At 43.7% G+C, this 72,089-nt stretch overlaps 4 protein-coding genes across 8 annotated transcripts; 2 read left to right on the top strand and 2 right to left on the bottom strand.

Moving 5' to 3' along the window:
• The first annotated feature begins 18,791 nt into the window (after window positions 1–18,791).
• On the top strand, window positions 18,792–61,200 carry LOC125516674 (putative pentatricopeptide repeat-containing protein At3g47840). 5 transcript variants are annotated; one of them, XM_087527331.1, is made up of 7 exons: window positions 18,792–21,870; window positions 22,954–23,058; window positions 23,692–23,772; window positions 23,926–24,012; window positions 58,329–58,781; window positions 60,917–60,987; window positions 61,141–61,200. In XM_087527331.1, exon 1 carries the CDS (start codon window positions 18,908–18,910, stop codon window positions 21,305–21,307), a length of 2,400 nt encoding a protein of 799 aa, XP_087383457.1. In that variant the 5' UTR covers window positions 18,792–18,907; the 3' UTR covers window positions 21,308–21,870; window positions 22,954–23,058; window positions 23,692–23,772; window positions 23,926–24,012; window positions 58,329–58,781; window positions 60,917–60,987; window positions 61,141–61,200. The 5 variants fall into 5 exon arrangements, with proteins under 5 accessions (XP_087383457.1, XP_087383459.1, XP_087383458.1 ...); XM_087527333.1 differs by lacking the exons at window positions 58,329–58,781; window positions 60,917–60,987; window positions 61,141–61,200 and adding an exon at window positions 53,583–54,256 and having other exon boundaries at window positions 23,929–24,012; XM_087527332.1 differs by lacking the exons at window positions 58,329–58,781; window positions 60,917–60,987; window positions 61,141–61,200 and adding an exon at window positions 53,583–54,256.
• Window positions 21,369–22,942, top strand: LOC147964649 (E3 ubiquitin-protein ligase UPL4-like). Its single transcript, XM_087530085.1, has 4 exons — window positions 21,369–21,418; window positions 21,507–21,513; window positions 22,427–22,555; window positions 22,646–22,942. Exons 1-4 carry the CDS (start codon window positions 21,369–21,371, stop codon window positions 22,769–22,771), a joined length of 312 nt encoding a protein of 103 aa, XP_087386211.1. The 3' UTR covers window positions 22,772–22,942.
• LOC125515086 (uncharacterized) lies at window positions 55,492–56,419 on the bottom strand. Its single transcript, XM_048680507.2, has one exon. The coding sequence runs from the start codon at window positions 56,335–56,337 to the stop codon at window positions 55,741–55,743; it is 597 nt and encodes a 198-aa protein (XP_048536464.2). The 5' UTR covers window positions 56,338–56,419; the 3' UTR covers window positions 55,492–55,740.
• A 1,278-nt stretch (window positions 61,201–62,478) lies between the features above and the next one.
• Window positions 62,479–63,561, bottom strand: LOC125515085 (uncharacterized). The gene has a single exon (XM_048680506.2). It carries the CDS (start codon window positions 63,486–63,488, stop codon window positions 62,766–62,768), a length of 723 nt encoding a protein of 240 aa, XP_048536463.2. The 5' UTR covers window positions 63,489–63,561; the 3' UTR covers window positions 62,479–62,765.
• Window positions 63,562–72,089: the final 8,528 nt, after the last annotated feature.

Here is a 72,089-nt window from a genome sequence, read left to right as displayed (position 1 = left end):
GCCATTATCAGATGGGCTGTAAGCAAGCCGGATTCAACGCGGGTTGTAATTAGGCCCAACTGTTACACGGGCCATTAACAGGCCGATAGGCCAGTTGGGTTGAAATTTATCCATGAAGACTACGGGCCGTTAAGAGGCCTAAAGTTACTTCGGACAAGAAATAGCCTAGTTTCTGCATGGGCCGTTAAATGTCCTAAAGTTAAACAGGGCCGACAACGTCCCAGATGCACCATGGGCTGCTAACAGGCCAAAACTATTATCGGGCCAAACTGGTAAATGGGCATTTAACATGCTGAAATACAAAATTGTCTTAGAATGGGCCCAAAAGAACAGTGGCCTGTTAACAGGCCTGATCCAATATCGGCCATAATTTGGCCCAAAACACGTCAGACAATGAACGGGCCTGATCTGGTATGGGCCTCAATTTGACCCAAAACATGGCAGGCTGTTAACGACCAGCCCACTAGTGTCTAAAAAAACATGGCGGGCCTTTGGTTGGGCCGGCCTTTTCACCGGAATGAGCCTCTGTTGGGCCGTGCCACGTGTCGACGTATCATAGGCGCCTCCTGTCCAATGAGTGGATGACATCTGTCCCAACGGTGAGCCAACACGTGTTTCCTCCGTCCAATGAGAATTTTACACGTGGAAAATCCCCATTGGTCCGGGCTGTTAATGGGTTATCGGATCCAAAACCGGACTCGATAGCTTAACGACAACCTGTTACGGTCGACGCCACGTGTCGGTCACCCTTGATGAAAGAACTTCTATGACGGGTTATCGGATCCAAAACCGGACTCAATAGCTTAACGACGACCTGTTACGGTCGATGCCACGTGTCGGTCACCCTTGGCGAAAGAACTTCTATGATGCGTGATTTATCATCATGGAAGTGGACACTTCCATGATAATTTTGGTAATGTCATGGAACACTTCTACGACAGCGCATGTATGACTATCTTGATTCTGTCATAAACTCATCATGGATGTACATGCATGACAGAAAATGTGACCTACTATGACAAACACATATCATCACGGAAGTGTATTTTTTGTAGTGTAGCAGACTTATTATGAGGAATATCACCTTCATCAAATCTACGGAGAGAGTTTACCTCTACTACCTGTGTCGGGTTATCAAGACCATGTATTCTTCAATAGGTGGTAAATTCTTAACATCTTTAGCTTTAATACCTTTTTCTTTCATAGATTTCTTTGCCTCTTGCATATCTTCAGGACTGAGAAATAGAATACCCCTTTTCTTCGGAGTTGGATTAGGAGTTGGTTCAGGAAGTGTCTAATCATTATCATTACCCAATATATTATTCAATAGCAATTCAGCTTGCTCAACAATTCTTTCCCTGAAAACACAACCAGCACAACTATCCAGGTGGTCTCTGGAAGCATCTGTTAGTCCATTGTAAAAGATATCAAGTATTTCATTTTTCTTGAGAGGATGATCAGGCAAAGCATTAAGTAATTGGAGAAGCCTCCCCAAGCTTGTGGGAGACTCTCTTCTTCAATTTGCACAAAATTAAATATTTCCCGTAAGGCAGCTTGTTTCTTATGAGCGGGAAAATATTTTGCAGAGAAGTAGTAAATTATATCCCGGGGACTACGCACACAACTAGGAACAACAGAATTAAACCATACTTTAGCATCACCCTTAATGAGAAAGGAAACAATTTGAGAATATAGTAATAACGATTTTTTTCCTGATGAGCAAATAGGGTGGCTATATCATTCAGTTTAGTAAGATGTGCCACAACAGTTTCAGATTCATAACCATAGAAAGGATCAGATTCAACCAAAGTAATTAACTCAGGATCGACGGAGAATTCATAATCCTTATCAGTAAAAAAGATAGGTGAAGTAGCAAAAGCAGGATCATATTTCATTCTAGCATTCAAGATTTTTCTTTTAGCTTAGCTAACAATTTCTTAAGATCCTCTCTATCATTGCAAGAAAAGAAGTCTCTAACGGTTTCTTCATCCATAACATAACCCTCAGGTACAACATGCAATTCATATCTAGGGGGAGAATCATAATCTTTAGTTTTAATATAATCAGTTTCAGTAATTTCATTCTCTCTAACCCTAGCAAGTTGTTCATCAAGAAATTCACCTAGTGGCACAGTATTATCAAGCAGAGAAGTAGTTTCATCATAAGCATCATGCATAGCAGAAGTGACATTATCGATAACATGCGACATATCAGAATCAATAGCACGTGTAGGTGTCGCAAGTTTACTCAAAACAGAAGGAGAATCAAGTGCAGAGCTAGATGGCAGTTCCTTACCTCCCCTCATAGTTGAGGGATAGATCTTGGTTTTGTTGTATTTCAGATTCCTCATAGTGATCAACAGATATAAATCCCAAGTGACTCAGAGAATAGAGCTATGTTCCCCAGCAACGGCGGCAGAAAAAGGTCTTGATAACCCGGCAAAGGGGATCGCAACAATTTTTGAGGGTAGAGTATTCAACCCAAATTTATTGCTTCGGCAAAAGGGGAGCCAAAGAATATTCTCAAGTATTAGCAGCTGAGTTTTCAATTCCACCACACCTGAAAGACTTTATATCTGCAGCAAAGTATTTAGTAGCAAAGTAATATGGAAGTAACGGTAACATCGGCAAAAGTAGCAGTAGTAGTATTGTAGCAATCGTAACAGTGGCAACAAGAAAGTAACGGAGCAAAGATCAATATGAAACGATCTCGTAGGCAATGTATCAATGCTGGATAATTATGTGGATGGCATTCATCATGCAACAGTTATAACATAGGGTGACACATAACTAGCTCCAATTCATCAATATAATGTAGGCATGTATTTCGAATATAGTCATACATGCTTATGGAAAAGAACTTGCATGACATCTTTTGTCCTATCCTCCCGTGGCAGCGGGGTCCTATTGGAAACTAAGGGATATTAAGGCCTCCTTTTAATAGAGTACCGAACCAAAGCATTAGCACTTAGTGAATACATGAACTCCTCAAACTACGGTCATCACCGGGAAGTGTCCTGACTATTGTCACTCCGGGGTTGCCGGATCATAACACATAGTAGGTGACTACAACTTGCAATATTGGATCAAGAATACAAATATATTCATGAAAACATAATAGGTTCAGATCTGAAATCATGGCACTCGGGCCCTAGTGACAAGCATTAGGCATAGCAAAGACATAGCAACATCAATCTTAGAACATAGTGGATACTATGGATCAAACCCTAACAAAACTAACTCGATTACATGGTAAATCTCATCCAACCCATCACGGTCCAGCAAGCCTACGATGAGATTACTCGCACACGGCGGTGAGCATCATGAAATTGGTGATGGACGATGGTTGATGATGACGATGGTGATGGATTCCCCTCTCCGGAGCCCAAAACGGACTCCAGATCTGCCCTCCCGAGGAAGAATAGGGCTTGGCAGCGGCTCCATCGTAAAACGCGGTGAATCCTTCTCTCTGATTTTTTTCTCCTCGAACGTGAATATATGAAGTTGGAGTTGAGGTCGGTGGAGGTCCAGGGGGCCCACAAGGACGGGTGGCGCGCCCCCCACCCTTGGGGCCAGGGTGTGGGCCCCCTTCACTTGATTCTTTCGCTAATATTTTTATTAATTCCAAAAATGATCTCCATGAATTTTTCAGGTCATTCCGAGAACTTCTATTTCTGCACAAAAATAATACCATGGCAATTGTGCTGAAAACAACGTCAGTCTGGGTTAGTTCCATTCAAATCATGCAAGTTAGAGTCCAAAACAAGTGCAAAAGAGTTTGGAAAAGTAGATATGATGGAGACGTATCATATAGCAGCACCAAAAGTTTGGCCATCCTCAAGAGGAACACGCTTCGCTCGTCCGAACTAATTCAGAAGGGGGCGTTGTTGTTGTCGTTGCAGAGGTGCAGCAGGTTGTGGTTGTGGAAGACACGTGAGCAATTCATTAAGCTTGTTATCCAACTTTGTTTCGAACAACTTCTCCATGCCATGTATCTTCTCCATGGCCTATTCAAATCTGTTTAGCACATCTCCCACCTGGCCACTCATCATTTGCTGAAACTTATCATGCAACTCCTTGTTTGTCATGTTCTCCCAATCCAGCTTGTCAACTTGTGATCCTGGCATGGTTAGGAGCAATATAAACACACAAGAATATGATCCTACAGACTACTAGAAAGTGGTGGTGGTGGTGTGTCACAAAACCGTCAAGCAAATCTCAAATCCTTACCAGTTCTTACCCAGCAGTAGGTGGTGATCGGTAACCGATGTAATCAAAACTCCCAAAGCTTGGACAGAGCGATTGCCAGGTGGTGTCAAACGCACGATGTAGATGTATGTGGAGCTGGGAAGGCTTATGATATGGTAGCAAAAATGTTAGCAATAATCAATTCAAAGATGCAAAGTTGAATACAGTCCCAACAACGGTACTGTGCTGGTCCTAGGCTAGACCGTGCTAGAGACGCGAGCCTAGAACACTATCAAAAATCACGGCGCGACATGGAAACAAGGGAAAAGCTCACACTGGATTTGTTTTTGCGCTCTTTTTTTGTGCTCCTTTTTTTTGTCGAAAATCACTATAATGGCCAGTGTCTCAAAACTCTTTCCAAGTCAAACTAACAGGATAGGCACAAAACGATTGACTATTTTTTTGGAAATCAGTGCAACAACGACCAAAAAGTGCGATAAAAAATCACTATGATGGCACGTGTTTCAAAAGACTCAAAAAGCCTAAAAACAGGATAGGGGAAAATATTTTCACTCGCCGAAATTTTGGCCTAAAAACTGCCCGGGGTTCTCTAGACTCTTTTTTTACAAAACCTACTCAGGAAACGAAACACGAATCGGAAAATAGATGTATCTCGAAAACAAACATAATATGAAAAAAACTCAGATTGATGGTGGATATATTATGGTAAGATATGGCAGTGGTGGTGGTATATGGATACGGATTGGTGGTGGTATATGGATATAGATCGGTGGCTGATACATCTACAACGTATCTATAATTTTTGAATGTTCCATGCTATTATATTATCTGTTTTGGATGTTTTATACGCATTAATATGCTATTTCATATTATTTTTGGGACTAACCTATTGACCTAGAGCCCAGCACCAGTTTCTGTTTTTTCCTTGTTTTTGAGCTTCGCAGAAACGGAATACCAAACGGAGTCCAAATGGAATAAAACCTTTTGTGATGATTTTTCTTGGACCAGAAGACACCCAGGAGACTTGGAGTGCAAGTCAGAAGAGCCATGAGGCGACCACAAGGGTGGAGGGAGCGCCCGGGGGGTAGGGCGCGGCCCCCTACCTTATGGGCCCCTCGGTGACCCCCCTAACCTAGATCTTCGTCCTATATATTCACATATATTCCCAAACCACCAGAAGCATCCACAAAAACACTTTTCCACCGGCGCAACCTTCTGTTCCCGTGAGACCCCATCTTGGGGCCTTTTCCGGCATCCTACCGGAGGGGGATTCGATCACGGAGGGCTTCTATATCAACTCTATTGCCCTTCCGATGAAGCGTGAGTAGTTTACCTCAGACCTACGGGTCCATAGCTAGTAGCTAGATGGCTTCTCTCTCTTTGATTCTCAATACCATGTTCTCCTCGATGTTCTTGGAGATCTATCCGATATAATCTTCTTTTGCGTTGTGTTTGTCGAGATCCAATGAATTGTGGATTTATGATCAGCTTATTTATGAATATTATTTGAATCTTCTCTGAATTATTTTATGCATGATTTGATATCTTTTTAATTCTCTTCAAACTATCGGTTTAGTTTGGCCAACTAGATTGGTTTTTCTTGCAATGGGAGAAGTGCTTAGCTTTGGGTTCAATCTTGTGGTGTCCTTTCCCAGTGACAGTAGGGGAAGCAAGGCACACATTGTATTGTTGCCACCAAGGATAAAAAGATGGGGTTTACATCATATTGCTTGAGTTTCAGGTCATCTTTCTTAATGCATTACTCTGTTCTTCATGAACTTAATACTCTAGATGCAGGCAGGAGTCGGTCGATGTGTGGAGTAATAGTAGTAGATGCAGAATCGTTTCGGTCTACTTGACACAGACATGATGCCTATATTTCATAATCATTGCCTTAGATATCGTCATAACTTTGCACTTTTCTATCAATTACTCGACAGTAATTTGTTCACCCACTATATTATTTGCTATCTTGAGAGAAGACTCTAGTGAAACCTATGGCCCCGGGTCTATTTCCCATCATATAAGTTTCTGATGTACTATTTTCCTTCATATTAGTTTCTGATCTACTATTTTGCAATCCTTTACTTTCTGATCTATAAACCAAAAAAACCCCAAAATATTTACTTTATATTTTGTTTAGTTTTATCTATCTCTATCAGATCTCACTTTTGCAAGTGACCGTGAAGGGATTGACGACCCCTTTATCGCGCTGGGTGCAAGTTGTTTGATTGTTTCTGCAGGAATTGGTGATTCGTCCGTTGTCTCCTACTGGATTGATACCTTGGTTCTCTAATTGAGGGAAATACTTATCTCTACTTTGCTGCATCACCCTTTCCTCTTTAAGGGAAAAACCAACGCAATCTCAAGAAGTAGTGGTGGCAGTTAAGCGGTGGTGGTAGATGGCAGGGGTGATGATGATGGTGCGGTGGTGGCGTGACAACTTATGACCAGAACTCTAAACTCTAAAAGACTAGATGCTAAGACCAGCAACTTTACATGATGATGCAACCGCAAATTCAACAAAGCAAAATACTGAAAAGACTATGCAAAGGCTCAGACTGGTTCAGATATGATGAACTAACCCTAATTTTTTTGTGGATTTTTCGTGGACTATAGGTATGAAAAACATACTCGATCTAAACTACGAAAAACTGTAAAATCTCACCGAGCAACCTGGAAATCTGATACCACTTGATAGAGGCGAAGGTGTCCCAATGTTTCGATGAGATAACTATCGTTTTCTGTGGAAGTCGACTTTGACGATCCGACTAGGAACGTGCGAAGACGTCACGTCTTAGCAATCGCTAAACCAACTTCCAAGGGGTTATTGACCACGTCGGAGCACGATCAACCTGACCACGAGGGTCTATTTCCTGCAAGCAAACGAAGAACAAGCAAGAAACTGAGATTGCAATCTGGATATTGCGAATATAAGATGAAAGCTTTATTGATCAAGATGAGGTTCTGTGGCGTCTTGATCTGGTCGTTGAACACAAATGAAGTACGTGAAGTTGCAGCTATGTCGAACTTTAAATCTAAACAAAACCCAAAGACTAAACGACGCCCAAAGGGCTGTATATATGGAGTAGGGGGGATTTTGTGTCCCCTTGTAGGAGGGGTTCGAAACCAACCCTAACTTTGTTTCCCCACACATACGAACTCTAAAAACAACCTATACTTAATTATTTCGAAATTACATGGGCCTGGCCAAAAAATAAGGTGGCGCGGCACCTAAAATAAGCTATGGACGAAAGTTATGAAGGGGCGTCTTGTATATTTCGTCCATGTCCTTGTAGGTCATCACAGAGGCTTCAAAGTGCTCAAATATGCACTAGAAATGCCATTCTAGATCCCTTCGCGTGCGCCTTCATCTCCATGCTTGATCCTGCTCCAGTGTTCATCACTCTTGTCCATGCTAGGCCCTTCACTAGTAATCAACACAACTGTATCCAATTTAGGCAACATCATATTCTCATGAACATTAAAATTGTCACAAAGAAATGAAAGTACCTGGTAATTCAATTGGCGTGCACGAGCTCTAGTAATTGGTTTAGTATGTGTAGCGGCAGGGGTTGTGGGTGTAACAATGGTATTGATGTCCTCATGAAATTCCAATGTACATGGAGACAGAAGTGAAATTTGAGGGCCACAAATATGTTGTATCGTGGATGTCCCCCTTTACATCATTGTTTTATGAAATGCACTAACGCTCCCGAAAGGTTGTTCTCAGTATATTTGTATATTTGTTACAACAAGTATGATTTGGTGTGAAGTTTGCCAATGTTGTGTGATGAACCTTGATGTTTAGTATTGAATTATTAGTAAGTGTTTAGTAACCTCCTGCTTTTTTGAGATGTTACTTTTGTAGCAAAGTTGTTTTTGGTATAACTTTAACCTATATTGGGCAGTTGCTGAAGGAAATATGCCCTAGAGGCAATAATAAAGTTATTATTTATTTCCTTATTTCATGATAAATGTTTATTATTCATGCTAGAATTGTATTAACCGGAAACATAATACATGTGTGAATACATAGACAAACAAAGTGTCACTAGTATGCCTCTACTTGACTAGCTCATTAATCAAAGATGGTTATGTTTCCTAACCATGAACAATGAGTTGTTATTTGATTAACGAGGTCACATCATTAGTTGAATGATCTGATTGACATGACCCATTCCATTAGCTTAGCACCCGATCGTTTAGTATGTTGCTACTGCTTTCTTCATGACTTATACATGTTCCTATGACTATGAGATTATGCAACTCCCGTTTACCGGAGGAACACTTTGGGTGCTACCAAACGTCACAACGTAACTGGGTGATTATAAAGGAGCATTACAGGTGTCTCCAAAGGTAGATGTTGGGTTGGCGTATTTCGAGATTAGGATTTGTCACTCCGATTGTCGGAGAGGTATCTCTGGGCCCTCTCGGTAATACACATCACATAAGCCTTGCAAGCATTACAACTAATATGTTAGTTGTGAGATGATGTATTACGGAACGAGTAAAGAGACTTGCCAGTAACGAGATTGAACTAGGTATTGGATACCGACGATCGAATCTCGGGCAAGTAACATACCGATGACAAAGGGAACAACGTATGTTGTTATGCGGTCTGACTGATAAAGATCTTCGTAGAATATGTAGGAGCCAATATGGGCATCCAGGTCCCGCTATTGGTTATTGACCGGAGACATGTCTCGGTCATGTCTACATTGTTCTCGAACCCGTAGGGTCCGCACGCTTAAGGTTACGATGACAGTTATATTATGAGTTTATGCATTTTGATGTACCGAAGGTTGTTCGGAGTCCCGGATGTGATCACGGACATGACGAGGAGTCTTGAAATGGTCGAGATGTAAATATTGATATATTGGAAGCCTATGTTTGGACATCGGAAGTGTTCCGGGTGAAATCGGGATTTTACCGGGTTACCGGGAGGTTGCCGGAACCCCCCGGGAGCCATATGGGCCTTCATGGGCCTTAGTGGAAAGGAGAAAGGGGCAGCCCAAGGTGGCTGCGCCACTTCCCCCTCCCCTAGTCCTATTAGGACTAGGAGAAGGTGGCCGGCCCCCCTCTCCCTCTTTCCCCCTTTGGGGAATCCTAGTTGGAATAGGATTGGAGGGGAGTCCTACTCCCGGAAGGAGTAGGACTCCTCCTGCGCCTCCCTCCTTGGCCGGCCAGCCTCCCCCCTCTACTCCTTTATATACGGAGGCAGGGGACACCTCTAGACACACAAGTTGATCCACGTGATCTATTCCTTAGCCGTGTGCGGTGCCCCCTGCCACTATATACCTCGATAATACTGTAGCGGAGTTTAGGCGAAGCCCTGCTGCTGTAGTACATCAAGATCGTCACCACGCCGTCGTGCTGACGGAACTCTTCCCCGACACTTTGCTGGATCGGAGTCCGGGGATCGTCATCGAGCTGAACGTGTGCTCGAACTCGGAGGTGCCGTAGTTTCGGTGCTTGATCGGTTGGATCGTGAAGACATACGACTACTTCCTCTACGTTGTGTGATTGCTTCCACAGTCGGTCTGCGTTGGTACGTAGACAACACTCTCCCCTCTCGTTGCTATGCATCACATGATCTTGCGTGTGCGTAGGAAAATTTTGAAATTACTACGAAACCCAACAGTGGTTTCAGAGCCTGGTTATTTATGTTGATGTTATATGCACGAGTAGAACACAAGTGAGTTGTGGACGATACAAGTCATACTGCCTACCAGCATGTCATACTTTGGTTCGGCGGTATTGTTGGACGAGACGACCCGGACCAACATTACGCGTACGCTTACGCGAGACCGGTTCTCCCGACGTGCTTTGCACACAAGTGGCTTGCGGGCGACTGTCTCTCCAACTTTAGTTGAACCAAGTATGGCTACGCCTGGTCCTTGCGAAGGTTAAAACGGAGTCTATTTGACAAACTATCGTTGTGGTTTTGATGCGTAGGTGAGATTGGTTCTTGCTTAAGCCCGTAGCAGCCACGTAAAACTTGCAACAACAAAGTAGAGGACGTCTAACTTGTTTTTGCAGGGCATGTTGTGATGTGATATGGTCAAAGCATGATGCTGAATTTTATTGTATGAGATGATCATGTTTTGTAACCGAGTTATCGACAACTGGCAGGAGCCATATGGTTGTCGCTTTATTGTATGCAATACAATCGCGATGTAATGCTTTACTTTATTACTAAACGGTAGTGATAGTCGTGGAAGCATAAGATTGGCGAGACGACAACGATGCTACGATGGAGATCAAGGTGTCGCGCCGGTGACGATGGTGATCATGACGGTGCTTCGGAGATGGAGATCACAAGCACAAGATGATGATGGCCATATCATATCACTTATATTGATTGCATGTGATGTTTATCTTTTTATGCATCTTATCTTGCTTTGATTGACGGTAGCATTATAAGATGATCTCTCACTAAATTATCAAGAAGTGTTCTCCCTGAGTATGCATCGTTGCGAAAGTTCTTCGTGCTGAGACACCACGTGATGATCGGGTGTGATAGGCTCTACGTTCAAATACAACGGGTGCAAAACAGTTGCACACGCAGAATACTCAGGTTATACTTGACGAGCCAAGCATATACAGATATGGCCTCGGAACACAGAGGCCGAAAGGTCGAGCGTGAATCATATAGTAGATATGATCAACATAATGATGTTCACCGATGAAACTACTCCATCTCACGTGATGATCGGACATGGTTTAGTTGATTTGGATCACGTGATCACTTAGAGGATTAGAGGGATTTCTATCTAAGTGGGAGTTCTTAAGTAATATGATTAAATTGAACTTAAATTTATCATGAACTTAGTCCTGGTAGTATTTTGCACATCATGTTGTAGATCAATAGCTCGCGTTGTTGCTTCCCTGTGTTTATTTTGATATGTTCCTAGAGAAAATTGTGTTGAAAGATGTTAGTAGCAAAGATGCGGATTGGATCCGTGATCTGAGGTTTATCCTCATTGCTGCACAGAAGAATTATGTCCTTGATGCACCGCTAGGTGACGGACCTATTGCAGGAGCAGATGCAGACGTTATGAACGTTTGGCTAGCTCAATATGATGACTACTTGATAGTTTAAGTGCACCATGCTTAAACGGCTTAGAATCGGGACTTCAAAGACGTTTTGAACGTCATGGACCATATGAGATGTTCCAGGAGTTGAAGCTAATATTTCAAGCAAATACCCGAGTTGAGAGATATGAAGTCTCCAACAAGTTCTATAGCTAAAAGATGGAGGAGAATCGCTCAACTAGTGAGCATGTGCTCAGATTGTCTGGGTACTACAATCGCTTGAATCAAGTGGGAGTTAATCTTCCAGATAAGATAGTGATTGACAGAATTCTCTAGTCACCATCACCAAGTTAGTAGAACTTCGTGATGAACTATGATATGCAAGGGATAACGGAAACGATTCCCAAGCTCTTCGTAATGCGGAAATTGACGAAGGTAGAAATCAAGAAAAACATCAAGTGTTGATGGTTGACAAGATCACTAGTTTCAAGAAAAGGGCAGAGGGAAGAAGGGGAACTTCAAGAAGAACAGCAAGCAAGTTGCTGCTCAAGTGAAGAAGCCCAAGTCTGATCCTAAGCCTAAGACTAAGTGTTTCTACTGCAAAGGGACTGGTCACTGGAAGCGGAACTACCCCAAGTGATTGGCAGATAAGAAGGATGGCAAAGTGAACATAAGTATATTTGATATACATGTTATTGATGTGTACTTTACTAGTGTTTATAGCAACCCCTCAGTATTTGATACTAGTTCAGTTGCTAAGATTAGTAACTCGAAACGGGAGTTGCAGAATAAACAGAGACTAGTTAAGGGTGAAGTGACGATGTGTGTTGGAAGTGGTTCCAAGATTGATATGATCATCGTCGCACACTCCCTATACTTTCGGGATTAGTGTTGAACCTGAATAAGTGTTATTTGGTGTTTGCGTTGAGCATGAATATGATTTGATCATGTTTATTGTAATACGGTTATTCATTTAAGTAAGAGAATAAATTGTTGTTCTGTTTACATGAATAAAACCTTATATGGTTACACACCCAATGAAAATAGTTCGTTGGATCTCGATCGTAGTGATACACATAATCATAATATTGAAACCAAAAGATGAAAAGTTAATAATGATAAGTGCAACTTGTTTGTAGCACTGCCGTTTAGGTTATATTGGTGTAAAGCGCATGAAGAAACTCCATACTGATGGGCTTTTGGAATCACTTGATTATGAATCAGTTGATGCTTGCGAACCATGCCTCATGGGCAAGATGACTAAGACTCTGTTCTTCGGAACAATGAAGCGAGCAACAGATTTGTTGGAAATCATACATACTGATGTATGTGGTCCGATGAATATTGAGGCTCGCGACAGGTATCATTATTTTCTGATCTTCACAGATGATTTGAGCAGATATGAGTATATCTACTTGATGAAACATAAGTCTGAAACATTTGAAAAGTTCAAAGAATTTCAGAGTGAAGTGAAAAATCATCGTAATAAGAAAATAAAGTTTCTACGATCTGATCGTAGAGAAGAGTATTTGAGTTACGAGTTTGGCCTTCAGTTAAAAACAATGTGAAATAGTTTCACTACTCATGCCACCTGGAACACCACAATGTAATGGTGTGTCCGAACGTCATAACCGTACTTTATTAGATATGGTGCGATATATTATGTCTCTTACTGATCTACCACTATCGTTTTGGGGTTATGCATTAAAGACAGCTGCATTCACGTTAAAAGGTCACCATCAAAATCCGTTGAGACGACACCGTATGAACTATGGTTAGGCAAGAAACCTAAGCTGTCGTTTCTTAAATTTGGGGTTGCGATGCTTATATGAAAAAGTTTCATCCTGATAAGCTCAAACTCAAATCGGAGAAGTGCGTCTTCATAGGATATCCAAGGGAAACTATTGGATACACCTTCTATCACAGATCCGAAGGCAAGACTTTTGTTGCTAAATTCAGAAACTTTCTGGAGAAGGAGTTTCTCTCGAAAGAAGTGAGTGGGAGGAAAGTAGAACTTGACGAGGTAACTATACCTGCTCCCTTATTGGAAAGTAGTACATCACAGAAAACTGTTTCTGTGACACCTACACCAGTTAGTGAGGAAGCTAATGATGATGATCATGAAACTTCAGAACAAGATACTACTGAACCTCGTAGATCAACCAGAGTAAGATCCGCGCCAGAGTGGTACGATAATCCTTTTATGGAAGTCATGCTACTAGATCATGATGAACCTACGAACTATGAAGAAGCGATGGTGAGCCCAGATTCCGCAAAGTGGCTTGAAGCCATGAAATCTGAGATATGATCCATGTATGAGAACAAAGTATGGACTTTGATGGATTTGCCCGATGATCGGCAAACCATAGAAAATAAATGGATCTTCAAGAGGAAGACGGACGATGATAGTAGTGTTACTATCTACAAAGCTAGAATTGTCGCAAAAGGTTTTCGACAAGTTCAAGGTGTTGAATACGATGAGAGTTTCTCACTCGTATCTATGCTTAAGTCTGTCCGAATCATGTTAGCAATTGCCGCATTTTATGAAATCTGGCAAATGGATAAACAAAACTGCATTCCTTAATAGATTTATTAAAGAAGAGCTGTGTATGATACAACCAGAAGGTTTTGTCAATCCTAAAGGTGCTAACAAAATATGCAAGCTCCAGCGATCCATCTATGGACTGGTGCAAGCATCTCGGAGTTGGAATATACGCTTTGAGAAGTTGATCAAAGCATATAGTTTTATACAGACTTGCGATGAAGCCTGTATCTACAAGAAAGTGAGTGGGAGCACTACAACATTTCTGATAAGTATATGTGAATGACATATTGTTGATCGGAAATAATGTAGAATTATTCTGTAAAGCATAAAGGAGTGTTTGAAAGGAGTTTTTCAAAGAAAGACTTCGGTAAAGCTGCTTACATATTGAGCTTCAAGATCTATAGAGATAGATCAAGACGCTTAATAAGTTTTTACAATGAGTACATACCTTGACAAGATTTTGAAGTAGTTCAAAATGGAGCAGTCAAAGAAAGAGTTCTTGCCTGTATTACAAGGTGTGAAGTTGAGTAAGACTCAAAGCCCGACCACGGCAGAAGATAGAAAAAGAATGAAAGTCATTCCCTATGCCTTGGCCATAGGTTCTATAAAGTATGTCATGTTGTGTACCAGATCTATTGTATACCCTGCACTGATTTGGCAAGGGAGTACAATAGTGATCTAGGAGTAGATCACTGGACAGCGGTCAGAATTATCCTTAGTGAAATAAGGATATGTTTCTCGATTATGGACGTGACAAAAAGGTTCGTCGTTAAGGGTTACGTCGATGCAAGTTTCTGACACTGATCCAGATGATTCTAAGTCTCAATCTAGATACATATTGAAAGTGGGAGCAATTAGCTAGAGTAGCCCCGTGCAGAGCATTGTTGACATAGAAATTCGCAAAATACTTACAGATCTGAATGTGGCAGACCCGTTGACTAAGATTCTCTCACAAGCAAAACATGATAATACCTTAGTACTCCTTGGGTGTTAATCACATAGCGATGTGAACTAGATTACTAATCTAGTAAACCCTTTGGGTGTTGGTCACATAGCGATGTGAACTATGAGTGTTAATCACATGATGATGTGAACTATCAATGTTAATCACATGGTGATGTAATCTAGATTATTGACTCTAGTGGAAGTGGGAGACTGAAGGAAATATGCCCTAGAGGCAATAATAAAGTTATTATTTATTTCCTTATTTCATGATAAATGTTTATTATTCATGCTAGAATTGTATTAACCGGAAACATAATACATGTGTGAATACATAGACAAACAAAGTTATGTTATTTGATTAACGAGGTCACATCATTAGTTGAATGATCTGATTGACATGACCCATTCCATTAGCTTAGCACCCGATCGTTTAGTATGTTGCTACTGCTTTCTTCATGACTTATACATGTTCCTATGACTATGAGATTATGCAACTCCCGTTTACCGGAGGAACACTTTGGGTGCTACCAAACGTCACAACGTAACTGGGTGATTATAAAGGAGCATTACAGGTGTCTCCAAAGGTAGATGTTGGGTTGGCGTATTCGAGATTAGGATTTGTCACTCCGATTGTCGGAGAGGTATCTCTGGGCCCTCTCGGTAATACACATCACATAAGCCTTGCAAGCATTACAACTAATATGTTAGTTGTGAGATGATGTATTACGGAACGAGTAAAGAGACTTGCCAGTAACGAGATTGAACTAGGTATTGGATACCGACGATCGAATCTCGGGCAAGTAACATACCGATGACAAAGGGAACAACGTATGTTGTTATGCGGTCTGACCGATAAAGATCTTCGTAGAATATGTAGGAGCCAATATGGGCATCCAGGTCCCGCTATTGGTTATTGATCGGAGACATGTCTCGGTCATGTCTACATTGTTCTCGAACCCGTAGGGTCCGCACGCTTAAGGTTACGATGACAGTTATATTATGAGTTTATGCATTTTGATGTACCGAAGGTTGTTCGGAGTCCCGGATGTGATCACGAACATGACGAGGAGTCTCGAAATGGTCAAGACGTAAAGATTGATATATTGAAAGCCTATGTTTGGACATCGGAAGTGTTCCGGGTGAAATCGGGATTTTACCGGGTTACCGGGAGGTTGCCGGAACCCCCCGGGAGCCATATGGGCCTTCATGGGCCTTAGTGGAAAGGAGAAAGGGGCAGCCCAAGGTGGCTGCACCACTTCCCCCTCCCCTAGTCCTATTAGGACTAGGAGAAGGTGGCCGGCCCCCCTCTCCCTCTTTCCCCCTTTGGGGAATCCTAGTTGGAATAGGATTGGAGGGGAGTCCTACTCCCGGAAGGAGTAGGACTCCTCCTGCGCCTCCCTCCTTGGCCGGCCAGCCTCCCCCCCTCTACTCCTTTATATACGGAGGCAGGGGACACCTCTAGACACACAAGTTGATCCACGTGATCTATTCCTTAGCCGTGTGCGGTGCCCCCTGCCACTATATACCTCGATAATACTGTAGCGGAGTTTAGGCGAAGCCCTGCTGCTGTAGTACATCAAGATCGTCACCACGCCGTCGTGCTGACGGAACTCTTCCCCGACACTTTGCTGGATCGGAGTCCGGGGATCGTCATCGAGCTGAACGTGTGCTCGAACTCGGAGGTGCCGTAGTTTCGGTGCTTGATCGATTGGATCGTGAAGACGTACGACTACTTCCTCTACGTTGTGTGATCGCTTCCGCAGTCGGTCTGCGTTGGTACGTAGACAACACTCTCCCCTCTCGTTGCTATGCATCACATGATCTTGCGTGTGCGTAGGAAAATTTTGAAATTACTACGAAACCCAACAGTTGCTTTGCTTATGCATGGATGTGCTGCAAACTTTGTTTTAGATTAGGACATTGCTCTCTCATGTTCGCCCTCTTGGTACCGAACTGGATGGAAGTGGTTACCTTTCATGGTCTCATGAATGTACCGAACTTAATATTGTCTTATAATCTCACGATGATGTTGAACTCGATGATGTCTTCTATTATAAATGAATGTTTCTTCTTCTTTTTCCTCTTCTTTATCATCATCTTCTTCTTCTTTATTTTGTTGTCCTATTTCAATACGTACGCTAAACCAGGATTCCCACTAACTCGAGAATTACTTGCTTCACCACATCGTTGGGACCGGCACCCTCGCGCCAAGACGTGTTTCTGATCTAGTGAGCATGAGAAGAGGAGACCTACACGCGCGCTCCTCCTCCTCCCTCGCCTCGCCACACCAGGTCTCGTCACGACGCGCCGCGGGTTGCGGGAATGAGCCGAGGACATAGCTATGCATGTTGTCTATATTTTTGCTGCTCGGGAAAAAATAATGAGTCATTAATTAATAATTAACAGATGCATTAATTACTGAATTGTTTTCGATTTTGTTGGATCGTGACTCGGACATGGGGTTTACTCTCACGATCTACCCGGCCCGCATTATATAGTCAGTCAAATGTCTACCTAGTCGCCGCCGAATCGTATGGATTCGCACCACCGTTTCAGATCATTGCGCCACCACGCAAGTCTTCTCCACCCCTCCTTTTGGCGTGCACCGCTTAGGGGCAATAGGCCTCCGGAACCCCGCCTCTCGTGATCCTATACGGGAGAGGGATGATCAAATTTTTGTGGAGTGCACTCGCGCGACTGCTGGCAGCGACGACTTCACCAACGACGACTTCTTCCACGACCTCGGCAACCTCTTCCTCAAGGACATGGGCGACAACCTCAACACCAACGGTGTTGCTTCCGTTGCACCGTATGTGATTCTGGCCCTCCTATTCGAGATCATGGTAAAATTCATGTTTCTAGTCTGTGTCCTAGATTCGATCTATTCATCTGCTATGCTAGTTCACATGATTAGTTTAATCTTTGTTATTGCTGTCATGATTTATTTTATATTTATTCGGACTAAATCTCATAGTAATTTGCTTATATATTCAACACTTCATGGCTGAAGATGTGGTTCTGCTCGTTTTTTAGAAACAAAGAGAGCAGACCAAAATGCCAATGCTTGCATCGGTCGTACAATCCCCAGTTGACTGGCTAACTCGCACGATGTCGTCACAGTACATCAGCGGCTTTGCTACATCAATGGAGCTTTACGGGCTTGGCGCCCACCCCCACCAGTTAAAATCAGGGGGCGATTAATTAGGAGGAGATGGCTATTTAGTCCAATTAAAAAAGAACAAGTCAGCCACAATTAAAAAGGATGGAGTAAGCCATCGGAGGGAGTTCCCAAACTTAATGTCGATGCCACTTTTGATCCTGATAGGGGAACAGGGGGTGCAATCTCACGGGATGAAGCTGGTTTCTTCGTCGCAGCCTCATGAGGTGATATCCCTTTTGTGGAAGACGCGGCTACGGCAGAAGCTAGAGGTATGCGATATGGGCTCTTACTCGCAAATGAAGTTGGGTGCAATAAAATTTGCGTCGAGTCCGATTGCATGGAGGTCGTTGAAGTCATGCAGGGGGGGGGGGTAGTTCGCTAGGCCTGGTAGCCGCAATTTATGAATAATGTTCTTTTCTTGCTAGAAATTTTATTTCTTTTATGTTTTCCCACTGCCCTAGGGAGGCCAATGCGGTGGCAGATTTATTGGCTAGAAACTCGGAGTTCTCTCATACAATTGTTTGAAAATCGAAGCCTGCAGGGTTTCTAGTAGATGTATTAACAAACGATGTATCATTTTTTGTGCATGAAATATAAACCGCCATGATGGCTTTCTCTCAAAATAAAAAAGAAACAAGTCAGCAGGTCCGTAGAATCCCGTTGCTTTAGTGCGTGTATCTAGCATTTTTGGTACATCAGCCACATCCGACGGCTCACGCGCGGCCGCTCGGGAAGCCAGAATCGTGCGCGTGCACGATGAAGTATTTATCTCTACTCTTATAAAAACAGAGTTGGTGATGATGGTGTGTTCGTCATCCTATAATGTAGGCCGTCCGATTTATATTTGACGGATAGGAAGGAAACTATGGCAATTTTATAAAAAGATACCCACACACCTCTTCACAATTGCAAATAAGGCCTTCCTTTATTCATCATTTTTCCTTATAAGATAAACTACTTATACAAATGCATCTTAATGTTCCGTGCAATGCACGGGCATCTTGCTAGTATATGAGAAAAAAGGGGGTAAAATCCAGGCGGGGAAAACCGGAAAAGGAGGGTTTGCGCGGGCCGTCTCGTGCAGTCGTGCTCTCGCGCGCTTCGCCGCGAAGAGCCCAGCTCCGGCCGGTCGAGCGCCGTACCGCAGAGGAGAAACCACGCCGCGCAGCCGTTGGGGACTGGGCAGGAGCGCCGCCGCGGGCCGGGGAGGAGTTCCAGGCCGCCGGGGGGACTCAAATGGTGACGCGCTTCGCTCCCCGCGTGAAATCTCCCCGTCTCGGTCGCTCCATGTGGGCCGAAGCTGCTCCTCTTCGTTCCGAACCACACCCACCGCCCGTCTTCTCCGTGCCGCCACTGCAAGACCTCAACGCCCGGCTGAAGCGCCTGGTCCAGTCGGGCAGGTTCTCGGACGCGCAGGCCCTGTTCGACGGGGCGCCGCACCGCGACGAGGCCTCCTACTCCGCCCTCCTCGCGGGCCATGCCGCGGCGGGGGACGTCGCCGGCGCCATGGCGCTCTTCTCCCGCATCCGCGCATCCTCGCTCCCGGCCGCTGACCCCTTCGTGCTCAGCCTCGCGTTCAAGGCCTGCGCCGCGGCCGCCGACGCCAGCCACGCCGCGTCACTGCACGCCTTCGCCGTCAGGTCCTCGGCCGTCTCCTCCGTCTTCGTCGCCACCGCGCTGGCCGACGCCTACGCCAAGGCCGGCCGCCTCGCGCTGGCGCTCAGGGTGTTCGACGAAATGCCGCTCAAGAACGTGGTCTCCTGGACCACGCTCATCTCCGCACTGGCGCGGGCCGGCCGCCGCCACGACGCGGTCCGCCGCTTCGCCGAGATGCGAGCCTCCGGCATGCCCTGCGACTCGCACGCCTTCGCGGCTGCGCTCACCGCGTGCGCCGACACCGGGCTGCTGTCGCGCGGCCGTGAGGTGCACTCGCTCTGCGCCAAGCTCGGCTTCGACGCCACACCCTACGTCGCCAACACACTTGCCACGCTGTACGCGCGCTGCGGGGACGTCCACCGCGCACTGGCTGCGGTCGGCCGCATGGGCTCGCGAGACGTTGCCGCGTGGACGACTGTGATATCCTCCTACGCGCAGACTGGTCGTGCCAAGGAAGCCATCCTGGCATTCGTCGCGATGCTTCGTGACGGGGCATCAAACGCGGCAAGGCCCAACGAATACACATACGCTGCAGTTATTGCTGCGTGTGCAAATATTTCGTGTGTACATCTTGGAGAGCAGTTGCACGCGCAAGCTGCACAAAGAGGGTTCGCCAGCTCGCGCTCGGTGGGCAATTCACTCGTCACACTCTATGCCCGCGCCGCCGGTCGTCTGTCAGCAGCCGATGCGGTGTTCCAGGAAAGTGCTGCCAAGGATGTTGTCTCTTGGAGTGCAATCATATCAGGCTATGCGCAGGAAGGGCTTGCCGGGGAGGCTTTCGCCCTGTTTACTGAAATGCGACGGCACCATTGTCCTCGTCCGAATGAGTTTACTCTTGCCAGTCTCCTCAGTGCGTGCGCAACTGCTGCGTCACTGGACGCTGGTCGCCAACTCCACGCACTTGCTGTCGCTGCTGGACTTGAACACCATGCCATGGTCAGGAGCGCGCTCATTGACATGTATGGAAAGAGTGGCAACATGTCAGATGCTGATGTTGTATTTTCGAATCGCACGAAAGATGATGTGGTTTCATGGACCGCGATGATCGTCGGGAATGCTGGGCATGGCCACAGCGAAAGGGCACTTGAATTGTTTGAGGAAATGTGCCGTGTTGGGCTAAAGCCGGACCATGTTGCGTTCATTGGTGTGCTCAGTGCTTGCTGTCATGCTGGGGCAGTTGAGCTTGGATTGAGGTACCTCAATGCAATGAGCAAAAGCTACGGACTGGAGCCGTCAAAGGAGCACTATGGCTGTGTCGTAGATTTGTTGGGCAGAGCTGGTAGAATAGATGAGGCTGAGGAGTTGATTGGTGGTATGGCAGCTAATGAAAGAGATGGCGTTGTTTGGACATCTTTGCTTAGGGCATGTGCAGCTCGAGGGGAAGAGCAAACCGGGAAGAAAGCTGCAGAGAGGGTAATGGAGGCAGAGCCATGGGGTGCAGGAGCACATGTGGCAATGGCAAATCTATACGCCAGCAAGGGACAGTGGTGTGAGGCAGCACAAGAGAGACATATGATGAAGCAGAAAGGGGTTGTGAAAGGAGTAGGCTGGTCATCAGTCACAGTTGGAGGGGAGGAGAGGGGAGTTGGGGTGTTTGTTGCAGGTGACCGGACACACCCCCAAGACAATTTGATCTATGAGATGCTTGACTTGATTTACTATGGAGTTGGAATGGCTCGGTATGTACCCGATCAGATGAATTTAGCATCTGAGGTAGAGCTAATGGTTAACACTTACAGTAGTAGTTATAACTGAGTAATTTCAGAAGGAGATAGGCTTGAAAAGAGAAAAAAAATATATAGAAGTCCTTGGCACGATGAGCGCTAATGCAGCCATGCGACTTAAAAGTTCTGCTGCTGTGCTGAAGTACTGATTTAGTACTAGTAGTTCTTTGGTATTACCACCGGGGCTTTGATCTTGGTATACTTTTGATAAGATGGTTGATTGCCTGCAGCATATATGTATGAGGCAAGAGTTCTCCGTTGAAGCTTCAGCGCTCAGGCTGGTGCCAAAAGTAGCAGTTCTGTGTCTACCACAGATCAGAGCAACAAAAGTTCTGATATCTGCATCAGAATTGCATTGAAGATCACTCCTTGCTCTATGGACTAATACATGTTTGCGGCATTGCACAAAGGCTTGGACCAGACAATGATGTGATGGGGGATTGATGTTTTTTTCTCTCTTAAGAAGTGTGTGCCTCACTGATCCCCTTCTTTTGAAGGAAGCCAGACCACATTAGATATATCAGCATTCTTTCCAGCAACATTGTTGCACCGGTGGCACCCAAAGTCGTGTCAACTTGTATATCATACTAATTGGTTAGTATCTTGATTCTTGACAAATATATTGATAGCTAGGTGGTGATTCAGCTGAAGCTGGGTAGACATCACTCTGGTCGATAATTTTGAGTCTGGGTTTGCAGAGCTGATGCCTTTAGTCATTTTGAGATAATTGCTACTCCCTTCGTTTCGAATTATAAGATGTTCTAAATTTTTCTGAATTGGATGTATATAGCCGTGTTTTAGTGTGTTTGTTCACTCATTTTAGTCCGTATGTAGTCCATATTGAAATATCTAAAACATCTTATAATTTGGAATGAAGGTAGTACTTGCCTACCCGCCAAATACTCTAATCTTGGTCATTGTCAGGGTCACCGGGGTGCCACCACAAATATGATAGAAACAGGATAGCTATCAGCAAAGTATCTAAGTTCGAGCTAACAACATCTACAAACTTAGAACTGATGTGCACATGTGCTGATGCGCATACAGAGTTAAAGAAATAAGAAAAATGAATATAATTGAATAAGTTTTTTTGTGGGATATAATTGAATAAGTTTCAGTTTATTTAGAATGTACAAATCAAAGGAGATAGAAAAAAAATTACATCTATGAAAGGAATATAGATGATCATCTGAAAGGAGTCATCGCAAAGGCAATTAAGGATGGCAGAATTATTGACATTCCATTTTCTAATGTATTTTATAAGCTTATCCTAGGACAGGTATCTTGGACCCTACATTTTTGAAATGTATATTGTGTTTATTACGCTTTCTTACTTTTGTTAGCCTATATAGTAAGCATTTCTTGTTAGGAGCTTAATATATACGGTAACAATTCATTTGATCCTAAACTGGCAACGACCCTCATGGAATTCAAAGCACTTGTCAAAAGAAATACTAAGTCATGTTCGACGGGGGATATACCAGAACACATCTGATTTGTCTTAATGAGGTTGTAAAATTGAGGATCTTGATATTGACTTTGCGGTCCCAGGGTATCCAGAATATGTGCTTTCTTCAGAGGGTACCTCAGATAATGTAACTGATATGACTGCACTCTCAGTTGCTGGCTTCTCAGCAGATTTAAAAGTATTCTCTAAATTACTCATGTTATTTTTAGGTAACTGATGAGAGTTTGGAAGAATATGTTTCTTTTGTTGTCAACACTACGGTTAAAAGTGGAATCTCAAGACAACTGGAGGCTTTTAAGTCAGGATTCAGTCAGGTATGCTGTATCATGGCGCTGCTCTCGTCTGTTTTTTACTTAGGTAACTTGGGACAGCTTTTCAGTTACACCATCTGAAAGAAGCTTTTGAATTACACTATGGCTAGGTTGGCCCCAGTTCACAAATTGGGGAGTGTGAGTAGATGTATTGTTACTTAGAAGCTATCAGGGCTCCACATTTCGTAGTTTATACGAGTTCTACTCCCTTTGATAAAGTTACTAGGTTGCTGTTTCCTACTAGCATTTTATCTTTAGAGGAACTTGGCAGTAATGCTCTAATTTGACAATGCAAAAACCCTTTCCTTATTTTTTTAAACCCTGTGTATTTCTTAAGCAATCTTAATCCAATATGTATAAACTTATACTTGTTTCTGAAAGTAATTATTTTGCTTCGGCAGTCGACTTGCTCTCTGTCCTTTTACTACATTTGTCCATTCAGGTGTATTTAGATGTGAGATTGCTTTCTGTACTTTGATCTGTAACTCATGAGGCTTACATGGGCCCTATAGGGTGACATGCACTCGATGTTCACTTCTCATTTTATACATTTCACTCTTCTCTGGTGTTGTCTCTTACTGCCCGCACAGTCAAAAAATCCATTTTGTTGTTGTCCACTGACACTGGGGATTGCAGGTATTTCTACTAAGCACACTTCAGGTATTCTCAGAGGATGAGCTGGAGAGATGACTCTGTGGAGAACAAGATAATTGGGATGTATGTGCTTGTCTTTTGTTGGAAGTTGTTGATTTTTTTTGTAACCATTCAATTTTGCGAAAATTTTGTTTTCCGTTACTGACCCCTTGCTTCTGATAACTTTGTGGAACTTGTGGATCACATAAAAATTTGATCATGGCTACGCACCTCCAGCAGTCCTGCAATCTTCTCTCGGATGATGACCTGCCTAGTGTGATGATTTGCGCTAACTATCTCAAGTGACCTGCCTACTGCACCAAGGTCTGAACTCACTACCCTTCTATAAATTGAGCATCATAGTAGATTAATTTAAATCTATTCTTCTCGCCCTTTTTATTAATTTAAGTTAGGTTCTGTAATGTCTCGACGTAACACTTGAGCTAAAAAAGCTATGGACTATGAAGTATGAACCACCAATCGCTCAACCCAGGCACGTCCAAGTCAGTCGTAATTGGCATTCTGAACATGCTATTTCAGGCATGATGATTTGCAGTAGTTAGTTCCAGTTATTGCATGTTTGTATTTCCTGAAACGGTACCATATGATGACCTCTATGCTGATGAGGTTATCTCCCACTGGGCAGGCCCATGGCGACATATTACCCAGCTAAGGCCCATGGAGGCTCAAGCTCATTATCTTTACAGCCCAAGGCAATGCTAGTAACAGGGGGGTTTATCAGTCAGTGTGGGCACCCGTAAGGGGGATTCCATCAGTCGACGATCAGTTGGATTAATCGAGGACACGATATGACGGAACCTAAACTGGCAGATCTCGAGGTAGGGGATTCTAAGATGGGCGTCTAGGAACGATGGTAACGCGCCCTGTTGGAGTTGTGTCGAATATAGTGTACGAGGTAGATTACAGTTGGATTTGTAGTTGTATTGTGTTTAGATAGGATATAGAGTCATGTTCTAATAGGACACTTGTATACTAGGCCTCTCATATATAGCGGGGCTAGACACATGATGTAACCTATGCCAACATAATAGCACAGGCACGTAAGGGGGAGCCGGCGGCGTGTGCCGGCGCCCGGATGGCCGGTGTGCGGTATTGTGACGGTGTCATGGGGAGGAGCGCCCGTAGTCAAGCCCCGGGGATGTAACCATATCGGTGAACCTTGTTAACAAATGTCGGTGTCGTGCTCGTGTGATTACTTGATCCTCAGATGATCGACAGTATGTCTCGGATTTTATTCTAACAAGTGGTATCATGAGCTAGGTTGTTTGGAGGTAGTGGATTGTTGATCAAAGAGGTGGAGCAGAATTTGTCGAATCGGTCGGCGGTCGAATCATGCGACTGGAAAAGATTGATGGAGGCGGCGGGAGTTCTGTTCGTGTGAGAAGCAATCGAGCCGTACATCTCGGCGAGATCGGATGTGCCGACGGTGGCGTAACAGGTCTGGAGTTCGGCTCGATCCTGCGACGTGCGAAGGCGCTACGCACCAAGGGCTACGTTGGCCCCAGGCAGCGGCCCAGGTGCAGAGGTCCAAAAGCTGGCGGGGCCTCGGGGCCAGGCGCTAGAGGCAGACGCAGGCTCAAGGAGCGGAGGCGTGGACGAGGCACGGTGTACGGAAGTGCAAGCTGCAGCCGTTCCTGAGATTTGTTTTGGACAAAAAAAGGGACCGAGTCCCAGGAGGAGCCGTGTTCTCCTCGTCTATGTGGCGGGTTAATATCAGTCAGTAAGGGAGACAAAGGCACGAGGCAAAGCCGATCAGATCTGTAGAAAATAATTCATCGCTGATTGTGTTCATCCATCGGGAAGGCAAGGGCTTTAGCTAGGCAAAGCTAGCAGTGGAGTTGAGCCACGGGAGACACCACGTGAAGGCCAAGAATGATTCTTTGGTTTGTTTAGCTATTAGTACGTGGAGATTCAGTTCGTGTACTTGGGGCATTGTGTGGAAAGCTTAGATATTTTCTTTCATAGGGTCAGTCATACAAAGGACCATGGCGCCAACGGGTACCAAGTTTGAGGTGAAGAAGTTCACGGAACTGAAAACCTTGGATTATGGCAGATAAGGGTGAAAGATTTGCTGGCGTAACATGGATGCTTGAAGGTGTTGTAGGAAGTCATGTCAGCTAAGATGAGATTATCATGTGATGGATGGAAATGGCGCAGAAGATGATCTGGGAGTCTGGGTCGGACTAGATAGTCTGACGGATCGACGTGAGTCGGTTGGTACAGAAGACGGTGGTGGAATCAGCGACGACGACATAGGTGCGTGATGCTGATAGTGACCGACTTCTGGGGCGTGGAAACACGTGGCGCAGGCCCGAGGGTTTGTGTGGCTTCGACAAGACTATGGCGCAGGGTTGATTCAAGACGGTGCACAAGAGAGCTTGGAGTCGACGAGGTGCGGGGTGGCAAGTACAACCACTATGGAGTCATGTTGAAGGTGGAGCTGGATTGAGGAGCTACGGTGTAAGAATCCAGAGAATCGAAGCCTATTCAGCGGAGGAAACGAGTGACATGCAGTTCGGACTGGAGCCCAGTAGTCTGATGGAAGCGTGAAACTCGTCATCGGTCGGTGATGATCGGTGGTACTATGCAGTGGGGGTTGAGTGATGTGGTTTCGCGACCCTTGAGACTCGACCGGGACAGCGGAGGCTCGACGCGGTAATAGCGGCGAGGCGTGCAGTATGCACGGGACATAGAGACGGGTCAGGGCTCTTGTGGTCATACATGTGGTGAGACAACTGCGAATTTGACTCGGGATGACTACAAGCAACGGTGAAATTCCTTCAAGTTTCAGACAGGCGATCAAGAAAGGAGCGGTGATGTTGAGTTTAGGTAACTCTTATGTGTGACATCCAATATGTGAGTTGTTCACTTTCACGCAGGTCAGTGATCAGTGTGTGATGGTGTTGGACTGATACTCTGAAAGTTGAAAGCACAAACTAGAGTAACAAGGAACTTAATTTTGCTCGAGTGTTGATCATGGTCAAGAAAAGAAGGGACTACAAGTTGCAGGAGGAGTCATATGGAGTCTTTGGAGTAGCAGCGATTCTCATGGGATAAGCTCAAGTCTGATGTACATGGAAGTTTGACGCATGGACAAATCCAGGATGGTGTAGAATATTCGCCAAGGTGGAGTTTGTTGGAGTTGTGTCGAATATAGTGTACGAGGTAGGTTACAGTTGGACTTGTAGTTGTATTGTGTTTAGATAGGATATGGAGTCGTGTTCTAATAGGACACTTGTATCCTAGGCCTCTCATATATAGCGGGGCTAGACACACGATGTAAATTATGCCAACATAATAGTACATGCACGCAAGGGGGAGCCGGCGGCGTGTGCCGGCGCCCGGGTGGCCGATGTGCGGTATTGTGACGATGTCACGGGAAGGAGCGCCCGTAGTCAAGCCCCGGGGATGTAACCATATCGGTGAACCTCGTTAACAAATCTTGGTATCGTGCTCGTGTGATTGCTTGGTCCTCAGATGATCGACAGTATGTCTAGGATTTAATTCTAACACGCCCGATGAGAGCGGGCAATTTCCCAGTCGACCTCGTTATGGCTGAATCTCTGTGGTAGGTAGCTGCCATCCTAAGTGGCAGGGGCAATAACCACTGAGCGCAGACGCGCCTCGTCACAGAACTGACGGGCAGGGCATGCCCCTCCGACATAGGGGCAGCAGTTTCCCCAACGGCGCATGGCAGATTGAAGGGGGTGGCTACACAGCTTCAAGATGGTATGAAGGAGGATGAACAGGCTCAGGGGAACTTGCCAGCTGCACGCACCACACCCCCCTTCAATGCCGCACATGGCATGATCTGCCTAGAGACCTGGTCAATGAAGTTGCTTACAATGGTCTCCACTGTTGGATCATGCAAGGCGACGCATAGAAGCACCCACCCAGACACCACATCACGAAGGTGGGCGCGGCGATGGTGAATGTGGTAGGTGAGGTAGGCGAGGGCGCTGCTACGTCTTGAGTTTGCGTTGGTTTTCTTCGAAGAGGAAGGGATGATGCAGCAGAGTAGCGTAAGTATTTCCCTCAGTTTTTGAGAACCAAGATATCAATCCAGTAGGAGGCCACGCTCAAGTCCCTCATACCTGCACAAAACGATAGCTACTCGCAACTAACGCGATTAGGGGTTGTCAATCCCTTCACGGTCACTTACGAGAGTGAGATCTGATAGATATAATATTTTTGATATTTTTAGTATAAAGATGCAAAGTAAAAAGTAAAAGCAAAGTAAAAAGTAAAGCAAGATTAAAGTGATGGAGATTGATATGATGAGAATAGACCCGGGGGCCATAGGTTTCACTAGTGGCTTCTCTCAAGAGCATAAGTATTCTACGGTGGGTGAACAAACTACTGTTGAGCAATTGACAGAATTGAGCATAGTTATGAGAATATCTAGGCATGATCATGTATATAGGCATCACGTCCGTGACAAGTAGACCGAAAGATTCTGCATCTACTACTATTACTCCACTCATCGACCGCTATCCAGCATACATCTAGAGTATTAAGTTAAAAACAGAGTAACGCCTTAAGCAAGATGACATGATGTAGAGAGATAAATTCATGCAATATGAAATAAACCCAATCTTGTTATCCTCGATGGCAACGATACAATACGTGCCTTGCTGCCCATTCTGTCACTGCGTAAGGACACCGCAAGATCGAATCCAAAGCTAAGCACTTCTCCCATGGCAAGAACTACCAATCTAGTTGGCCAAACCAAACGGATAATTCGAAGAGACTTGCAAAGATAACCAATCATACATAAAAGAATTCAGAGAAAATTCAAATATTATTCATAAATAGACTTGATCATAAACCCACAATTCATCGGTCTCAACAAACACACCGCAAAAAGAAGATTACATCGGATAGATCTCCACAAGAGAGGGGGAGAATTTTGTATTGAGATTCAAAGAGAGAGAAGAAGCCATCTAGCTACTAACTATGGACCTGAAGATCTGAGGTAAACTACTCACACTTCATCGAAGGGGCTAGGATGATATAGAAGCCCTCCGTGATGACGGCCCTCTTTCGGCGGAGCTCCGGAACATGCCCCAAGATGGGATCTCATGGATACAAAAAGTTGCGGCGGTGGAATTAGGTTTTTGGCTCCTGTTCTGATCGTTTGGGGGTACGTGTGTATATATAGGAGGAAGAAGTACGCAGGAGGAGCACCGAGGGGCCCACGAGGCAGGGGGCGCGCCCCCACCCTTGTGACCGCCTCTTTTATTCCTTGGAGCAGGGTCCAAGTCTCCTGCATCACGTTCGGTGAGAAAATCACGTTCCCGAAGGTTTTATTCCGTTTGATATTCCGTTTCTTCGAAACACTGAAATAGGCAAAAAAAACAACAATTCTGGGTTGGGCCTCCGGTTAATAGGTTAGTCTCAAAAATAATATAAAAGTGGAAAATAAAGCCCAATATAGTCCAAAACAGTAGATAATATAGCATGGAGCAATAAAAAATTATAGATACGTTGGAGACGTATCAGGCATCCCCAAACTTAATTCTTGCTCGTCCTCAAATAGGTAAATGATAAAAAGAGAATTTTTGATGCGGAGTGCTACTTGGCATTATTTCAATGCAAATCTTTTTAATTATGGTATGAATATTTAGATTGGAAAGATTCAAGACAAAAGTTTATATTGACATAAAATATAATACTTCAAGTATACTAATAAAGCAATTATGTATTCTCAAAATAACATGGCCAAAGAAAGTTATCCCTACAAAATCATATAGTCTGGCTATGCTCTATCTTCACCACACAAAATATTTAAATCATGTACAACCCCGATGACAAGCCAAGCAATTGTTTCATACTCTAACTTTTTCAAAACTTTTTCAATCTTCACGCAATACATGAGCGTGAGCCATGGATATAGCACTATAGGTGAAATAGAATGGTGGTTGTGGAGAAGACAAAAAGGAGAAGATAGTCTCACATCAACTAGGCGTATCAACGAGCTATGGAGATGCCCATCAATAGATATCAATGTGAGTGAGTAGGGATTGCCATGCAACGGATGCACTAGAGCTATAAGTATATGAAAGCTCAAAAAGAAATTAAGTGGGTGTGTATCCAACTTGCTTGCTCATGAAGACCTAAAGCAATTTGAGGAAGCCCATCATTGGAATATACAAACCAAGTTCTATAATGAAAAATTCCCACTAGTATATGAAAGTGATAACATGAGAGACTCTCTATTATGAAGATCATGGTGCTACTTTGAAGCACAAGTGTGGTAAAAGGATAATAACATTGTCCCTTCTCTCTTTTTCTCTCATTTTTTTATTTGGGCCTTTTCTTCTTTTTTTATGGCCTCTTTTTATTTGGACTTCTTTGCCCTCTTATATATATATATATTTTATTTTTCGTCCGGAGTCTCGTCCCGACTTATGGGGGAATCATAGTCTTCATCATTCTTTTCTCACCGGGACAATGCACTAATAATGATGATTATCACACTTTTATTTTTCTTACAACTCAATACTTAGAACAAAATATGACTCTATATGAATGCCTCCGGCCGGGATATGCAATATGACAATGGAGTGTGTCATGATAAACGGAACAGTGGAAAGTTGCATGGCAATATATCTCGGAATGACTATGGAAATGCCATAATAGGTAGGTATGGTGACTGTTTTGAGGAAGGTATATGGTAGGTGTATGATACCGGCGAAAGATGCGCGGTATTAGAGAGGCTAGCAAAGGTGGAAGGGTGAGAGTGCGTATAATCCATGGACTCAACATTAATCATAAAGAACTCATATACTTATTGCAAAAATCTAGAAGTTATCAAAGCAAAGTATTACGTGCATGCTCCTAGGGGGATAGATTGATAGAGAAAGACCATCGCTCGTCCCCGACCGCCACTCATAAGGAAGACAATTAATAAACAAATCATGCTCCGACTTCATCACATAACGGTTCACCATACGTGCATGCTGCGGGAATCACAAACTTTTAACACAAATATTTTTTAAATTCACAACTACTCAATTAGCATAACTTTAATATTATCACCTCCATATCTCAAAACAATTATCATGTTTCAATCTTTTCTTAGTATTTAACGCACTCAAAAGAAAGTTTCACAAATCTTGAATACCAAGCATATTATTATTAAGCAAATTACCATGCTATTAAGAGACTCTCAAAATAGTTTAAGTGAAGCATGAGAGATCAATAGTTTCTTTAAAACAAATCCATCACCGTGCTCTAAAAAATCTAAGTGAAGCACATAGAGCAAAATTATAACGCTCAAAAGATATAAGTGAAGCACATAGAGCAAAATTAACTAGCTCAAAAGATATAAGTGAAGCACATAGAGCAAAACTACTTAGCTCAAAAGATATAAGTGAAGCACATAGAGCAAAATTACTTAGCTCAAAAGATATAAGTGAAGCACATAGAGTATTCTATCAAATTTTAATTCATGTATGGCTCTCTCAAAAGGTGTGTACAGCAAGAATGATTGTGGCATACTAAGACACAAAGACACAAATAATACAAGACGCTCCAAGCAAAACACATATCATGTTGGTGAATAAAAATATAGCTCCAAGTAAATTACCGATGGAAGTGGACGAAAGAGGGGATGCCTTCCGGGGCATCCCCAAGCTTTGACTTCTTGGTGTCCTTGGATTATCTTGGGGGTGCCATGGTCATCCCCAAGCTTAGTCTCTTGCCACTCCTTGTTCCATGATCCATCAAAAGAATTCACCCAAAACTTGAAAACTTCACAACACAAAACTCAAAATAGAAAACTCGTGAGCTCCGTTAGCGAAAGAAAACAAAAGACCACTTCAAGGTACTGTAATGAACTCATTCTTTATTTATATTGGTGTTAAACCTACTGTCTTCCAACTTCTCTATGGATTATAAACTATTTTACTAGCCATAGATTCATCAAAATAAGCAAACAATACACGAAAAACAGAATCTGTCAAAAACAGAACAGTCTGTAGTAATCTGTAGCTAGCGCAAGATCTGGAACCCCAAAAATTCTAAAATAAATTGCTGGACGTGAGGAATTTATCTATTAATCATCTGCAAAAAGAATTAACTAAATAGCACTCTCCAAATAAAAATGATAGCAGTTCTCGTGAGCGCTAAAGTTTCTGTTTTTTACAGCAAGTTTAACAAGACTTTCCTCAAGTCTTCCCAACGGTTCTACTTGGCACAAACACTAATTAAACACAAAAACACAATCAAAACAGAGGCTAAATAATTTATTTATTACTAAGCAGGAGCTAAAAGCAATGAATAAAAATAAAATTGGGTTGCCTCCCATCAAGCGCTATCGTTTAACGCCCCTAGCTAGGCATAAAAGCGAGGATAGATCTAGGTATTGCCATAGTAATAAGATAGATCGGTGAAGCTCATTTCATATTCTCTACGTTCAGCAGCAAGTTTTCTTTTAGGCAAGCAAAAGTAATCAAAAGGGCTAAATTTAATAGGATAGAAGTCCCCAAGATCAATTTTAGGAGGTATAGGTTCCTCTTTCGGCCCTTCGTAATGTACAACCAATTCATCATTATAAGCATTCTTTTGACAGAACTTTGTGAGCCTAGACTCAAGAGAGTATCCTAGCTCATTATTTCGAATAGCCAAATCATCATTAAGTTCAGAGATTCTATCAATTAAAATATTGGTTGGCACCTTTTTTTCCGAGGTTTTCATTAAAAGCAACATAGTCAGGAGATTGAAAGCGCATAATTTCTTCTTAATCGAAGAGGATAGATTCTATGGGAGGACGACCAACGTCCACCCTATAGTGCGCAAAGATTTCTTTGACTTCTTTTATTATAAATCTGAATTCATTAGCCAAAAAGATGGTAGCGGCACGCTTAACAGAGGAATGCTCGATATTAGAAAATTCTAGAAAAACTCTTTGTATAGATGGGTGCATATGCATAAATTGCCTTTCAAATTCAACGATAAGCATGGCAATAGGGTCCGCAAGACTACTAGTTCTATGGAGAATAGAACCGCCCATAGAGGGCAAAGCACCGGCACAAGTAAAGAAATCTTGAATAACTCCTTTTCCAATAATATTACCACTACCGATTCGAAATCTTTTTGTATGGTAGGTAGGGGGTTCTTCAGCAGGAGCATCAGAATTTTCCATGATATTGTTATCGCTCATATTGGCGATAACTTCCCCAATTTCAGACATAACGACAAGCAAGCAAACTAGCACACAAGCAAATAAGAGCAAGCGGGCAAAAGAGGCAAACAGAGAGGGAGGATAGGGAGAGAGGGCGAATAAAACGGTAAGGGTGAAGTCGGGGAGAGGAAAACGAGAGGCAAATGGTAAATAATGTAATGCGAGAGATAGGGATTGTGATGGGTACTTGGTATGTTGACTTTTTGCGTAGACTCCCCGGCAACGGCGCCAGAAATCCTTCTTGCTACATCTTGAGCTTGCGTTGGTTTTCCCCGAAGAGGAAGGGATGATGCAGCAGAGTAGCGTAAGTATTTCCCTCAGTTTTTGAGAACCAAGGTATCAATCCAGTAGGAGGCCACGCTCAAGTCCCTCGTACCTGCACAAAACGATAGCTACTCGCAACCAACACGATTAGGGGTTGTCAATCCCTTCACGGTCACTTACGAGAGTGAGATCTGATAGATATAATATTTTTGGTATTTTTAGTATAAAGATGCAAAGTAAAAAAAGCAAAGCAAGATTAAAGTGATGGAGATTGATATGATGAGAATAGACCCGGGGGCCATAGGTTTCACTAGTGGCTTCTCCCAAGAGCATAAGTATTCTACGGTGGGTGAACAAACTACTGTTGAGCAATTGACAGAATTGAGCATAGTTATGAGAATATCTAGGCATGATCATGTATATAGGCATCACGTCCGTGACAAGTAGACCGAAAGATTCTGCATCTACTACTATTACTCCACTCATCGACCGCTATCCAGCATACATCTAGAGTATTAAGTTAAAAACAGAGTAACGCCTTAAGCAAGATGACATGATGTAGAGAGATAAATTCATGCAATATGAAATAAACCCAATCTTGTTATCCTCGATGGCAACGATACAATACGTGCCTTGCTGCCCATTCTGTCACTGCGTAAGGACACCGCAAGATCGAATCCAAAGCTAAGCACTTCTCCCATGGCAAGAACTACCAATCTAGTTGGCCAAACCAAACGGATAATTCGAAGAGACTTGCAAAGATAACCAATCATACATAAAAGAATTCAGAGAAAATTCAAATATTATTCATAAATAGACTTGATCACAAACCCACAATTCATCGGTCTCAACAAACACACCGCAAAAAGAAGATTACATCGGATAGATCTCCACAAGAGAGGGGGAGAATTTTGTATTGAGATTCAAAGAGAGAGAAGAAGCCATCTAGCTACTAACTATGGACCTGAAGATCTGAGGTAAACTATTCACACTTCATCGAAGGGGCTAGGATGATATAGAAGCCCTCCGTGATGACGGCCCTCTTTCGGCGGAGCTCCGGAACATGCCCCAAGATGGGATCTCATGGATACAAAAAGTTGCGGCGGTGGAATTAGGTTTTTGGCTCCTGTTCTGATCGTTTGGGGGTACGTGTGTATATATAGGAGGAAGAAGTACGCAGGAGGAGCACCGAGGGGCCCACGAGGCAGGGGGCGCGCCCCCCACCCTTGTGACCGCCTCTTTTATTCCTTGGAGCAGGGTCCAAGTCTCCTGCATCACGTTCGGTGAGAAAATCACGTTCCCGAAGGTTTTATTCCGTTTGATATTCCGTTTCTTCGAAACACTGAAATAGGCAAAAAAAACAACAATTCTGGGTTGGGCCTCCGGTTAATAGGTTAGTCTCAAAAATAATATAAAAGTGGAAAATAAAGCCCAATATAGTCCAAAACAGTAGATAATATAGCATGGAGCAATAAAAAATTATAGATACGTTGGAGACGTATCAGGCATCCCCAAACTTAATTCTTGCTCGTCCTCAAATAGGTAAATGATAAAAAGAGAATTTTTGATGCGGAGTGCTACTTGGCATTATTTCAATGCAAATCTTTTTAATTGTGGTATGAATATTTAGATTGGAAAGATTCAAGACAAAAGTTTATATTGACATAAAATATAATACTTCAAGTATACTAATAAAGCAATTATGTATTCTCAAAATAACATGGCCAAAGAAAGTTATCCCTACAAAATCATATAGTCTGGCTATGCTCTATCTTCACCACACAAAATATTTAAATCATGTACAACCCCGATGACAAGCCAAGCAATTGTTTCATACTCTAACTTTTTCAAAACTTTTTCAATCTTCACGCAATACATGAGCGTGAGCCATGGATATAGCACTATAGGTGGAATAGAATGGTGGTTGTGGAGAAGACAAAAAGGAGAAGATAGTCTCACATCAACTAGGCGTATCAACGAGCTATGGAGATGCCCATCAATAGATATCAATGTGAGTGAGTAGGGATTGCCATGCAACGGATGCACTAGAGCTATAAGTATATGAAAGCTCAAAAAGAAATTAAGTGGGTGTGTATCCAACTTGCTTGCTCATGAAGACCTAGAGCAATTTGAGGAAGCCCATCATTGGAATATACAAACCAAGTTCTATAATGAAAAATTCCCACTAGTATATGAAAGTGATAACATGAGAGACTCTCTATTATGAAGATCATGGTGCTACTTTGAAGCACAAGTGTGGTAAAAGGATAATAACATTGTCCCTTCTCTCTTTTTCTCTCATTTTTTTATTTGGGCCTTTTCTTCTTTTTTTATGGCCTCTTTTTATTTGGACTTCTTTGCCCTCTTATATATATATATATATTTTTTATTTTTCGTCCGGAGTCTCGTCCCGACTTATGGGGGAATCATAGTCTTCATCATTCTTTTCTCACCGGGACAATGCACTAATAATGATGATTATCACACTTTTATTTTTCTTACAACTCAATACTTAGAACAAAATATGACTCTATATGAATGCCTCCGGCCGGGATATGCAATATGACAATGGAGTGTGTCATGATAAACGGAACAGTGGAAAGTTGCATGGCAATATATCTCGGAATGACTATGGAAATGCCATAATAGGTAGGTATGGTGACTGTTTTGAGGAAGGTATATGGTAGGTGTATGATACCGGCGAAAGATGCGCGGTATTAGAGAGGCTAGCAAAGGTGGAAGGGTGAGAGTGCGTATAATCCATGGACTCAACATTAATCATAAAGAACTCATATACTTATTGCAAAAATCTAGAAGTTATCAAAGCAAAGTATTACGTGCATGCTCCTAGGGGGATAGATTGATAGAGAAAGACCATCGCTCGTCCCCGACCGCCACTCATAAGGAAGACAATTAATAAATAAATCATGCTCCGACTTCATCACATAACGGTTCACCATACGTGCATGCTGCGGGAATCACAAACTTTTAACACAAATATTTTTTAAATTCACAACTACTCAATTAGCATAACTTTAATATTATCACCTCCATATCTCAAAACAATTATCATGTTTCAATCTTTTCTTAGTATTTAACGCACTCAAAAGAAAGTTTCACAAATCTTGAATACCAAGCATATTATTATTAAGCAAATTACCATGCTATTAAGAGACTCTCAAAATAGTTTAAGTGAAGCATGAGAGATCAATAGTTTCTTTAAAACAAATCCATCACCGTGCTCTAAAAAATCTAAGTGAAGCACATAGAGCAAAATTATAACGCTCAAAAGATATAAGTGAAGCACATAGAGCAAAATTAACTAGCTCAAAAGATATAAGTGAAGCACATAGAGCAAAACTACTTAGCTCAAAAGATATAAGTGAAGCACATAGAGCAAAATTACTTAGCTCAAAAGATATAAGTGAAGCACATAGAGTATTCTATCAAATTTTAATTCATGTATGGCTCTCTCAAAAGGTGTGTACAGCAAGAATGATTGTGGCATACTAAGACACAAAGACACAAATAATACAAGACGCTCCAAGCAAAACACATATCATGTTGGTGAATAAAAATATAGCTCCAAGTAAATTACCGATGGAAGTGGACGAAAGAGGGGATGCCTTCCGGGGCATCCCCAAGCTTTGACTTCTTGGTGTCCTTGGATTATCTTGGGGGTGCCATGGTCATCCCCAAGCTTAGTCTCTTGCCACTCCTTGTTCCATGATCCATCAAAAGAATTCACCCAAAACTTGAAAACTTCACAACACAAAACTCAAAATAGAAAACTCGTGAGCTCCGTTAGCGAAAGAAAACAAAAGACCACTTCAAGGTACTGTAATGAACTCATTCTTTATTTATATTGGTGTTAAACCTACTGTCTTCCAACTTCTCTATGGATTATAAACTATTTTACTAGCCATAGATTCATCAAAATAAGCAAACAATACACGAAAAACAGAATCTGTCAAAAACAGAACAGTCTGTAGTAATCTGTAGCTAGCGCAAGATCTGAAACCCCAAAAATTCTAAAATAAATTGCTGGACGTGAGGAATTTATCTATTAATCATCTGCAAAAAGAATTAACTAAATAGCACTCTCCAAATAAAAATGATAGCAGTTCTCGTGAGCGCTAAAGTTTCTGTTTTTTACAGCAAGTTTAACAAGACTTTCCTCAAGTCTTCCCAACGGTTCTACTTGGTACAAACACTAATTAAACACAAAAACACAATCAAAACAGAGGCTAAATAATTTATTTATTACTAAGCAGGAGCTAAAAGCAATGAATAAAAATAAAATTGGGTTGCCTCCCATCAAGCGCTATCATTTAACGCCCCTAGCTAGGCATAAAAGCGAGGATAGATCTAGGTATTGCCATAGTAATAAGATAGATCGGTGAAGCTCATTTCATATTCTCTACGTTCAGCAGCAAGTTTTCTTTTAGGCAAGCAAAAGTAATCAAAAGGGCTAAATTTAATAGGATAGAAGTCCCCAAGATCAATTTTAGGAGGTATAGGTTCCTCTTTCGGCCCTTCGTAATGTACAACCAATTCATCATTATAAGCATTCTTTTGACAGAACTTTGTGAGCCTAGACTCAAGAGAGTATCCTAGCTCATTATTTCGAATAGCCAAATCATCATTAAGTTCAGAGATTCTATCAATTAAAATATTGGTTGGCACCTTTTTTTCCGAGGTTTTCATTAAAAGCAACATAGTCAGGAGATTGAAAGCGCATAATTTCTTCTTAATCGAAGAGGATAGATTCTATGGGAGGACGACCAACGTCCACCCTATAGTGCGCAAAGATTTCTTTGACTTCTTTTATTATAAATCTGAATTCATTAGCCAAAAAGATGGTAGCGGCACGCTTAACAGAGGAATGCTCGATATTAGAAAATTCTAGAAAAACTCTTTGTATAGATGGGTGCATATGCATAAATTGCCTTTCAAATTCAACGATAAGCATGGCAATAGGGTCCGCAAGACTACTAGTTCTATGGAGAATAGAACCGCCCATAGAGGGCAAAGCACCGGCACAAGTAAAGAAATCTTGAATAACTCCTTTTCCAATAATATTACCACTACCGATTCGAAATCTTTTTGTATGGTAGGTAGGGGGTTCTTCAGCAGGAGCATCAGAATTTTCCATGATATTGTTATCGCTCATATTGGCGATAACTTCCCCAATTTCAGACATAACGACAAGCAAGCAAACTAGCACACAAGCAAATAAGAGCAAGCGGGCAAAAGAGGCAAACAGAGAGGGAGGATAGGGAGAGAGGGCGAATAAAACGGTAAGGGTGAAGTCGGGGAGAGGAAAACGAGAGGCAAATGGTAAATAATGTAATGCGAGAGATAGGGATTGTGATGGGTACTTGGTATGTTGACTTTTTGCGTAGACTCCCCGGCAACGGCGCCAGAAATCCTTCTTGCTACATCTTGAGCTTGCGTTGGTTTTCCCCGAAGAGGAAGGGATGATGCAGCAGAGTAGCGTAAGTATTTCCCTCAGTTTTTGAGAACCAAGGTATCAATCCAGTAGGAGGCCACGCTCAAGTCCCTCGTACCTGCACAAAACGATAGCTACTCGCAACCAACACGATTAGGGGTTGTCAATCCCTTCACGGTCACTTACGAGAGTGAGATCTGATAGATATAATATTTTTGGTATTTTTAGTATAAAGATGCAAAGTAAAAAAAGCAAAGCAAGATTAAAGTGATGGAGATTGATATGATGAGAATAGACCCGGGGGCCATAGGTTTCACTAGTGGCTTCTCCCAAGAGCATAAGTATTCTACGGTGGGTGAACAAACTACTGTTGAGCAATTGACAGAATTGAGCATAGTTATGAGAATATCTAGGCATGATCATGTATATAGGCATCACGTCCGTGACAAGTAGACCGAAAGATTCTGCATCTACTACTATTACTCCACTCATCGACCGCTATCCAGCATACATCTAGAGTATTAAGTTAAAAACAGAGTAACGCCTTAAGCAAGATGACATGATGTAGAGAGATAAATTCATGCAATATGAAATAAACCCAATCTTGTTATCCTCGATGGCAACGATACAATACGTGCCTTGCTGCCCATTCTGTCACTGCGTAAGGACACCGCAAGATCGAATCCAAAGCTAAGCACTTCTCCCATGGCAAGAACTACCAATCTAGTTGGCCAAACCAAACGGATAATTCGAAGAGACTTGCAAAGATAACCAATCATACATAAAAGAATTCAGAGAAAATTCAAATATTATTCATAAATAGACTTGATCACAAACCCACAATTCATCGGTCTCAACAAACACACCGCAAAAAGAAGATTACATCGGATAGATCTCCACAAGAGAGGGGGAGAATTTTGTATTGAGATTCAAAGAGAGAGAAGAAGCCATCTAGCTACTAACTATGGACCTGAAGATCTGAGGTAAACTATTCACACTTCATCGAAGGGGCTAGGATGATATAGAAGCCCTCCGTGATGACGGCCCTCTTTCGGCGGAGCTCCGGAACATGCCCCAAGATGGGATCTCATGGATACAAAAAGTTGCGGCGGTGGAATTAGGTTTTTGGCTCCTGTTCTGATCGTTTGGGGGTACGTGTGTATATATAGGAGGAAGAAGTACGCAGGAGGAGCACCGAGGGGCCCACGAGGCAGGGGGCGCGCCCCCCACCCTTGTGACCGCCTCTTTTATTCCTTGGAGCAGGGTCCAAGTCTCCTGCATCACGTTCGGTGAGAAAATCACGTTCCCGAAGGTTTTATTCCGTTTGATATTCCGTTTCTTCGAAACACTGAAATAGGCAAAAAAAACAACAATTCTGGGTTGGGCCTCCGGTTAATAGGTTAGTCTCAAAAATAATATAAAAGTGGAAAATAAAGCCCAATATAGTCCAAAACAGTAGATAATATAGCATGGAGCAATAAAAAATTATAGATACGTTGGAGACGTATCAGGCATCCCCAAACTTAATTCTTGCTCGTCCTCAAATAGGTAAATGATAAAAAGAGAATTTTTGATGCGGAGTGCTACTTGGCATTATTTCAATGCAAATCTTTTTAATTGTGGTATGAATATTTAGATTGGAAAGATTCAAGACAAAAGTTTATATTGACATAAAATATAATACTTCAAGTATACTAATAAAGCAATTATGTATTCTCAAAATAACATGGCCAAAGAAAGTTATCCCTACAAAATCATATAGTCTGGCTATGCTCTATCTTCACCACACAAAATATTTAAATCATGTACAACCCCGATGACAAGCCAAGCAATTGTTTCATACTCTAACTTTTTCAAAACTTTTTCAATCTTCACGCAATACATGAGCGTGAGCCATGGATATAGCACTATAGGTGGAATAGAATGGTGGTTGTGGAGAAGACAAAAAGGAGAAGATAGTCTCACATCAACTAGGCGTATCAACGAGCTATGGAGATGCCCATCAATAGATATCAATGTGAGTGAGTAGGGATTGCCATGCAACGGATGCACTAGAGCTATAAGTATATGAAAGCTCAAAAAGAAATTAAGTGGGTGTGTATCCAACTTGCTTGCTCATGAAGACCTAGAGCAATTTGAGGAAGCCCATCATTGGAATATACAAACCAAGTTCTATAATGAAAAATTCCCACTAGTATATGAAAGTGATAACATGAGAGACTCTCTATTATGAAGATCATGGTGCTACTTTGAAGCACAAGTGTGGTAAAAGGATAATAACATTGTCCCTTCTCTCTTTTTCTCTCATTTTTTTATTTGGGCCTTTTCTTCTTTTTTTATGGCCTCTTTTTATTTGGACTTCTTTGCCCTCTTATATATATATATATATTTTATTTTTCGTCCGGAGTCTCGTCCCGACTTATGGGGGAATCATAGTCTTCATCATTCTTTTCTCACCGGGACAATGCACTAATAATGATGATTATCACACTTTTATTTTTCTTACAACTCAATACTTAGAACAAAATATGACTCTATATGAATGCCTCCGGCCGGGATATGCAATATGACAATGGAGTGTGTCATGATAAACGGAACAGTGGAAAGTTGCATGGCAATATATCTCGGAATGACTATGGAAATGCCATAATAGGTAGGTATGGTGACTGTTTTGAGGAAGGTATATGGTAGGTGTATGATACCGGCGAAAGATGCGCGGTATTAGAGAGGCTAGCAAAGGTGGAAGGGTGAGAGTGCGTATAATCCATGGACTCAACATTAATCATAAAGAACTCATATACTTATTGCAAAAATCTAGAAGTTATCAAAGCAAAGTATTACGTGCATGCTCCTAGGGGGATAGATTGATAGAGAAAGACCATCGCTCGTCCCCGACCGCCACTCATAAGGAAGACAATTAATAAATAAATCATGCTCCGACTTCATCACATAACGGTTCACCATACGTGCATGCTGCGGGAATCACAAACTTTTAACACAAATATTTTTTAAATTCACAACTACTCAATTAGCATAACTTTAATATTATCACCTCCATATCTCAAAACAATTATCATGTTTCAATCTTTTCTTAGTATTTAACGCACTCAAAAGAAAGTTTCACAAATCTTGAATACCAAGCATATTATTATTAAGCAAATTACCATGCTATTAAGAGACTCTCAAAATAGTTTAAGTGAAGCATGAGAGATCAATAGTTTCTTTAAAACAAATCCATCACCGTGCTCTAAAAAATCTAAGTGAAGCACATAGAGCAAAATTATAACGCTCAAAAGATATAAGTGAAGCACATAGAGCAAAATTAACTAGCTCAAAAGATATAAGTGAAGCACATAGAGCAAAACTACTTAGCTCAAAAGATATAAGTGAAGCACATAGAGCAAAATTACTTAGCTCAAAAGATATAAGTGAAGCACATAGAGTATTCTATCAAATTTTAATTCATGTATGGCTCTCTCAAAAGGTGTGTACAGCAAGAATGATTGTGGCATACTAAGACACAAAGACACAAATAATACAAGACGCTCCAAGCAAAACACATATCATGTTGGTGAATAAAAATATAGCTCCAAGTAAATTACCGATGGAAGTGGACGAAAGAGGGGATGCCTTCCGGGGCATCCCCAAGCTTTGACTTCTTGGTGTCCTTGGATTATCTTGGGGGTGCCATGGTCATCCCCAAGCTTAGTCTCTTGCCACTCCTTGTTCCATGATCCATCAAAAGAATTCACCCAAAACTTGAAAACTTCACAACACAAAACTCAAAATAGAAAACTCGTGAGCTCCGTTAGCGAAAGAAAACAAAAGACCACTTCAAGGTACTGTAATGAACTCATTCTTTATTTATATTGGTGTTAAACCTACTGTCTTCCAACTTCTCTATGGATTATAAACTATTTTACTAGCCATAGATTCATCAAAATAAGCAAACAATACACGAAAAACAGAATCTGTCAAAAACAGAACAGTCTGTAGTAATCTGTAGCTAGCGCAAGATCTGGAACCCCAAAAATTCTAAAATAAATTGCTGGACGTGAGGAATTTATCTATTAATCATCTGCAAAAAGAATTAACTAAATAGCACTCTCCAAATAAAAATGATAGCAGTTCTCGTGAGCGCTAAAGTTTCTGTTTTTTACAGCAAGTTTAACAAGACTTTCCTCAAGTCTTCCCAACGGTTCTACTTGGCACAAACACTAATTAAACACAAAAACACAATCAAAACAGAGGCTAAATAATTTATTTATTACTAAGCAGGAGCTAAAAGCAATGAATAAAAATAAAATTGGGTTGCCTCCCATCAAGCGCTATCGTTTAACGCCCCTAGCTAGGCATAAAAGCGAGGATAGATCTAGGTATTGCCATAGTAATAAGATAGATCGGTGAAGCTCATTTCATATTCTCTACGTTCAGCAGCAAGTTTTCTTTTAGGCAAGCAAAAGTAATCAAAAGGGCTAAATTTAATAGGATAGAAGTCCCCAAGATCAATTTTAGGAGGTATAGGTTCCTCTTTCGGCCCTTCGTAATGTACAACCAATTCATCATTATAAGCATTCTTTTGACAGAACTTTGTGAGCCTAGACTCAAGAGAGTATCCTAGCTCATTATTTCGAATAGCCAAATCATCATTAAGTTCAGAGATTCTATCAATTAAAATATTGGTTGGCACCTTTTTTTCCGAGGTTTTCATTAAAAGCAACATAGTCAGGAGATTGAAAGCGCATAATTTCTTCTTAATCGAAGAGGATAGATTCTATGGGAGGACGACCAACGTCCACCCTATAGTGCGCAAAGATTTCTTTGACTTCTTTTATTATAAATCTGAATTCATTAGCCAAAAAGATGGTAGCGGCACGCTTAACAGAGGAATGCTCGATATTAGAAAATTCTAGAAAAACTCTTTGTATAGATGGGTGCATATGCATAAATTGCCTTTCAAATTCAACGATAAGCATGGCAATAGGGTCCGCAAGACTACTAGTTCTATGGAGAATAGAACCGCCCATAGAGGGCAAAGCACCGGCACAAGTAAAGAAATCTTGAATAACTCCTTTTCCAATAATATTACCACTACCGATTCGAAATCTTTTTGTATGGTAGGTAGGGGGTTCTTCAGCAGGAGCATCAGAATTTTCCATGATATTGTTATCGCTCATATTGGCGATAACTTCCCCAATTTCAGACATAACGACAAGCAAGCAAACTAGCACACAAGCAAATAAGAGCAAGCGGGCAAAAGAGGCAAACAGAGAGGGAGGATAGAGAGAGAGGGCGAATAAAACGGTAAGGGTGAAGTGGGGGAGAGGAAAACGAGAGGCAAATGGTAAATAATGTAATGCGAGAGATAGGGATTGTGATGGGTACTTGGTATGTTGACTTTTTGCGTAGACTCCCCGGCAACGGCGCCAGAAATCCTTCTTGCTACATCTTGAGCTTGCGTTGGTTTTCCCCGAAGAGGAAGGGATGATGCAGCAGAGTAGCGTAAGTATTTCCCTCAGTTTTTGAGAACCAAGGTATCAATCCAGTAGGAGGCCACGCTCAAGTCCCTCGTACCTGCACAAAACGATAGCTACTCGCAACCAACATGATTAGGGGTTGTCAATCCCTTCACGGTCACTTACGAGAGTGAGATCTGATAGATATAATATTTTTGGTATTTTTAGTATAAAGATGCAAAGTAAAAAAAGCAAAGCAAGATTAAAGTGATGGAGATTGATATGATGAGAATAGACCCGGGGGCCATAGGTTTCACTAGTGGCTTCTCCCAAGAGCATAAGTATTCTACGGTGGGTGAACAAATTACTGTTGAGCAATTGACAGAATTGAGCATAGTTATGAGAATATCTAGGCATGATCATGTATATAGGCATCACGTCCGTGACAAGTAGACCGAAAGATTCTGCATCTACTACTATTACTCCACTCATCGACCGCTATCCAGCATACATCTAGAGTATTAAGTTAAAAACAGAGTAACGCCTTAAGCAAGATGACATGATGTAGAGAGATAAATTCATGCAATATGAAATAAACCCAATCTTGTTATCCTCGATGGCAACGATACAATACGTGCCTTGCTGCCCATTCTGTCACTGCGTAAGGACACCGCAAGATCGAATCCAAAGCTAAGCACTTCTCCCATGGCAAGAACTACCAATCTAGTTGGCCAAACCAAACGGATAATTCGAAGAGACTTGCAAAGATAACCAATCATACATAAAAGAATTCAGAGAAAATTCAAATATTATTCATAAATAGGCTTGATCATAAACCCACAATTCATCGGTCTCAACAAACACACCGCAAAAAGAAGATTACATCGGATAGATCTCCACAAGAGAGGGGGAGAATTTTGTATTGAGATTCAAAGAGAGAGAAGAAGCCATCTAGCTACTAACTATGGACCTGAAGATCTGAGGTAAACTACTCACACTTCATCGAAGGGGCTAGGATGATATAGAAGCCCTCCGTGATGACGGCCCTCTTTCGGCGGAGCTCCGGAACATGCCCCAAGATGGGATCTCATGGATACAAAAAGTTGCGGCGGTGGAATTAGGTTTTTGGCTCCTGTTCTGATCGTTTGGGGGTACGTGTGTATATATAGGAGGAAGAAGTACGCAGGAGGAGCACCGAGGGGCCCACGAGGCAGGGGGCGCGCCCCCCACCCTTGTGACCGCCTCTTTTATTCCTTGGAGCAGGGTCCAAGTCTCCTGCATCACGTTCGGTGAGAAAATCACATTCCCGAAGGTTTTATTGCGTTTGATATTCCGTTTCTTCGAAACACTGAAATAGGCAAAAAAAACAACAATTCTGGGTTGGGCCTCCGGTTAATAGGTTAGTCTCAAAAATAATATAAAAGTGGAAAATAAAGCCCAATATAGTCCAAAACAGTAGATAATATAGCATGGAGCAATAAAAAATTATAGATACGTTGGAGACGTATCAGGCATCCCCAAACTTAATTCTTGCTCGTCCTCAAATAGGTAAATGATAAAAAGAGAATTTTTGATGCGGAGTGCTACTTGGCATTATTTCAATGCAAATCTTTTTAATTGTGGTATGAATATTTAGATTGGAAAGATTCAAGACAAAAGTTTATATTGACATAAAATATAATACTTCAAGTATACTAATAAAGCAATTATGTATTCTCAAAATAACATGGCCAAAGAAAGTTATCCCTACAAAATCATATAGTCTGGCTATGCTCTATCTTCACCACACAAAATATTTAAATCATGTACAACCCCGATGACAAGCCAAGCAATTGTTTCATACTCTAACTTTTTCAAAACTTTTTCAATCTTCACGCAATACATGAGCGTGAGCCATGGATATAGCACTATAGGTGGAATAGAATGGTGGTTGTGGAGAAGACAAAAAGGAGAAGATAGTCTCACATCAACTAGGCGTATCAACGAGCTATGGAGATGCCCATCAATAGATATCAATGTGAGTGAGTAGGGATTGCCATGCAACGGATGCACTAGAGCTATAAGTATATGAAAGCTCAAAAAGAAATTAAGTGGGTGTGTATCCAACTTGCTTGCTCATGAAGACCTAGAGCAATTTGAGGAAGCCCATCATTGGAATATACAAACCAAGTTCTATAATGAAAAATTCCCACTAGTATATGAAAGTGATAACATGAGAGACTCTCTATTATGAAGATCATGGTGCTACTTTGAAGCACAAGTGTGGTAAAAGGATAATAACATTGTCCCTTCTCTCTTTTTCTCTCATTTTTTTATTTGGGCCTTTTCTTCTTTTTTTATGGCCTCTTTTTATTTGGACTTCTTTGCCCTCTTATATATATATATATATTTTATTTTTCGTCCGGAGTCTCGTCCCGACTTATGGGGGAATCATAGTCTTCATCATTCTTTTCTCACCGGGACAATGCACTAATAATGATGATTATCACACTTTTATTTTTCTTACAACTCAATACTTAGAACAAAATATGACTCTATATGAATGCCTCCGGCCGGGATATGCAATATGACAATGGAGTGTGTCATGATAAACGGAACAGTGGAAAGTTGCATGGCAATATATCTCGGAATGACTATGGAAATGCCATAATAGGTAGGTATGGTGACTGTTTTGAGGAAGGTATATGGTAGGTGTATGATACCGGCGAAAGATGCGCGGTATTAGAGAGGCTAGCAAAGGTGGAAGGGTGAGAGTGCGTATAATCCATGGACTCAACATTAATCATAAAGAACTCATATACTTATTGCAAAAATCTAGAAGTTATCAAAGCAAAGTATTACGTGCATGCTCCTAGGGGGATAGATTGATAGAGAAAGACCATCGCTCGTCCCCGACCGCCACTCATAAGGAAGACAATTAATAAATAAATCATGCTCCGACTTCATCACATAACGGTTCACCATACGTGCATGCTGCGGGAATCACAAACTTTTAACACAAATATTTTTTAAATTCACAACTACTCAATTAGCATAACTTTAATATCATCACCTCCATATCTCAAAACAATTATCATGTTTCAATCTTTTCTTAGTATTTAACGCACTCAAAAGAAAGTTTCACAAATCTTGAATACCAAGCATATTATTATTAAGCAAATTACCATGCTATTAAGAGACTCTCAAAATAGTTTAAGTGAAGCATGAGAGATCAATAGTTTCTTTAAAACAAATCCATCACCGTGCTCTAAAAAATCTAAGTGAAGCACATAGAGCAAAATTATAACGCTCAAAAGATATAAGTGAAGCACATAGAGCAAAATTAACTAGCTCAAAAGATATAAGTGAAGCACATAGAGCAAAACTACTTAGCTCAAAAGATATAAGTGAAGCACATAGAGCAAAATTACTTAGCTCAAAAGATATAAGTGAAGCACATAGAGTATTCTATCAAATTTTAATTCATGTATGGCTCTCTCAAAAGGTGTGTACAGCAAGAATGATTGTGGCATACTAAGACACAAAGACACAAATAATACAAGACGCTCCAAGCAAAACACATATCATGTTGGTGAATAAAAATATAGCTCCAAGTAAATTACCGATGGAAGTGGACGAAAGAGGGGATGCCTTCCGGGGCATCCCCAAGCTTTGACTTCTTGGTGTCCTTGGATTATCTTGGGAGTGCCATGGTCATCCCCAAGCTTAGTCTCTTGCCACTCCTTGTTCCATGATCCATCAAAAGAATTCACCCAAAACTTGAAAACTTCACAACACAAAACTCAAAATAGAAAACTCGTGAGCTCCGTTAGCGAAAGAAAACAAAAGACCACTTCAAGGTACTGTAATGAACTCATTCTTTATTTATATTGGTGTTAAACCTACTGTCTTCCAACTTCTCTATGGATTATAAACTATTTTACTAGCCATAGATTCATCAAAATAAGCAAACAATACACGAAAAACAGAATCTGTCAAAAACAGAACAGTCTGTAGTAATCTGTAGCTAGCGCAAGATCTGGAACCCCAAAAATTCTAAAATAAATTGCTGGACGTGAGGAATTTATCTATTAATCATCTGCAAAAAGAATTAACTAAATAGCACTCTCCAAATAAAAATGATAGCAGTTCTCGTGAGCGCTAAAGTTTCTGTTTTTTACAGCAAGTTTAACAAGACTTTCCTCAAGTCTTCCCAACGGTTCTACTTGGCACAAACACTAATTAAACACAAAAACACAATCAAAACAGAGGCTAAATAATTTATTTATTACTAAGCAGGAGCTAAAAGCAATGAATAAAAATAAAATTGGGTTGCCTCCCATCAAGCGCTATCGTTTAACGCCCCTAGCTAGGCATAAAAGCGAGGATAGATCTAGGTATTGCCATAGTAATAAGATAGATCGGTGAAGCTCATTTCATATTCTCTACGTTCAGCAGCAAGTTTTCTTTTAGGCAAGCAAAAGTAATCAAAAGGGCTAAATTTAATAGGATAGAAGTCCCCAAGATCAATTTTAGGAGGTATAGGTTCCTCTTTCGGCCCTTCGTAATGTACAACCAATTCATCATTATAAGCATTCTTTTGACAGAACTTTGTGAGCCTAGACTCAAGAGAGTATCCTAGCTCATTATTTCGAATAGCCAAATCATCATTAAGTTCAGAGATTCTATCAATTAAAATATTGGTTGGCACCTTTTTTTCCGAGGTTTTCATTAAAAGCAACATAGTCAGGAGATTGAAAGCGCATAATTTCTTCTTAATCGAAGAGGATAGATTCTATGGGAGGACGACCAACGTCCACCCTATAGTGCGCAAAGATTTCTTTGACTTCTTTTATTATAAATCTGAATTCATTAGCCAAAAAGATGGTAGCGGCACGCTTAACAGAGGAATGCTCGATATTAGAAAATTCTAGAAAAACTCTTTGTATAGATGGGTGCATATGCATAAATTGCCTTTCAAATTCAACGATAAGCATGGCAATAGGGTCCGCAAGACTACTAGTTCTATGGAGAATAGAACCGCCCATAGAGGGCAAAGCACCGGCACAAGTAAAGAAATCTTGAATAACTCCTTTTCCAATAATATTACCACTACCGATTCGAAATCTTTTTGTATGGTAGGTAGGGGGTTCTTCAGCAGGAGCATCAGAATTTTCCATGATATTGTTATCGCTCATATTGGCGATAACTTCCCCAATTTCAGACATAACGACAAGCAAGCAAACTAGCACACAAGCAAATAAGAGCAAGCGGGCAAAAGAGGCAAACAGAGAGGGAGGATAGAGAGAGAGGGCGAATAAAACGGTAAGGGTGAAGTGGGGGAGAGGAAAACGAGAGGCAAATGGTAAATAATGTAATGCGAGAGATAGGGATTGTGATGGGTACTTGGTATGTTGACTTTTTGCGTAGACTCCCCGGCAACGGCGCCAGAAATCCTTCTTGCTACATTTTGAGCTTGCGTTGGTTTTCCCCGAAGAGGAAGGGATGATGCAGCAGAGTAGCGTAAGTATTTCCCTCAGTTTTTGAGAACCAAGGTATCAATCCAGTAGGAGGCCACGCTCAAGTCCCTCGTACCTGCACAAAACGATAGCTACTCGCAACCAACACGATTAGGGGTTGTCAATCCCTTCACGGTCACTTACGAGAGTGAGATCTGATAGATATAATATTTTTGGTATTTTTAGTATAAAGATGCAAAGTAAAAAAAGCAAAGCAAGATTAAAGTGATGGAGATTGATATGATGAGAATAGACCCGGGGGCCATAGGTTTCACTAGTGGCTTCTCCCAAGAGCATAAGTATTCTACGGTGGGTGAACAAATTACTGTTGAGCAATTGACAGAATTGAGCATAGTTATGAGAATATCTAGGCATGATCATGTATATAGGCATCACGTCCGTGACAAGTAGACCGAAAGATTCTGCATCTACTACTATTACTCCACTCATCGACCGCTATCCAACATGCATCTAGAGTATTAAGTTAAAAACAGAGTAACGCCTTAAGCAAGATGACATGATGTAGAGAGATAAATTCATGTAATATGAAACAAACCCCATCTTGTTATCCTCGATGGCAACGATACAATATGTGCCTTGCTGCCCCTTCTGTCACTGGGTAAGGACACCGCAAGATCGAACCCAAAGCTAAGCACTTCTCCCATGACAAGAACTACCAATCTAGTTGGCCAAACCAAACGGATAATTCGAAGAGACTTGCAAAGATAACCAATCATACATAAAAGAATTCAGAGAAGATTCAAATATTATTCATAGATAGACTTGATCATAAACCCACAATTCATCGGTCTCAACAAACACACTGCAAAAAGAAGATTACATCGGATAGATCTCCACAAGAGAGGGGGAGAACTTTGTATTGAGATTCAAAAAGAGAGAAGAAGCCATCTAGCTACTAACTATGGACCCGAAGGTCTGAGGTAACTACTCACACTTCATCAGAGGGGCTAGGATGACGTAGAAGCCCTCCGTGATGACGGGCCTCTTCCGGCGGAGCTCCGGAACAGGCCCCAAGATGGGATCTCGTGGATACAGAAAGTTGCGGCGGTGGAATTAGGTTTTTGGCTCCTGTTCTGATCGTTTGGGGGTACGTGTGTATATATAGGAGGAAGAAGCATGCCAGAGGAGCACCGAGGGGCCCATGAGGCAGGGGGCGCGCCCTAGGGGGGGCGCCCCCCACCCTCGTGACTGCCTCTTTTGTTCTTTGGAGCAGGGTCCAAGTCTCTTGGATCACGTTCGGTGAGAAAATCACGTTCCCGAAGGTTTTATTCCGTTTGGACTCAGTTTGATATTCCGTTTCTTCGAAATACTGAAATAGGCAAAAAACAACAATTCTGGATGAGCCTCCGGTTAATAGGTTAGTACCAAAAATAATATAAAAGTGGAAAATAAAGCCCAATATAGTCCAAAACAGTAGATAATATAAAATGGAGCAATCAAAAATTATAGATACGTTGGAGACGTATCAGGCGCCCATGAGGGAGCGAAGCTATCCTCTTGATGCCTCCATTTTGCACTTTCAGAATAGGGGATCTGCTAGAGATGCTCTTACATGTCAACAGAAACCCTTGGGTGCTAGTTCCAAGAGCATCTCCAATAACATGTCTAAATTTGATTGTCTAAATTTTCATATGCACAATGGCCTAAAAAGATTTTTTGATATACTCAATCAATTTTTCAGCAGATTATCTATATTCTCTCTCATAACTGCCAATTCAACTATCAGTTGATCAGCCACAGTTCAACCATCATATGGTAGCAGCAAATAAATCAGTAGCACCAATCACAGTTCTTTCCGAGCACCCTATAAATCAGTAGCACCAATCACAAACCATCCCGTGGACCTGGTTAGAAATTTCTCGTAGTTCACCTTCGTGCTAGCTAAGTTCCCTCGTAATTTATGACTGAGTTGTTGCTAGCAATAATTCAGTTGTAATACTGTATTTGAGAAGTAATTGTATTGTGACCCTTTTTACTTGATAAACAACTTCATCTGTTGGCTATTTACTTTATATATCTTGGAAGTTGAACTATTGGACATGATCCGGCTACATCTCTGTTATGGGGCGGTTGTCTTGTTGAAGTGTCGATTTGACAATTCTTCTCCAGGGGACTCATCGAAGGAGCAAGAAGAGCAGAGATTAGGTTAGTAGGACTTATCTTCAGGTGAAACTTTTACTAGAAGAACAGGGAGTTTGATGCTACTATTATTAACCTGAGAAGGCATTCCCCAATAAAGGAAAAACAACCAGATAAATTTTTTTGCACAGGAATTCGTGCACTAGAGGCGTGTTTGGTTGCCCGCATGCAGCCCAACCAGGCCCGCACGGGATGTGCACGGCCTGTTTGGTTGGCTGGGCTGCATGCGGTTTGAGGCCCGCACGAACCTCAAAGCAGCCCGCAGCCTGGCCCGGCGGGAACTGCCGAATCGGCAGTTTCTCGCCAGCTTGGCCGGGCGCGGCTGCGCATGCGGGGCAATTGCACGCCTCGGGCAGCGCGGGAGACGGAGGGACGTCTCATTACTCGCCCCTACTCTCCTGTCACCGTCCAGGTGCATTGTTCCCGCCGCTCCCTCTCTCTCCCTCACCGCCCCTCCCTCTCCTCTGCTCCGATGGCTCCGCCACGCCCACCGTCGCGCCGCCCTCTGACCCCGATCGACCAGCGCGTCTCCAGCATCCAGGAGCGCTGGCTGGCCGGGCTGCAGAACTCGGGCCGCGACCTGGCCTCGGCGCTGCGGGCGCCGTCCCCCATCTGCTGCCCGCCTCCACAAGCGCAGGCGCCGGCCAATGCGGTGTCGGCCGCTCCTGCTCCGCCGCCGATTCCGGACCTCGTGGCCCTGGGATCGGCGCCGGCGCCGTCGACGGAGCCGCCCCTTGTTGGGACACCATTGGCGTCGGGGGTTTTCTTGACCCCCGTCCGAGGGTTTTCTCCGGTCGGCGGGCAGTCCTTCTCGACCTCCGGCATGGCGTTCAGCATGGGGCAGATGCCGCAGGCCGTCGTCGGGTCCGGCTCGTCCTCTGCTCCGCCACCTTTATCGTTCCCGCCGGGGTTTTCACCCCAGCCTTGGTTCGCCTCAGCTGCGCGTGCTCCGGTGAGTCAAATCCCCAACAATCTTGCTCATAGATGTAGATTAGCGGTTAATTTCTTAGGCATGTGCTAGGATTGATAGGATTCTAGCAGATCCGATTGGATGCGATCCCAATCGAACCCAATTGGACTGATATGTTCTTGTTTTGTACAGTGCGTGTGCTGCTGCTTGTGTTCATGCTAGAATGCTAGTAGCTGTGTTGCATGTTAGATTCATGTTAATGCTAGATTCATGTTCATGCTAGTGTGAGTGCTACTACATGCTAGATTTGTGCTACATGCTAGTAGCTATGTTCATGCTACAATCATGTTCATGTTGAGTGATGAATGCTAGAATCATGTTGACTGATAGCATGCTCATGTTAGGATCATGTCCTTGTTTCATGTTGCATGTTGAAGCTAGGGTTTGTGCCATGAGTGGATGTTATACGTGCATGTAGTAGGATGGTCCCAAATCTGCATGGCTGCACATGGGTGCTATTGGCACTTGCTGTTGCTATTTTTAGATGTTTCCTTGTTTAGGATAGTGTAGTGGTCAGTGCCAGTTGCAGCAAAGAAGATGCTACTGATTAGTGACTTGCCCAACAGCAAGTGCCATTGATAAGTGCCATTCGAGGCGAATGGCACTTATCAATGGCACTTGCTGTTGGGAAAAATGGCACTTATCAATGTCACTTGCTATTGGGCAAGTCACTGATCAGTGTCATTGATCAGTGCCATTTGCACTACAACAAGTAGATTAGTGCTCTTGCCCAACACCAAGTCCCACTGATCATTGCCATTTGGCCATGAGAACATGCCGCTGATCAGTGGCACTTGCTGTTGGACAAGTCCACTGATCAGTGGCACTTGCTTGCTTGCTTTGTTTGATACTAATACTTGTCATGTTGCCTGACAAGATACTGAAGACTGACTGGGATGTGGCGGGTGGAGGAGCTCAGGCCGTGGCCGGAGCTGAGCGCGCCGAGGATTTCATCCCCACGAACAGGTGGCTCAGGACGGTGGACCTGCCTGGCAGGATCGCCTTCATGAGCGTGCCTCCTTCAAGGGGACGATCTTCGAGGCAGGGCCACGAGGAGGGGGCCAGGGAGCCGATGAGATTCTACGCACAGATCAAGGACAACGAGGACCTCGCCATGCTCGTCATCCCCCCCAAGTTCGTGGAGGTGATGAACACTTGGCTGGTCATCAAGCGACTCCCGCGTGTGGTCAGGCTCTCAGCCAACAAGAGGTGCGTGTTCTGGGTGCATGTCCAGAACTTCGAGGGCCAGATAGTGCTTGGCCGGGGGTGGAACTACTTCTGCCGCCGCCACAAGATCGTCCCCGCCGACCTCGTCGTTGTGCGCATCTCCGGACTCGGACTGAAGGTTCAGATCTACAACCACGACTCGTCGGTGATGTGCAGGTACCGTTGCAGCAGGCATAACTGTCTTGGTGGCATCGAGCAGGCTATGTAGTTAAGTTAAGTCAGGTGTTAGTGGAGAACTTTTAATCTAGACTTATGCTATCTAGTTAGGATGTGTGGAGAGACTTGTGCTGGGAACATGTTCATATTTTGGCCAGGTGCAGCACCCTGGCACAGCAAGGAAGGAGGATGCCCTTGCTCTTAATCTAGACTATGATATCTAGTTAAGTAGTTTGCTGTGTTAAGTTTGCTGTCATTACATTGCTTGCTTTGTTTGATCCTGCTGTTGTGATGTTGCTGATGTGCTGATCATGTGTGGTGGTAAGGCCACCACATTTAAATGGGGTGAACAGAATACAAACGCTGTTTGCAACCAAACAGCTGAAGTTTGTATTTGCTTACATCCTAAGCACAAATGCGGGCAACCAAACAGCAGGTGGGTAAGTGCCTCTCGATGCGACGTAGACAACCAAACAGATTGCATCTGCTGCATATGAGACTGTATTTCAGCACCAGACTGGGTTGAGATGGACATGCAATGCAGGTACTGTTTCAAACTGTAACCAAACATGCCCTAGATGATTGCTCGTACTGTGTCGGTGGGGAGGAAACGAGGTATATGTTGCTGTGTTGAGAGTTTGAGACGCAAGTTTTGTTCGAGCCGCACAAGTCCCTGGAAGCTATGCTGGTTTGAGAGGTTTGACCGGAATGCAATGTTTATCGGGCTCAGGAGGCCGATCTGCTGGCGTGGTTTACCAGCCCAGGAACGCACCCCGTCTTGACCGTATCGTTGATCCTCACAGGCCACAGCTTCCTTCCTCTCCACTTCTCGTGTTGACGTCTCCTCTCGCTCGCTCGTTCGTTCGTTGCGTTCTATCCGGTGCATTTGACAATTCCGTACGACAAGACGCGACCGTGAGCAGTCTGCGAATCGCTTTGCGACTTGTTTAACCGTTTGGTTGACTCGGCAGGCTGGCCTGGCATCGATGGTGATAGTTGTGAGGATCGTTATCCGTCAACATTGCTTTACGCTCGGAGAGAAGTACGCGTCCTTCACTTTTTCGGTTAAGCGCGCAGTTGCATTTCTGGTTATAGTGCTGACTGAAGCGTAGTTTGGCAGCTACGCTTCGTTTCACAAATGATTTGCCTAACCGCTTGCTTCCGCCACCCGCGATCGGCGGCACTGTCACGCTCGCGTCGCCGTCCAGTATTCCCCCGAACGGCCACCCCGACCGTACCTCGAAATCCATCTCTCGCCGTGGCGTCGCTGGCTCCCACTTGTTGATGGCTCCCGCTCGCCATCGAGTCCGCGGCATCCGTGTCTCGCGCCCGGCGCTCTCTTGTTCTCCCTACTAATATGGATTCGTGCTACAGAAATTTTTAGTTGCCTGAGGATTAGCGAATGTGTAAAATGAACAGAATCTGCTGAAAACTTAACAACTCAAGAATCAGTGTTTTGCATCTACTAGTATTCTAGTGAATCACATACACAATGGGACATATTCACATACCCTTTGCCAGAATACATGTCCTACCTATCCTAAATCTACTAAACCAATTAAATATGTGGGCTTAAACCTAAAATATGGCTTCAAACAAAACCAAAAAACAAAATAGAAAACACTACTACTAGTATTTACAGTATCTTCTTGAGATACGCTTCACTCAGCAACCTCTTGAATGATACTCAGAGCGCGCTTCAGCTTCACCTTCACCTTCAGCCGCGACCGCGCCGCCACGGCGGCCATCTTCTCTTGGCTCTTCGGCGACACCGCGAACTCCCCGAGCGTCCGCTCGTTAAGCTTCTCGTTGAGCAGAACGTCCTCGCCGTCTTCCACCTCCTCGCGCACCGGCATGACGCGCACCTTCTTCCTCCCGCCGCTGCGGCGCCAGCGCCTCCGCTGCGGCTTCTTGGCCGCGATCGCCGAGCTCGCGCGCACCGCAAGCGAGGCCATGTCGGCGCTGGATAGCGGCCGCCCGAGCAACGCCGCCGGGAGCACGAAGTATATGTGCCCCGGCCGTAGTACCTCCCCGGATGCCAGCGCCGGGGGGCTCTTCTCGAAGTAGAGCGCGTCGGAGTTGCAGACGAAGAAGGACGCGGCGCTGCCGCCGAGGACGTCGGAGACGGTGACGCGTGGGCTGGCATGGAGCTCCTTCAGCGATCCGTCGGCGGCAACGACCCTGACAGGCGCCGGCTGGTGTGGCTGCTGCGAGAGGCTGCCTCGGTGGTTGGAAAAGCAGGAATGCTTCGCTCCCATGGAATCTTTGCGTGTGTGCAAGTGTTGAGAATATTTTTGGAAGTTCGTTGCGACTTGGATATGGAGAGGTTAAAGGATGGTTGCGTATATATAAAGGTTTGTTATGTGCTGAGATCAGAGAAGTGACAAGAAAAGGGTGACATGACTTATCACTTCAATCCTTTGCTTCTTGTTAATTGTGTAACTGCACATGCACTGCTTGGAAATTCCTTCCTTTTCCTTTTTTCTTTCGGGAAAACTGAGAATTCATTCCGCAGTAATAAGATTACACTAAGTTATAAACTGCGAAATGCAGTTTGAACATGATGCAATCAAAATGTGGTTCTATCTTCTTTCTACCATACTTAGTTAAACAGTCGGGAACCCTATTATACTGTCGATCAGTTTTCATCGGAATAAACTATGGGCCTTTGAGAAGGTGCTTAATCTTAGAATATTTAAGAAACATTAACAATAACAAAAGCACCTAATCTTTGAAAAAACAAATAATATAATACTTAGAAGGAACTGGGTTTCCCGTCGGATAATACGAGAATGAACACATTTCTTCTTCTTCTTCCTTAACTCCGATATAGTGTTTGCTTACACACATCATAGTGTAATGAACAAAAGCTTCATTTTCCTACATTTGATATACATTTGGCAAGATGTCGACAAACATGTTTGAAGGAGTATCCAACTTTCAGAGCCTTGAGAAATAGGTATAGGTGGTACTTAGTTCATGTCATTTACCAACACAAATGAAGATATATGACACACATTGTTACTTAATAGTAAAACACGTTTGCTTTTCTCGACCCGCATGACAACTAATTCCCATGCACAGCCGCGAGATGGAGACATGGCGATGTGGTTGGTCACGACTCAAGGCGTCTCGGAGAGGCCTCGCTAGGAGCATGACGGAGATGGGGCCACCGCCAATGAAGGTGTGGTAACAGATTAACTGGTGCTGGTGGGTGCCCTTCAGACGTGATAGACGCTTAGATTGGACCCCGAGCACGAGACGAGGATGTCATGGCTAGCCACGGCTTCACCGACAAGGGCTCGGGCAGGACCTCGTCGAATGTGAGGCAAGGAGAGAACAAGGGACAACGGGGCGAAGAAATCTCGGCACGCCGGGAGGTTGAAGGAAGAAGAGAACTAGTGACCTTGAGAACAATGGTGGAGCCAGAAAAATAGAATCAGGGGGGCCGAGTGTTGTTCGAACTGGTTGGGGATGGCCAAATCACTGCAAAGTAGGTTTTTAGGAGCAAATGCTCACTAATTTTGCATTGTTCACTAGCTAATTAGCAACGAATTTGTGATGTTTTTTTTGGAGGGGGAGGGGGGCAGGGCCCTATCTCCGCCAGAGGAGGAAGAAGTGGAGGTTTGATTTTGATCTCGATTTTGACTGAATGGATTTTTTTTGTCAGACTATCATGTAATATGTAATAGTTGGCCTCGTAAGGCCTCATTCGGTTTGAAGAAAACCAAAACACATGATTTAGGAATAGTACAAGAAGTTGATAGGATGGCACTTGCCATCAGAAGGAATTGTTTTGCCTCGTTTCTACGCACAAAATGAGCTTTGAGTGGATCTATAGATTCATTCAAAAACATTTTTCGATAAATGAAATATATTAATATTCTTTCAAAAACATAGGAAATGAATAGTATTCCTATGAAATTCCAGTACGCGTTTCCTACAAACCGAATTGATCTATAAATTTTTTTCCTCTTGAATCCTTGTTCCTATGCTTTTCTGGTAAAAATCCTTCAAACCGAATGAGGCCTAAACATACTCCTTGATGGATGTTTGAACCTTTATAATTCTCACATCTCATAAAATCACGCAAGGAAAAGAAATAGCCTGTACCATTGCGTTGCTTAAAAAAAGTAGTGGGTGTATCTGCAGCTGTATATCCTGCCAACCGATCTCCTCGTCGAAATAGAAACATACAGTACCTTGGTTAAATATAATCTTCCCCATCTACAAAACTCCATCTTTACAGGCGCTGTATTGCAAAATTAACAAGGCAAGAAGAGCAAAGCAAGGCCAGGGGAGCTGTCGTTAGCGCTGACGCACGCCATTGCCGCGTTTGTGCGCTTTGACGCCGGATAGAGATATCCACTGCTTCACCGTTAATCCGGAAAGCAGGCATGCAGACAGCGACGACCATTCCTCCCTCCGGACAGAAGCTGCTTATATTCCTCGGCGTACACTGACCAGTGACAGCGACTCGTCCGGTCAATGGATCGCATCCGTGCGCCCCAAACAACCGCCACGGGCTTCATTTTCCTGCACGCGCCGGCGCCGCGGCTTCGCCAGCGCTTCCATCGCCAGCTACGACGGGACAAAGAGAAAACAGAGAATGTTCCGAGGGAACAGCGTGGAAGCGGCGGAGATGAGACTGGCCGGCCGTGGCAGGGCGATTACTGTTCAACGTCTCTGGCCCGACAAGCAGGTAAGAGGTTGGTGTCTCTGCGGAAATCGAGAAAATTGAATATTTGCCATTTTCAATACATAGTTTCTCAAAATTGCCACTTTTAAGATGGGCTTCGCAATATTGCCACTTTGCTCGTTTGCTCCTTGATTACTACGCCACTTTCCTCTTTTTAATGATTTTCTTTTTCTTTTTCCATTTATAAGCATGGGAAAAGACCAAACTGCCCCTGATTCTATGTATACAATATACTACATACTGAGATCTGATTATCTGCATTTGGTATTCTCGTTCGAGCAGAGGAGAGAACGAACCACACAATGCAGTAGAATCTATACTCAGATATGGCCTACATCCTTCCAAAAAGCGACCTTTACAATACAGGTCATAGAGATACAAAAATTAAATAATGAATGAAGGTTATATAGTTAGCCATATTTCATCTTTACAATATATTTATCATCCTGTAGGCTGCCAACAATCCTCCAAGGACAATCCTCACTTGACTTGCAGAACTCTCTAAATCTCTTTTTAGCTGACTTCTTCGTGCCTATATCAAACTCCTCATTGATGGCAAATTGCCTCACTGCTAACCTAAATTCCTTCATTGATGGGTACATTGTGCCAAGGTCCATTTTTGGGTGGTCCTTATCATATGTAATCACTCTCATTTGGTATGACATCACTAACAAGAATGGCAGCACCATCATTATCACTGCCCTGCTCAACCATTCTACGACCCTTTGGTTCACTCTTATCTTTTTTCTCTTCTTCATCCTGCAAGCCCAAAATTTCACATAACTGATCCTCACTCGGTAGTTCAATTCTACCTTCTTCATCATGTGTCTCCACTATTTGCAAGTTATCCCAATCGACTTCTGAAATTCACGTTGCCTCAACCTGTAACGATGGATCCTCAGTACTGCTCCCCAACGCGACCTCTGGGTCATGCCTACTTGAAACAATTAAGAAAACATGAATACAAGTTTGGGTTAGCGGTCATAAACATGTCAAAAGTCACGATCAGATTTTTACAAAGCATATATGTAGCTGAACATAAATTCCTCCAGATTGTTTACTATTTCCCTTCTTCATTGATGCATGATGATTCGAAAATTCTACTATTTCAAAATTCTACTGCCTTTACAATTAGGATAACTTTTACCTCTCATTATGATTTCAGGAAGAAATAAGTCTTTCAAGGTTCGGCTCTGTTGAACTAGTGGTTGTGACGACTCTGCTGTTTCTACTTTAGTGAATATACATCACTTTCTTTTTTGCATTCTTACTATATCTAGTACTGCTCCCAGAATTAGATGCCAGATAACAACGACCTTTCCCATCCTTTCTTGATTTAGATATAGGCTATCAGAATTAGATGTGAACTGTGGATGTAGGCTATCGTTTCACCTAGCAGGGAGCAGTTTAGGAATCACGATTGTAGTTTCCCCAGATTCCATACTCACATGATGCAGTGCTTTGTTAACGAGCCATGCAAGGATAGATCAATCGCTACAGATTTTTGAACAGAACAAGGTAAGGCTCAATACGATACCATCCAGAATCCATGAACGCGGCGACGAGAACGGCGACACACGACGTTGACGAGATCGGCGGCACGCAACGTCTAAGCCATCTGCGGCACTCTGCCATCAAGAAGAATCAGGGGCAACACAAACGATATTCTTGGCGGCCGGTGCGCTGCTCTCATATCAATTAGTATCAATTAGAACGTGGATACTACGTACGTGTATAGAATCAAGGGCAGTTTGGCCTTTTCCCCTGCTTATGAATGGAAAAGGAAAAAGGAAAATCACTAAAAGGAGGGAAGTGGTATGGTAATTAAGGAGCCAACGAGCAAAGTGGCAATTTTGTGAAGCCCATCTTGGAAGTGGCAATTTTGATAAGCCATGTATTGAAAGTGGCAAATATTCAATTTTCTCGCGGAGATCTGAGCCGTCGTGGTCGCTTCGTTGCTTTTCGCGATCGGTCGACCAGTCGTGGATGCTCAGGGCAGTGTTACGCATGACTGCTAAAGAAAGAATTTTAATTGCCAATCATGCCTGGCTCATTCCGGTTTTACTGGCTGGACGATTCCATGTGATTTATCAGATTTTGACGTCAATTTTTCTTGTTGATTTTCTTGTTTCCTACAGGCGGGGAAATGGTTTGGTTGCCATCCGGAGGACTTTGGCTGCAAATGCAACTCACTCTCCAACTTAATTAGGTGTGTCTTAACTGACTCTGACGTCAGATCCCTCATATTAGTAATTATCACAGATAGAAGAAGGGAAGAGTCAACAACATACCACATCTTTTGTAAATGCTGTTGCAACAAACAGTATAGCAGACTGAGTTATTATTATGTCTGTTTTTGCAGTGAGCCGTGTACTCGACTCCACTTAATAAACTCTAAAGATACGCTCAATGGAGACTACGGGGCCAGGACCAAAACGCCCCTGCATCAGTATCTAAGCTACTCCGTCAGTCAGTATTTAGCAGGGCAGCGCCGGGGTGTATCAGATTCGGAGATAGCAGGGCCGATTGATCTTGGGACGTGCGTAACTGAGCCGACGACTGACGACACAGCAGCGATTCTGGGTTCTCGTCGTTGCCCGACCCGCCTGCTAATAATTCTTGACCCCGCGGCCGGCTTCCTTGCTGCTTCTCGTGTCGCCGTCGGGTCCTTGGCCGGCGTCTCTCGGGCGTATTAATTTAAAGAAATTTCATAGAAATTTTAGAGGATAGGATTTTTATAGGATTTTTTTCTTTAGAGCCCTTTGGTTCATAGGAATAGATTTTTATTTCTATATAGAATTGGTTCCTATCCTCCACATTTCATAGAAAAATAAAAAGAAGTCTAGACTCAATAAAAAAATTTCTTTAGTGTCAACCAAACGACATCTTGTTTCCTATTCCTACTCATAGGATTTGAGATACATGTCATCTTATTTCCTACAAAATTCCTATTCCTATAATAATCCTATCATATGAACCAAAAGAGGCCCTAAAGTATAACGCGACTACGTGCGTGCGGTTGAATAGTTTACCCAAAGTAAAAAGAAGCCGTCGGTTGACTTGAATAGTCATCTTGTAGTGATCTTAAAGTTCTTATATTGGTTTACATATGGAGTACAGTAAATACGAGTTTGATTCCTCATAATTTTATACTTTCTTGGTCTGAAATTAGTTAACATTCAAATGGATTTTTTTTTGCGGGGTGCCCCTTTCTGCTATTTAGCTGTCGCTGTGGTGCTGTCTGATCGATACATCAAACTATTAACCCGCAAAAAAAAAAGAAAAAAGAACCCATGGTGTTTTAGAACTTGGAGTCATACATTTAGAGACAGTTCGGTCAGACATTTTGACTACTTCCATCGTAGCATATAAAGCAGGAAAAAAATACCATACAGATTTTGCGCAAATAAACAAAACACTATACAGATTATAAGTACTCCCTCCTTTCATCTATATAGGGCCTAATGCGTTTTTTGAGGCTAACTTTGATCAAATTTTAGAGCAATAATATATGACATGCAACTTACACAAAGCATATAGTCAAATTCGTATGTAAAAGGAGCTTCCTATGATATAATTTTCACATTATACATACACAAAGCATACGGTCAAATTCGTATGTGAAAGGAGCTTCCTATGATATAATTTTCACATTATACATATCATGTATTATTAATTTTGTCAATAATCAAAGGCGGTCTTAAAAACACATTAGACCCTATATAGATGAAATGAGGGAGTAGATAAGAACTCAAGAATCAGTTTTTGGCATTCCTGGTAGTTTTGCATCTAGCATTGTACTATACACACTGGGAGATATTTACAGTCTATTTCCCAATTTGTTTGTTCTTTCCCGCCTAAATCTACAAAAATCAATTTAATACTATTGGCCTAGGCCGTTTGGCCTCAGGAATTAAGAATGGTTCCAAAATTGAAGGAACAAAAAAAAATGAACAACACTATCTTTCTCTTGTAGAAATGCTCGAGTCAGTCAGCAGCCTCCTGGATGATGCTCAGAGCCCGCTTCAGCCTCAGCCGCGACCGCGCGGCGAGCTCCCCGTTGCTCTTCTTCGCCGGACTCACCGACACCGCGAACTCCCCGAGCGTCCGCTCGTTAAGCTTCTCGTTGAACATGACGTCCTCGCGGTCTTCCACCTGATCCTCGTGCACCGGCACGACGCGCAGGTTCTTGGTCTTGCCGCCGCGCCGCTCAGGCCTCTTGGCGGCGATCGCGGCACTCGCCCGCACGGCGAGCGCGGCCATGTCGGCGCTCGAGAGCGGCCGCCCCAGCTCCGCGGCAGGGAGCAGGAAGTATATTTGTCCCGGCCGGAGGAGCTCGTCGGAGGCCAGCGCCGGTGGGGGCTCGTTGAAGTAGAGCGCGTCGGAGTTGCACACGAAGAAGGAGGCGGCCTCGCCGGAGAGAACGTCGGAGACGGCGACTCGGGGGCTGGCCGGGAGCTCCTTCAGCGAGCCGTCGGCGGCGATGACCCTGACCGGCCCCGGATGGTGTGGCTGCTGCGAGAGGGTGCCTCGGTGGGTGGAAAAGCAGGAAACCTTGGCGCCCATGGAATCTTTGCAGGTGTGCTGTGCGTGGAAGTGTGAGACTGAGATTTTTCTGTCGAGTTCGTTGGAGCTTTGGATGTTGGATGTGGAGATGGAAAGGAGGTGAATGTATATATAGAGGTGGGTGGTGAGCATCGGAGAAGACATTAATGACGCTTTTGATACCGCGCCGGTAATGTTTTTACTGTATCGTATTCAGGAAGCGCCGCTTCCGAATATTCTTGCGTAAAACGTGGATCGTTTGGTTACTTCGGCTGAGTCCCGATTTCCAACCCCGACGAATTCGGGCGGTTTTAATTTCGTGAAGGGCTGTATCGGAAAGCGCGTTTATGGAAAACATCGTCGCCGAAACAAACGCTCGCTATGGTTTTTAGAAACCGATGTAATCGGAAGCCGCCCTTTTTTCGACGAACCAAATGCATCGTAAAAATAATAATCAGAGAAGCGATAGAAAGGAGACTACACTTCTCACTTCAGTCCCTTCTTTCTTGTCCAATTATGAACATACACATGCACTGCTTGAAAATTCATACTCCCTCCGTTCCTAAATATTTGTCTTTCTAGACATTTCAAATGACTACTACATATGAATGTATGTAGACATATTTTAGAGTGTAGATTCACTCATTTTGCTCCGTATGTAGTCACTTGTTGAAATGTCTAGAAAGACAAGTATTTAAGAACGGAGGGAGTATATTTGTGTAGAGTTTTCTTTTAACTTGCCGAGTTGCCGCAGAATATTCAATTAAGAGTCTGGACTCATCTACGTCTTATGAACAGTAAATTTTAAAAAAATTCAAAAAAAATCTGATTTTTTTAATGAAAGATATTTTAGTACTTGAGAAGCATGCCAAATTTCAAAGGGAAACGTTTACAATCGGTGAGCCAGTCGAGTGTTCGGCTGGTCGCATGCACTCGCCCTCGCTTCCACGTGTTCTGTGCGTCACCGCTCACCATCACGCACTCCCATCCTTATCTCGTTGCTCTCTCTTATCGCCCCACTGCAGAAATTCCCCATCTCCTTTCTTCTCGTCCGGCTCATCTCCTACCACCGGCGATCCTGCCACCACCACGAACCACATCTGCCCCTTCAAAACGCCCCAGAACGGACTACCTTCAACCACCCGATCTTTTGCAGCTATTGCGCCATCCGCAACAATCAAGAGACGGGGGGAGCTACATGTGCTGCGTGCTTTTTTCATGGCCGTGGTGGACGCCGTATCAGCGGGGAGGTGGGCCTGCGTTGGCTCGCTGTGGGTCTGCACCATTAGTTGTGGTGTTGCAATCAGCTGCGGCCAGAGCTGGAACCGGCATCACCGGAAGCTGCAACCGGTAGTGCACCGTGGCCGGGGACGGCATGCACAGGATGCTACGGGCAGCGACGCGCGGACGCTGTAACCACCGGAATGGGATGCTGGAATCGTCTATTCAAAAGGAAAGCTACTGTCGGGGCAGCTGCTATAACCCGGCGACGACCACGACGACGACAAGGTGCTGCAACCGGCCAACAAAGAGCTGGAAGTGGTGATGTGATTGCTACAACCGGAGGCGTGAGATGCTGGAACCAAGTTCGCCATTGCTGGAAGAACTCTGTCACTCGAGGCCACCATTCAATTTTGCTGCAACCACAGATGTGCCGAGCAACAATCGTCGTGCGTTTTGTTGGAAACAAGGACCACCGGTCCTGGAACCAAGGACCACCGGTGTTGGAGCTGTCCGTTTTGCTGCTACCGCGGATGAGAAAAGCTACAAACGAAGGCTCGAGATGCTCGAAGCGAGAAATGCTACAAGCAAGCGGGTGGTCTGCAGGGGAGCTCACCGCCGGCGTTGTGCTGCGGGATCGACGACAGAGGGGCGTGGCTAGCTCGTCGGACGGGTGCGCGGGATGCAACCGTGGTTGGCTGGTGTCTGCTCACGAGGGAGTCTGTAAGGTTCTCATATAAATCTCCATGGAAATTCGAATCAAGTTCTTACAATTGGATCTCTGGAAAGGAAATTGAAGGGGAGAGGAAGAAGAACACGCTATCTAGCTGGCCATCGTGCCATTTGCCCTTTGCCAAGTCTAGAAGCAGAGAGGGGAAAGGTACTTAAGGGGTTACAAGGCCTAAGGCCCATTCAGGGCCCGCAAGCCGAGTGGGCAGATGAGGCTTGCGTATGGGCCTGGCTCTTGACTGTGCTTCCTCTTGCTGCTCTGCTGTACCCATGTTGCTGACAATCTCCCCCTGTTGAGATGCGGCTTGCCCCCAAGCCGGCGCCCTGGGAAACATTTGCTTCAGAGTTTCCAGATCCTCCCACGTAGCCAATTCAGTGGAACCATTAGACCATTGGACCAGCAATTGCAGTACTCGTTTGGCGCCACGCATCACCACACGTCACTGAAGAATTAACTTAGGGATCTGCAGATGAGCCTCCGGTGGCGGCAGCGACTGCAGGATTTGCTGATCAGGCTTAAGAACCTTACACAGTAGGGATACATGGAACACAGGGTGGACTTTACTAGATGCAGGCAAATCCAGGCGGTAGGCAACTTCCCCCACACATTCCAATATCTTGTATGGACCAAAAAATTTATAGGCAAGCTTATGGTTGGCCCTCGGAGCAACTGAAGCTTGGATGTATGGCTGTAACTTTAGGAAAACTGATTCACCCACCTCAAACGTTCTCTCCATCCTGTGTTTGTCTGCCTGTGCTTTCATTCATTGCTGGGCTCTTAAAAGTTGATGTTTAACTGTGCTGAAGATCACTTGCCTCTGTTCCAACCACTCAGACAGATCATCGGAAGATATTGTACAATCAGGTCCAATACCAAAGTGCCTTGGAAGGTGCCCATATATAATCTCAAACGGGGTTCTGTCAGTGGCTAAGTGCCAATTGGTATTGTACCAATACTCACACAGGGATAGCCACGACAAAACATCTGAGATAACACTCAATCTGCTGATTAACACGTTCAGTTTGCCCGTCAGATTGAGGATGCCTCGCAGAGCTCATGCGCAATTGGATGCCCTTAGTATGCTGAAACAACTCTTTCCAAAACACACTTGTGAAAATGCGGTTACGGTCTGATACAATAGAGAGAGGCATACCATGTAACTTGTATACTGTATTCAGAAAGGCTTCAGCCATTGTCACTGCTGTAAAGGGATGATGAAGTGGGATAAAGTGGCCATACTTAGATAACTTATCAATCACCACCAGTATGCAGTTGTAACTACCAGACGTCGGAAGCCCTTCAATGAAATCCATAGTTACCATCTCCCATGGCAGACTAGGTATTGGGAGTGGCTGGAGAAGTCCAGGGTAAGGAACCCGTTCAGGTTTCGCCTGTTGGCAGACCAGACAGTGTTGCATAGCCTGTTTGACAAAGGATTTCATACCAGACCAACGAAACAATCGTCTAATTCTTCTATAGGTGACAGGAAAGCCTGAGTGCCCCCCCAAAGGTGAATCATGAAATGCCAGGACCGGTTTATTTTGTAGTTGACTGTCAGCGCCCACCCAAATGCAGTTATCAGTGCATAGAAGCCCATTTCTAAGGGAAAACTTGTTCTCTGCTGCTGGGTGAGCTGCCAAACGCTGTAATTTTTGTTGGCAGAAAGGGTCCTGACTATAACTTGCCAAGATTTCTGAAAGCCACAAAGGTTGTAGTGTTGAACTGCTTGCAGTTCTGCATCTGCATGAGGTCTACGAGACAAAGAATCAGCAGCATTATTGTCTGATCCCTTCTTATAGACAATTTTGTACTAAAGCCCCATGAGTTTAGTTAATGCCTTTTGCTGCCAAGGCGTGTGTAAACGTTGCTCAGATAGACTGGTCAGGCTTCTATGATCAGTTTGAATCACAAACTCACTCAACTGTAGGTATTGACGCCAATGTTCAACAGCCAGCAGAATAGCTAAGTATCCCTTTTCATATACTGACAGAGCACGGTTCCTAGGACCAAGAGCCTTACTGAGATACGCTAGGGGATGCCCATCCTACGATAGAACTGCTCCAATGCCCACATCGCATGCATCTGTCTCAATGACAAAGGTTTTTGTAAAATTGGGCAGAGCTAGTACTGGTGCTGTCATTAAGGCATGTTTTAGGTCCTGAAAGGCTTCCTCTTCACAAGATGACCAGCGGAAGATCACCCCCTTCTTCAGCAGGGTTGTCAGAGAACGGCAGATAATTCCAAAGTTGCGGATGAATTTTCGGTAGTAACCGGCCAATCCCAGAAAACCACGGACCTCCTTGACATTGGTTGGTGTAGGCCATGTCTCTATAGCAAAAATCTTACTTGGGTCTGTGGAAACTCCCGCACCGCTGATAATGTGGCCAAGATACCCTACTTGTCGCTGAGCAAATGCACATTTGGACATTTTCACTTTCCGCTGGTGTTCAGACAAGAGAGATAGCACCTTCTTGAGATGGACCAAGTGTTCCTCAAATGTGAAACTGAAAACCAGTATGTCATCGAAGAAAACAACCACATAGTGTCTATTGCCTGGACCCAACGTACTGTTCATGGCAAACTGAAATGTATTGGGTCCTCCTGTCAGACCAACAGATACCACTGTAAACTCATAATGGCCTAGATGTGTCTGGGAGGCAGTTTTGTATTCATCTCCTGGGGCTAATCGAGTCTGATGATAACCCGAACGCAGGTCTAACTTAGTGAACCAGCTAGCTCCTGATAGCTCATCCAGGAGCTCATCAATTACTGGAATGGGAAATTTCCCTTTTTGATTCATGGCATTTAAGTGACGATAATCGATCACAGGGCGCCAAGTATTATCCTTCTTCTTGACCATAAGCAGGGGAGACGAAAATGGGCTGTTACTTGGTCTAATAATTCCACTGGCCAGCATCTCTTGTATGTGTTTCTCTAATTCAGTTTTCAGAGCAGGAGCTAGTCTGTAAGGTCGAAGAGACACAAGAGTGGCTCCTGGTATAAGAGGAATCTTGTGATCATATGGTCTTCTAGGAGGTAAACCTGTGGGTGCTGCAAACACATGTTTGAATTGATCAAAAATTTCTTGGACTTCAGGTGGAATGGGAACATCTGTGGTAGTAAGAAGAGATGACAATTCCACTAATGCCAGTTCAGGAACAATAGCAGCAGCTCCCAGTAGGGTGACAGTGGTGTCTTGATGTTGGAAGGAGAACCAATGATTTTCCCAATCAACAAGCATTGGACTGTGTGCAGACAACCAATCAAGTCCTATGATTCCATCATAACTGCCCAGAGGAAAGAACTTGAAATCACTGGTAAACTTGTGACCTGAACAGCCCCAATTGCACCCCACAATTTGGTTGGAACAGTTAACTATGTCTCCGTTGGAAATTCTGACAGACACGGGCTTCATTGGTAATACTCCGTGTAGGCTTTGTAAGAGAGACAAATCCAAAAAGGAGTGAGTGCTGCCTGAATCCACTAAGAAGGTACAAGCATGCCCTTGTAACTGAACCCTTAGCTGCATTGTTCTGGGAGACTTGTCTGTTTTACTTCCCAGAGCTGCAGCAGAAATAGACATCATATGGACAGATGCTGAATTATCAGTGTCATCAGGTTCAGACAACTCTGTGTTTTGCAAGAACTCTACCATTTCTTGTACCACATGAAGTTGTACCTCCTGTTTACATACGTGATCCTTGTTCCAACATTCCCCACAAACAAAGCACAACCCCTTGGCCCTTCGATAATTCCCGAGAGCTCCCCATTTATCCTCAGCAGCTGGCCTTTTCTGACTATCCACAGAACAACAATCTTCAATAGCTTTACTTGTTGCAGGAGTTTGGAACGAACTAGTTGGTGGAGGGGGCAAAGGTAAGGCTGATGCTCTTCTCGTGTTGGATGGACCTGTTACATGAACATGTGATCCCAGTTCTTCATGAAGAATGGCCAATTGATAAGCTGTGTCTAGATCGGCCGGTTGTTGTATACCCACTGCCAGCTTGATAGATGGTTTCAGTCCTTCCAAGAAACGAGTAACATAGTGAATTGTATTTGGTGAAGTTTCATAGGTAGCAAGCTGGTCAAACAAATTAGAGAACCGTTCCACATAATCCTCAACAGTTCCTGTCTGACTGACACTGAAAAACTTCCTCAGGATGGACTGATGTTGGTTACGGCCGAACCTGGACTACAGTAAGGCAGAATTCATCCCACGTCGCTTGAGGGACTCGACGGCGAACTGAATCAAGCCATCGAGCAGCTGTACCCTCGAACAGAGCCGTAGCAAGAGATATCCACTGCTGCAGTGGAGTGTTCCAGAAACGAAAGTAATCTTCACACCTGGTCTGCCAGAGTTTTGGGTTGGTTCCATCAAATCGCGGCATCTCGATTCATGGTCCAAACCCGAACACATCAGAAGAGTTGTGGCGAAAATTTTCCACCGAACTGAAGGGAACTCTCTGTATTAACTGACCGGATTGCGTACCTCTGGCTGGTGGTGGAACGTAGAGTCGATTTCCGGGACCTCTGTTCTCACAGTCGGCGCGGAAACCTTCCGATTCAGACGGGCCACCACTGGCGGAGCGGATGGGTATGGGAGGCACTCCTCTCGATGTTTCCGCAGCAGTAGGCGGAGTACGATCCAGCTCGTGTCGCAGCTCATCGATGTCGACGCCAATGGACAACTTGACCTCGTCGATACGGGAAGAGAGCAGATCCAACTTGGCATCAAGCTTGGAGATGGCCGCCGTCGTGGAATCGACGCGGTCGCGGTCGGATTTATCGAAATCAGCTCGCAGCAAGTCGTAGATGGCCTTGGTCTTCGGCGAGATGCGGTCCATCGCCGCCGCTCGCTGCCTGTCGGCGAACCGGGTGTGGCGCTGGTGAGCCAGAAGGGCCGACAGATCGAATGGCTCTGATGCCATATTGTAAGGTTCTCATCTAAATCTCCATGGAATTTCGAATCAAGTTCTTACAATTGGATCTCTGGGAAGGAAATTGAAGGGGATAGGAAGAAGAACACGCTATCTAGCTGGCCATCGTGCCATTTGCCCTTTGCCAAGTCTAGAAGCAGAGAGGGGAAAGGTACTTAAGGGGTTACAAGGCCTAAGGCCCATTCAGGGCCCGCAAGCCGAGTGGGCAGACAAGGCTTGCGTATGGGCCTGGCTCTTGACTGTGCTTCCTCTTGCTGCTCTGTTGTACCCCTGTTGCTGACAGAATCCACCATAGTCCAAGCGAAGCGGTGAAGGAGGGGGCAAAGGATAAGGAATGAACGGCTACAAATCACTGCATTGAACGGGCGTGGTGCGACCGGCCGAAATTTTGGCCGGCGCTTATCAGTCGCCAATTTCAAAGCAGTTGGAGATATGAGTAGCTCTCAGCAAAAAGAAAATCGGGTCCAACCCGTGCACAAATCGTAAACTTTTTTACATATCTTAATTTTTTTTGCTAATAGCTGCTTAGACATCCAAATGCTCTGAAATTTGGCACAAACATAATTCACTCGGTCATCTTTCTCCCCCCAAAAAATCAGAATTTTTTGAATGTATTTCATGTTTTAACATTTTTTCACTCACAGGTTCATCTGAGAGCGGGCGCCGAAACGACTTTCCCTGGTGAAGTAGCACCTAGAGTGAACTAGTTATCCTCTTAATACTACTACTATATATACTATGAAGATTTTTACGTGACTTGAATATATTGCTGCTAGCCTGCTACTAAGTGTACACCAATCACATTGTAGTGGGGCGAAGCTCCAATTTGCTACTCGTTTGCGAAACTCCATTCTCACAGGGATTAGAATACAAAAGTAATAAGAAGCCAAGATGTGGAAAGCTGGCGTGTGCACTGACGCAAAGGCACAGCGACGACTATTCCACATGAAAAAGGAGCTCATTCCTCTGGAACCCGACAGCGACCAGTGAGACACACCCGAGTCAACACTCTGGAAGTTCCTGTGGGGCCAGCATGTCAGCCATCCAGTAGAGCACTGCGTGTCCCCATCATCTCCTGGCTCCTGCGCACCGCGTGCTCGCACCAGGCATCAGCGCGTGCGTATGCACCTGGCCATCCAGCGCCAACCGTGCGGCCCAAACAATCGCCACGGACCTTTCGGCGCCAAGCGTTTCCCGTGGCTTCGCCCGTGCTTCGAACGCGATAGGAGAATGTTCTGAGTATAGCTGGCCAAATGGGCCGGGCCTGGCATACCGACCCGCAAGCACGCTGGCACGGCACATGATGGGCCAGGCCCGGCACACTCTAATCGGGCCGTGCCAGGCACGCGGCCCGCCTTGGGCCATGCCTGGGCCTGAAGGCTGGCACACGGGCCGGCACGACACGGCCCATTTATTTTTTTATTTTTTATTCAGATTTTTTTTATATATAACACATTAAAAACAGCCCAGCAGATCAAAATCAGTCCAAGAAACAACCTAACAGACCATCAGGCTAGTGGGCCAGCGTGCCTGGCGTGCCATCGGGCCGGCCTGTTTGACTCCTGGGCCGTACTTGGGCCGGAGGGGGCAGAACGGGGGCCAACACAACATGACCTGACTAATAATTGTGCCATGGCGAGCCGGACCGTCCCAGGCACGATTAAAATGGGCCGTGCCAGACCGGGCCGGCCTATTTGGCCAGCTATAGTTCTGAGCATGAAAGCGGCGGCCGGAGACAAGATGACAGTACTGTGGCCGGGCGCGTTCCCAATATGGCGGGGGCAGCAGCAAATCCATTACTCTTCAATCTGTGCAACAATGGAAAATCAAACTATGTTCCTAATTAAAATATTTGTTTAACTAAGTTTTGTTAGATAA

This window comes from Triticum urartu, chromosome 6A (genome assembly GCF_056163025.1).
Source record: "Triticum urartu cultivar PI428250 chromosome 6A, HENAU_Tu73, whole genome shotgun sequence".
In the NCBI taxonomy this organism is placed as follows: domain Eukaryota; kingdom Viridiplantae; phylum Streptophyta; class Magnoliopsida; order Poales; family Poaceae; genus Triticum; species Triticum urartu.
This window is presented reverse-complemented; position numbering and strand designations above follow the sequence as displayed.

What these genes read in the sequence shown, in the direction of transcription:
- LOC125515085 (XM_048680506.2), bottom strand. Translation starts at nt 63,488, where the DNA reads ATGTCTTCTCCGATGCTCACCACCCACCTCTATATATACATTCACCTC.
- LOC125516674 (XM_087527331.1), top strand. Translation starts at nt 18,908, where the DNA reads ATGAGAAAAAAGGGGGTAAAATCCAGGCGGGGAAAACCGGAAAAGGAG.
- LOC125515086 (XM_048680507.2), bottom strand. Translation starts at nt 56,337, where the DNA reads ATGGGAGCGAAGCATTCCTGCTTTTCCAACCACCGAGGCAGCCTCTCG.
- LOC147964649 (XM_087530085.1), top strand. Translation starts at nt 21,369, where the DNA reads ATGAGCGCTAATGCAGCCATGCGACTTAAAAGTTCTGCTGCTGTGCTG. An exon ending in ATAAGCTTATCCTAGGACAG is followed by an intron (nt 22,556 to 22,645) that starts GTATCTTGGACC and finishes ATTTCTTGTTAG; the next exon opens with GAGCTTAATATATACGGTAA.